The 72,089-nt window shown below is 32.8% G+C and overlaps 2 protein-coding genes and 1 pseudogene across 12 annotated transcripts; all 3 read right to left on the reverse strand.

Annotated features, from left to right (window-relative positions):
- Positions 1–27,456: 27,456 nt before the first annotated feature.
- Positions 27,457–33,045, reverse strand: LOC115719360 (pentatricopeptide repeat-containing protein At3g18970). 11 transcript variants are annotated; one of them, XM_061110079.1, is made up of 4 exons: positions 32,906–33,045; positions 31,955–32,004; positions 30,196–31,656; positions 27,457–27,770 (listed from the first exon to the last, which is right to left on the reverse strand). In XM_061110079.1, the coding sequence occupies exons 3-4, from the start codon at positions 31,592–31,594 to the stop codon at positions 27,766–27,768; spliced, it is 1,404 nt and encodes a 467-aa protein (XP_060966062.1). In that variant the 5' UTR covers positions 31,595–31,656; positions 31,955–32,004; positions 32,906–33,045; the 3' UTR covers positions 27,457–27,765. The 11 variants fall into 11 exon arrangements, with proteins under 11 accessions (XP_060966062.1, XP_060966060.1, XP_060966061.1 ...); XM_061110077.1 differs by having other exon boundaries at positions 30,196–31,668; XM_061110078.1 differs by lacking the exon at positions 31,955–32,004 and adding an exon at positions 32,508–32,608 and having other exon boundaries at positions 30,196–31,668; positions 32,906–33,043.
- Positions 32,902–35,345, reverse strand: LOC115719877 (NADH dehydrogenase [ubiquinone] 1 alpha subcomplex subunit 8-B-like). The gene is made up of 2 exons (XM_030649056.2): positions 35,261–35,345; positions 32,902–33,098 (listed from the first exon to the last, which is right to left on the reverse strand). Exons 1-2 carry the CDS (start codon positions 35,343–35,345, stop codon positions 32,902–32,904), a joined length of 282 nt encoding a protein of 93 aa, XP_030504916.2.
- Positions 35,031–58,773, reverse strand: LOC115719876 (uncharacterized; annotated as a pseudogene).
- Positions 58,774–72,089: the final 13,316 nt, after the last annotated feature.

Raw genomic sequence — 72,089 nt, forward strand, 5'->3', positions numbered from 1 at the left:
CAGTGTCCCGTTTAGGCGAGAGTCAAAGCATCATCCATTGAATAGAGTTGTCAGCTCATCTAAAATGATAACCATTCTAGCAACCTTTTATTCGATCAAGATTGGAATTCAGCGTTGTCCCGTTTAGGCGAGAGTCAAGGCAATTCTATCTTATGAGCTTCCACCATTGTTTCATAATTTGCAAGTCAAGTATGGTCGCCACCATTAGGGTGATCCATACCATACAAAACACTTACAAACTACTTATCATGCGAGGTTAAACGGTGCGAAATTGCTAATGAACGTTCCTCCATTAGGGAGGATTACTCACTAAAACAAACGCGGTGTAAAACCCAGAATGGAGATCGAATATCTTAATAATAAAGCTCATTATTTAAAAAGAGTTGTATTTTTTTTTATTCTCTTTATTTATTCTATTTATTTTAAATATATATTTATTTTATTAAAATTTCCAATTTAGAATGAAAAATTCTAAATATAAATTTTAATTTAATATTATAAATTTTACTGAGATGGATATGAAAATAACATGAATTATTTCCATCTTAGTAATAATTTCCAATAAATATTTAGAAAAATATTCAATTTAAGTTGTTACAAAACTAATTTAAATTAATTTACAACTCAAATTTTATTTTCTATAAATATATATATTGCATTTCGAAAAATTAAAGTATTTAAGAATACAATTTTCGAAAAATGCATGTTAAAATAAAAAATAAATCCTGGAAAAATTATTCTAATTTAATGATGGCCCAAAATTAATTAATAAAATTAATTTACAACAAAGTATAATTTTTCTATTTAATTAAATATATAAGAAAAATTTCAAATATTTAAGTATGATGATGAAAATCAACTTAAATATTAATTTTCTATTTAATTAAATACACTAGAAAAATACTTCAAGCAGAAATATCATCTATCTAGATTTTTCTTTGACTAATTAATTCAATTTCTAATAATATATTTTAGTACATGTATTTTAAATTAATCAATTAATGAAAAAATCATTGATTTAAGTTGGTCCAAAATTAAAATAAATAATTTACAACTTTAATCTATTTTTCAAATGAAATTCGAAATTCCAGCATTTAAGAAATGCAATTTTGAAATTTGATTAATAAAATAAAGAAAAAATATATTTTGAAAATTATTTAAATTTAGTTGAAAAAATAAATTTCAACTAAAAATAATTTTCTATTTAATTAAGTGTCATGAAAAAAATATTTAAGTATCATGATGAAAATCAACTTAGATATTTAATTTTCAAATTAATTAAATGTATTAAATTCAAGAAATAAATAATTAAGTGTAGAGAAGGCTTAATTATTAATCTCTAGTTTAATACTAGGAGAAAATATACTTAAAATAAATTGTACCAAAATTAATTATATAAATAATTAGTTTCACAATGAATAATATTTTCCTATTTAATATTAGAAATAATAAGTAGTCTAGAAATAACTATCTAGAAAATATCTTATTTGAGTAAGTATCTTTTCCACAAAATTTGAAAAAATATCTAATTTCGGTTGTATTAGAAAAAATCTAGAACCTAAATATTTGTCAAATTTAAATTTAATTAAATATCAAAAATTAAGTTGTAACCACTTAATTTGAAAATATTCCATTTTAAGTTAATATTCGAAAAGATATTAACTTAAAAAATATCTAAAATATTCCATTTTAAGTTAATATTCGAAAAGATATTAACTTAAAAAAATATCTAAAGAATCTTAATAACCAATGCCTAAAATTCCTCAACTTAATTTTTGAAATTTTAAATCCAAAAGATATTCAGATTTAAGTTGGTTAGTTGAAGATAACTAAATATCAACTTAAATAGGAATATTTAATGAAAAATTTAAATTAAGCTCCAGAAAGAATCTAGATGATTATAATTCTATATTTAATTAAATACAAGAAAATACATATAGTTTAGCTTAGAATAAAAAATTCTTTAAACTATAATTTTCTTAAATTAATTTCAAAATAAATGAAATTAATTATGTTGCTAATCAATTTTATTAGGTTAAACTAGTTTAATTAACCTAGTACAGTTATTCAAATCAGGCAAATGGGCCTTCACAATTGGGGTGGTTCATGTGAGGGGGTGGTGGGTTCAGTATGTCGTACCCACTACTATGGCTCCCAACTCTCACACAAGGCCCAAAAGAGAGGAATTTAACCTTAATAAGAACAACTGTTATTAATTGAATATGCCCAAAAACTAAATGGGCCTAAATAAATTCTATCAAGAACTATGATAATTTATTTTAGCAACAGCAACCTATATGCATCTATAATAAAATTAAACACATAGGCTCACACAGGCACACTTTGGATGGGTCCTATCATGTTTCTAGGTCATACACAGATGAAAGACAATTGTAAATATACCTGTTACAAATTATTAACTTGACCAAGGGAGCCATCAGATCATTAGATTTGGCAAAAAGTAACCATGGGTATTTGCAATCAAGTAATAATAGATTTTGAAAACTTACACACAAGCTAAAACACATACTCCTGCAACAAGGTTAGCTGGATAGTTGGACGTAGGATTTATTTAATTTTAAATTAAATTATTAATTTCGAAATAATTAATTAAATAAAAAATAATTTTCGAAAAATTTAAAAAAATTTGAATAATTCGAAATTTTTTTTAAAAAAAAAATTAAATTTAAAATTAAACATACAATTTTGAAAAATTAGGTTTCAACCAACCTAAATATTATTTCAAAAAATTTGCTAACTACTTTTAAAATTTAAAAGTTATTTTATAAATAAAAATTAAATAAAAAATTAAAAAAGATAAATGAATATCTTTTTCAGATTTTAAATGTAATTTAAATAAATAAAATAAAAAAAAATTAAAAATTAGCAAAATATCTTATATCTATTTAAAATTACATGATTATAGTTATCTTATTTTAAATTTAAATAAGGTCAAATTATTTAAAAAAGATTTAATTTAAAAATTTAAAATCTGACCTTAAATTTAAAAATAAAATAAGATATAATCAAATTTAAAATAAGATAGATTATTAAGCAAATAAGATAGATACTAAACATTTTTAAATTCAAATTACACTAATATCTTGAATTAAATTTAAAAAATATTAAATTAATTCATAATGATAATTAGAATTGAATTAGGAATAGTAATAGTATAAATATAGAACTACACAAAAAATCGAAAGTTAATTCCATGAAAAAGCATGAATAATCGAAGAAAAACGAAAAAATTGTGAGCTGTACGGACAGTTTTCGTGATCGCAGGAAAATTTCAGCACAACTCCGATTTTTCTGAATCTTCAAAAAATCATAACTAATTCAAATTAAATCGAAATTGATTTCTGTAAAAAAGTAACTTGCTTAATTTTTTCCATACTATCCAATAAAAGTAATTCCAGAAACAGAATCGCAATTATTTTTCACGAAAATTCACAAACATCAATCAATCATCAAATAACACTCAATACAACATGATACCATCCAAAAACAAACAAACAATCGTTTTAAAGTCCAAATTTCTTGCAAGTAAATCAATTACCATGGCTCTGAGTCCAGTTGTTGGAATTTATTTTACCAAGATCTTAGATCTACTCACAAGTATGTTGATTAACACCCTAAATATGAACTTTTCTAAAACGATGAAATAAACACATATAAAGTTTAGGAAACCTTACATTGGGTGCAGCGGAATTAAATGACTCCTTCCGTTCAGATATCTAGCCCTTGATTCCTTTCTGTAGCAGAGCATTATCAATATCTGAACCTGGATCTCTTTCTCTGAATCTTTGATGCTGAAACTCCTTCTTGCTGAAAGTCTTTCTCCACGATCTTCCTCACTGTGATTGAGGTATCACTTGCTGTGTGTGGGCACTACTCATACACTAAGAAATTTCGAAATTTCAATGAACAAGAGAGAGAAGAAGTGGCAGCTAAAGATAGGGAGAGAGAGAGGCTCAGTTTTTCTGAATCAGAAGTGTCAGAAGAAAAGTGTAATGTTCCTGAAGCCTTTACTATCTATTTATAGCATTCCACTAGGGTTAGGTTTGAATTATTTGGCATTAAAATAATGAAAATATCAGAGGGAAAACCCTACAAAAGTGGCCGGCCATGCAAGGTGGATTTGGGCCTCACTTTTTGCAATTTTGCAGTTTTATCTTTTCTGCATCTGATTTTCTCAAAAACGCCAATTTTCTAATTCAACCATTTAAATGCCAATTCTAACTATTTAATAACTATAAATAATTATTAAATAATATTGTCATTTATCATATTTATTAATTGAACCATACAAAGTATCATAATTAACAAATATGCCCCTAAAACTCTTTCTTTACAATTTCGCCCTTACTTAGTGAAAAATTCACAAATAGACATAGTCTAATTTGAGAATTATAATTGATTAATCAAAACTAATTACATGAGTCTTACAAGCAATATTATCTCAACTAGTGCGGGGACCATGGGTCTATATAACCGAGCTTCCAATAAGTAGATCAAGAATTTAGCACTAAAATTCACTAACTTATTAATTCTTCGTTGAATCCACGCATAGAACTTAGAATTGCACTCTCAGTATATAGAATGCTCTATATGTTCCACCATATAGACACATCATTAGTTATCCATTGTTATAATCCTAATGTGATCAATGATCCTCTATATGAATGATTTACACTGTAAAGGGATTAAATTACCGTTACACCCTACAATGTATTTATTCCTTAAAACACTTGACCCCGTATAAATGATATTTCAGCTTATGTGAAATGAGTACTCCACCATTTATGTTCGTTTGGTCAAGCTCGAAGGAGATCATCCTTCGCTTACTATTCGCCAGATAGAAGCTATAGATTCCATGTTTATGATAGCGCTCCCACTCAGTTGCACTACCGTGTTCCCAAAATGTACGTATCACCCTGACCTAAAAGTAGGCTTAACTAACAAATCAAAGAACACGAATAGCCTTTCAAGATTGAGCCTAATCATAACAGGATTAAGATCATTTGATCTAGGATCAACTAGGCGATATTGACTTGAATAGATATTACGGTAACTTTAATAAATCTAAGTCAAAGTTCAATATCGGTCCCTTCCGATGCATACTCCATGCATCCAACCTAAGCTTTACTTTAACCAATGCTCTGGAAAGAACATAGCACTTCTCCAAATGCAAGTAAACTCTGTTGTAGATTATCATATCAGTAAAACCCTATGTCTGATAAATCTAGGAATCTTTATTCACATAGTCATGTTTACTTTCCAATGTGTTGACGGCACAATAAACAGGTTCAAGTATGTGAAAAGGGTTTCAGATGAATTTATACATTATGTACATATAATCATGAAATAAATCATGTGAACCATGCAACATTAAATGTTATTTCTGACCTATATTAATAAGTAAATCTGATTATATTGAAATGAGTTTTATTTAGGGCATAAAACCCAACAGTCTTCTATCTCTTGAGGATCAGTAAGACACTGTTCCTTAGATAGACGGATACCATGTCTAGAGGGCATATTTGCCCCGTTGGTATTGGTCATGGAAAATCTCTCTAGAACTTTGTCAATGTAAGCTGTTTGAGAGAGAGCAAGGGATCTGTTCTTCCGGTTTCTGACAATCTGAATACCGAGAACATAGGCTGCCTCACCCAAGTCTTTCATGTCGAATTGAGTGTCAAGCCATGTTGGAAATTATTTTACCAGGATCTAGATTTACTAACAAGTATGTTGGATTAACAACCTAATATGAATTCTAAAACAATGAAAATAAACACATATAAAGTTAGAAAACCTTACAGTGGGTGCAGCGGAATATTATGACTCCTTCCGTTCAGATCTCTAGCCCTTCATTCCTTTCTGTAGCAGAGCATCACCAAGATCTGAACCAGGATCTTCTTTTCTCCTTCTTTGATGCAGAAATTCCATAGTCTTACATACTATGATTGAGATACCACTTGATGTGTGTGGGCACTACTCATCTCACAAGGATTTCGAAATTTTCTCTCTTTTTCTCTCTTGAATTTCGTGGCTTATAGTGCATACAAAGACATGCAAGAGAAGAGAACAAGGGTTGCTTTATACAGGGAAAAGGGAGAGCACAACTTTCCAAATAAACAGTTTCCTCTTTTACTGTGTAATTGATTAACTGCCTTATTTAGTGTGATCCACCACTTTCCTATTATTGCTAGGCTTTGATTAGCAATTACATGGCAATTAAAAATTGAAAATAATAATTGAGAAACTCAAACCATGTGGCCGGCCATAGGGGGAAATGGGCCTCACTTGGATTTTGCAATTTCGTCAATTTTATTTCTATTTCTCCAAAAATGTCATTTTTCCAATTCTAATCATTTAAATGCCAAAACTAATTATTTAATAACTAAAATAGATTATTAAATAATATTGTCATTTAAAATAATTATTAATTAGACATGCAAAGTCTCTCAATTAAGAATTAAACCTAGAAACCCTTTTCTTTACGATTTCATCCTTAAACTGTGAGAATTCATAAAGTAGACATAGTCTAACTTTTAGAATTATAATTGATTAATTAAAATCAATTAACTGAGTCTTACAAGCAGTATGGTCTCAACTAGTATGGGGACCATGGGTCTATATAACCGAGCTTCCAATAAGTCGAACCGAATTTACCAAGTAAATTCCCTAATTTATTAATTCCTCATTGAATCCACACTTAGAACTTGGAATTGCACTCTCAGTCATATAGAACGCTCTATATGTTCCACGATATAGACACGTCATTAGTTATCCATTGTTATAACCCTAATGTGATCAATGATCCTCTATATAGATGATTTACACTGTAAAGGGATTAAATTACCGTAACACCCTAGAATGTATTTTATCCTTAAAACACTTAACCCTGTATAAATGATATTTCAACTAAGTGAAATGAGATCTCCACCATTTATCTTCGTTTGGTTAAGCTCGAAGGAAATCATCCTTTACTTCTATTTGCCCAATAGAAGCTATATATTCCATATTTATGTTAGCGCTCCCACTCAATTGCATTACCGTGTTCCCAAAATGTAAGTATCACCCTAACCCAAAAGTAGGCTTAACTTAACAAATCAAAGAACACGAATAACACTCTTGAGATTGAGCCTAACCATATCAGGATTGAGATCATTTGATCTAGGATCAACAGGTGATATTGAATTGAATAGATATTACGGTAAATTTTAACATATCTAATCAAAGTTCAATATCGGTCCCTTCCGATATATACTCCATACATCCGATACTGGTAAACTTTGCGAATGTCCTGGAAAGGACATAACACTTTTCTAAGGTGTAAGAATACCTATCGCTGATTATACCATGTCAGTCTAAATCCAGTGTTCTGACAAATTAGGGAATAAACTTTTGAATATATAATAAAGATTATATTCCACTGTGCTGACAACACTATAATCTTTAACAAACTCATATGTGCTAGACTTAAAAAGAATTCATACATTATATACACATAAATCATGAAATAAATCATGTGAACCATGCAACATAAAATGTTATTTCTGATCTTTATTAATAAGTAAATCTGATTATATGAAATGAGTTTTATTTAGGGCATAAAACCCAACAAACTCCCACTTGCACTAATATAAAATAAAAAGTGCATTTCAAATAATCATTAACACATTGATATACCAATCAAGTGTAATAGTAGTAAACTCCTCGTAATAGGATCTGACAGGTTGAATTAAACACAACCTCTTCTCCACCATTACTCTTCCTTAATCACAAAATCCTTGATAATGTGAAATTCCTCTCTATATGTCTACTTTCTTGGGATACTGGATTCTATACTTTTGGGCAACTACGCTTTGGTTATTCAGGAAGTAACCCTAGTAGTTAAGGCAAGTTGGAACAGTGCCACAAATGTATAGAACTTTCCTTAGACTGAATAAGTATCTTTCTTGTAACTTTAAACATTCAGTCTCTTTCTGGTAGACCAAGAGATTTCAGATAGGTTTTTACACTTCTCCAAAATCACTACTCCACCCCCAAAGTAATCACCATCTCATCAGCAGACTTTCTAGCACACAGGCAAGTCACGAAATCTAATGTCGTGTAGTCTAAGAGTTTCAAAAACCACCCTTATTGACTAACATATAGTTCCTCTTCTTAATCTTAAAAATTTACTTGATTGTCTTCCAATGTTCCTCTCCTGGATTAATCTGATACTTACTCATTACTCCCACTCAACAGCAGGTGTCTGGTCTAACGCATACTAAAGCATATCTGAGACCTCTCACTGTTGATTTAAGAAATTCTTTCATGGCTTTATCTTCTCTGGAATAGTTGAGACTCTTCCTTAGATAAATAAAATCTATATCTAAGAAGTTGTGAAGCTTCTATAGATTTCCATTGGAAAGAAAATGCATCAACATCTCATGCTTGCATTAGAGTAAGTAATTTCCAAGTATACCATAAGCCATAGGTTTAGATAAACTCAAACCTATTATACTAGGAACAGGAAGTTTTGTTAAGTCCATTGAATAGACTTATGAACGAAAATTTCCTTTCATGTCCTTGTAACAGAAAACTTTAGGTTACTCCATGTGAATGGATCAAACCATAGTTCTATTGGCTTTCTTCTTAGTTTCTTATCTTGACAATCCATTACTTGTTTAAACTCACAATGGATTTTAATCACTAGTGTCTTCCAAGTTATAACAAGGTGAGTTCCTAAAAACTCTCCCACTACAACAAGGTACCGTGAACTATGTCAAAGAAAACTAAATGGTATAGACCTCTTCAGTTGTGTTAAGACAACAGAGGCAGTGGGATCATCTTGTATAATAAGATGATAGAACACTTTTGGAATCAAGAAAAAATATCTCCTTTATTTGCTACTTTATTTTCAGACTTAGTCATTTCCTTAGAAAAAGTTGTATTTGTTTAAACAAACACTTTCTTATCTAATGACTATGGGATGCTCCACCCCTAATCACTTAGAATAGCTAACAAACATGCAAACCAGGGTTAGCAGTTCTAGCTTTTCTTAAGATTTCGATTAGGTCATCCATGAATCTAGTAATGATTTACATTAAGTATACAACCATTGCATCATTCTGAAATTTATTTTCATATAAGGATTTAGGCAACGACTAGTAACTAATCATCAATATGCAACTCGAATTTCTGGGGAGGTAAGTTTGGATATTATTCAAAATCAAATTAATGATCTTTGAACTGCATATCTACAAACTTTTTCTCCACCCCTATCAGTTCGCAAGATCTTTAACCACTTTCCATTGCTAGAAATTCATGAAATTTTTCAAACATTTCAAATTTCTTTTGCGTAAGGTAAAATCTAGAGTGATCGTTTTAAGAATACAACGAAAACTCATATCCACCCCTGAATGTACATCCATCTGCGAATGAGATGAAATTACTTTCAATGGATATAGGCATATTAACTCTTTCCAGAGAATGATCTTGTCAAAACCACTATGAACAAGATACAAATGCCTTAGATTTATAAAATATGTGGTTGTATCTTTTGATGACTTAAGTTACATCAAAGAGTTCTTAGAATAATGCAAGTGGATTCTGGTCACAGAATACTAAACTCATACAGTTTAAATCCGTTGAAAGAAAATGGTTATTAAACACTTGTGAAAGTGTAACTGTATAATTAGTAATTCTTTCTTGGACCACCACTACTAATCTAACTCTATGATTTGCCTATACAAGTAGGAGATATCTAAGATTGAGGATTTATATCATTTTGGGATAGAATTCCGGGAATATGATCATATGCGTCATCTAATTTCTTAAGAGAAAATAAGACTTTATATGATTTATAGACCATTCATCCAATGATATGTCATTAAGCTAATTCGAAATGAATAAGCTAAGAGGAATTAGGATAATTTCGTTTTAAATAAGAATCCAACGATGCTCCGATTAGCGAGAGTCAAAGTAATCTTATTTATACAATCTTCTTGTTTCATATTGTAAAATACTAGTCTAAGGTGTCATCAATTGATGAACAGTTAGATGTTGCATATACAATATTTATCTTTCGAGATCTAACACTATTATGTTAGTCTAATGGTGAAAATCCATTAGGGATTTATCTCATTAGAAAAACAAACCAAGTTAGACCAACAATGAAGATTCGAAATTAAACTACAATTTAATAACAGAAAATAACATGGTTCAATACAAATTCATACACAATTCAGAAATTATGAAGCGCATAGCAAGTAGGAATGACAAGTGAAAATACTAAAATGTACAATCCTAAATAATTTCCAAGGTTTTCAACAAACTGATATCAGTGTCCTGTTTAGGCGGGAGTCAAAGCTACCATTCATTGAATAGAGTTGTCAGCTCATCTAAAATGTCAAACATTCTAGCAACCTTTTATTCGATCAAGATTTGAATCCGCGTTGTCCCGTTTAGGCGAGAGTCAAGGCTATTCTATCTTATGAGCTTCCACCATTGTTTCATATTCTTGCAAGTCTTATACAGTCGCCACCATTAGGGTGAGCATAAACTATATAAAAACTTACAAGATTACTTATCTTTTGAGATTAAACGGTGCTAACTTGCTAATGAACGTTCCTCCATTAGGGAGGATTACTCACTAAAACAATATCTATGTAAAACCAACAATGGAGATCGAATATCCTTATAATAAAGCTCATTATTTTAATGAAGGGTTGTATTTTCTTCTAATATTTATTTTAATCAATTTATTTTAGATATATATTTATTTAATTAAAATTTCCAATTTAGAATGAAGAATTCCAAATATAAATTTTAATTTAATATTTATAAATTATACTTAGATAAATAAATAACGTGAATTATTTTCATCTTAGTAATAATTTCCATAAATATTTAGAAAATTATTCAATTCAAGTTGTTTCAAAATTAATTTAAATTAATTTACAACTCAAATTTAATTTTCTATAAATATATATTGCATTTTCGAAAATGCTTTAAAATAAAATAAAAATAAATCCTGGAAAATTACTCTAATTTTATGTTGGCCCAAAATTAATAAAAATTAATTTTCAACAAAAAAATGTAATTTTCCTATTTAATTAAATATCTAAGAAAAATTTCAAATATTTAAGTATCATGATTAAAAAATCAACTTAAATATTAATTTTTTATTTAATTAAATATCACTAGAAAAATACTTCAAGCAAAACAGAAAATATCTATCTAGACTTTTATAGACTAATTAATTCAATTTCTAATTATAATATATTTTAGTTCATTTATTTTAATTAATCATTAAATGAAAAAAAATCAATGATTTAAGTTGGTCCAAAATTAAATAAATAATTTTCAACTTTAATCTATTTTTTAAATAAAATTCGAAATTTCTGCATCAAGGTGATGCAATTTCAAAATTTTGGGAAATGATTAATAAAATAAAATAAAATATATTTTGAAAATTATTCAAACTTAAGTTATTCTGAATTAAGATTCCAAACTTAAAATAATTTTCAACTTTAATTAAATAACATGAAAATAACAATATTTAAGTGTCATGATTAAAATCAACTTAGATATTGAAATTTTCAATTTAATTAAATGTATTAAATTCAAGAAATAAATAATTAAGTAAAGAGAAAACTTAATTATTAATTCTAGTTTAATACCAGGAAAATATACTAAACTTAGATTGTACCAAAATTAATTAGGAAACAATTAATTTTACAATCAATGATATTTCCTTATTTAATATTAGAAATAATAACTAGTACTAGAAATAACTGTCTAGAATATATCATTAACTAAGTGTTTTTCTAAAATTAACTTTAAAATATTACAATGAAAATAAATTTCATATATTTTAAAAGTTAATTATGTTGCTAATTCAATTTTAATTAGGTTAGACTAATATAATTAACCTAATACAATTATTTAAATAAGGCAAATGGGTCTTCACAATTGGGGTAGTTCATGTGAGGGGGAGCTGCGTTCAGTATGTCGTACCCACTTCTATGGCCCCCAACTCTCACACAAGGCCCAAAAGAGAGGAATTTAACCTTAAAATAAACAATTGTTATTCATTGAATAAGCCCAAATCTAATTGGGCCTAAATAAATTTCCTTATGTCAAAATTTATTTTAGCAACCTAGTCCATTTACTTAGTAAAACTTAAATGGGCTTCCTATATGCATCTAAGCCCAAAAGCAAACATATAGGCTCACACAGGTCAAATGATTTGGATGGGCCCTATCATGTTACTAGGTTTACACAGATGAAAGAAGTACAAAATTTACCTGTTACAAATTATTTATAAGATCTATCGTCAATTGGACTATGATTAAAATCAGATCATTAGATCTCTCAACAAGTTAATCATAGCAATTTAGATCAGATAAATAATAGGTTTGTTAAAAAGTTTTGAATAAACAATATAAATAAACAAACATTGTCCATGTAACAGATGTGAAAATAAGATATTAATATAAATTAAATTATTATTCTTCAACTAACCAAATAAAGGAAACTAATTTTAAAATATCTAGGTTTATTTGAATCAAATTAAATTAAATATCTAATAAGATCAATGATTTGAAAGGAAAGAATCTTCAATATCACTTTCACATCTTATAATTTAATAAAATAAACCAATTTTAAAATAGATTTGGTTAGATAATTATTATTTTAGGAATAAAATAATAAATGAATAATAATTACCATAATTATATGTCAAAATATCTCAAATTAAGCAATATTCAAATCTCTACAAAAATATCTATGTTATTTAAATATTTAAGATATGATTTATAAATTTCTAATAAGGAAAAAATGAGATATATAGAAAAAATATCATTTTTAAACTTATAATTTATAAATAATTAAATATTTAACAAAATAACAAATTTTTGAATTTGAAAAACATTATGGTAAGTATATCTATAAAAATATCTATGTTAATTTTAAATTTATTAATTATTTAATTTGTCATATAAGATAATTTTAATATAATATTTTAAATAAAAAGACAAAGTTATCTTTTAATTTAAAATATCTTAAATATCAAATTATATAATCTTATAATTAAATAATAAATAAATATTAAAGAAGTTAACAAATTTTTAAATCTGACCATAATAGGAAATATTTAAAATTGGAAACATTCCAAAACAGAAATATTTAAAAATTGGAAAAATTCCAAATTGAAAATATTTAAAATTGGAAAATTCTCAATTTAGAAATATTTAAAATTGGAAAAATAAATTTTGGGAAATAATCCCATGAAAAAATTGGATTTTTGGGGAAAAAACCTCAAAAATCGCAATTTTGGGAAACTGCTGCCTAGGAGGCTGCATGCACCAGCCCAGGAGGCTGCCAGCAGCCCATTACGCGCGCGGAGGAGGGGCTCACGCCGAGGATCTTCGGCGCCTGCAGCATGCCTGACCGAGAAAACTCGGTCAGCTGCAGGGTGCGACTGGGCGGAGGTGCAGGGTGCACACGGGCTGGATGCACAGCCCACGCGTGCGATGGAGCACCCATGCATACCCGAAATTCGATTTTTCCAAAAATCATAACTTTTTTGTTTTTCATCGGAATCGAGTCACGTAAAAACAAAAATTGCTCAATTTTTCACAAGGAATCCAAATAAAATATTTTCAAAAATGGAAAAAATATATTTCATGGAAAAATTTCGTACAACATCAACATTCATCAAATAAGCACATAAACCAACATGAAACCATCCAAATAACCACAAAAACATGCAATCATCGTTTTAATTCATATTACATGAAAGTAAATCATTAACATGGCGCTGGTGCCAGTTGTTGGAAATTATTTTACCAGGATCTAGATTTACTAACAAGTATGTTGGATTAACAACCTAATATGATTTCTAAAACAATGAAAATAAACACATATAAAGTTAGAAAACCTTACAGTGGGTGCAGCGGAATATTATGACTCCTTCCGTTCAGATCTCTAGCCCTTGATTCCTTTCTGTAGCAGAGCATCACCAAGATCTGAACCTGGATCTTCTTTTCTCCTTCTTTGATGTAGAAATTCCATAGTCTTACATACTATGATTGAGATACCACTTGATGTGTGTGGGCACTACTCATCTCACAAGGATTTCGAAATTTTCTCTCTTTTTCTCTCTTGAATTTCGTGGCTTATAGTGCATACAAAGACATGCAAGAGAAAAGAACAAGGATTGCTTTATATAGGGAAAGGGAGTGCACAACTTTCCAAACAAACAGTTTCCTCTTTTACTGTGTAATTGATTAACTGCCTTATTTAGTGTGATCCACCACTTTCCTATTATTGCTAGGCATTGATTAGCAATTACATGGCAATTAAAAATTGAAAATAATAATTGAGAAACTCAAACCATGTGGCCGGCCATAGGGGGAAATGGGCCTCACTTGAATTTTGCAGTTTCGTCAATTTTATTTCTATTTCTCCAAAAATGCCATTTTTCCAATTCTAATCATTTAAATGCCAAAACTAATTATTTAATAACTAAAATAGATTATTAAATAATATTGTCATTTAAAATAATTATTAATTGGACATGCAAAGTCTCTCAATTAATAATTAAACCTAGAAACCCTTTTCTTTACGATTTCATCCTTAAACTGTGAGAATTCATAAAGTAGACATAGTCTAACTTTTAGAATTATAATTGATTAATTAAAATTAATTAACTGAGTCTTACAAGCAGTATGGTCTCAACTAGTATGGGGACCATGGGTCTATATAACCGAGCTTCCAATAAGTCGAACCGAATTAACCAAGTAAATTTCCTAACTTATTAATTCCTCATTGAATCCACACTTAGAACTTGGAATTGCACTCTCAGTCATATAGAACGCTCTCTATGTTCCACGATATAGACACGTCATTAGTTATCCATTGTTAGAACCCTAATGTGATCAATGATCCTCTATATAGATGATTTACATTGTAAAGGGATTAAATTAGCGTAACACCCTACAATGTATTTTATCCTTAAAACACTTAACCCTGTATAAATCATATTTCAACTAAGTGAAATGAGATCTCCACCATTTATCTTCGTTTGGTTAAGCTCGAAGGAAATCATCCTTTACTTCTATTTGCCAAATAGAAGCTATAGATTCCATATTTATGTTAGCGCTCCCACTCAATTGCATTACCGTGTTCCCAAAATGTAAGTATCACCCTAACCCAAAAGTAGGCTTAACTTAACAAATCAAAGAACACGAATAACACTCTTGAGATTGAGCCTAACCATATCAGGATTGAGATGATTTGATCTAGGATCAACAGGTGATATTGAATTGAATAGATATTACGGTAAATTTTAACATATCTAATCAAAGTTCAATATCGGTCCCTTCCGATGTATACTCCATACATCCGATACTGGTAAACTTTTCCAATGTCCTGGAAAGGACATAACACTTTTCCAAGGTGTAAGAATACCTATCGCTGATTATACCATGTCAGTCTAAATCCAGTGTTCTGACAAATCAGGGAATAAACTTTTGAACATATAATAAAGATTATATTCCACTGTGCTGACAACACTATAATCTTTAACAAACTCATATGTTCTGGATTTAAAAAGAATTCATACATTATATACACATATAATCATGAAATAAATCATGTGAACCATGCAACATAAAATGTTATTTCTGATCTTTATTAATAAGTAAATCTGATTATATGAAATGAGTTTTATTTAGGGCATAAAACCCAACACCAACAACGGCAATAGGCATGGTAATGGAAAGAACTACAAATTAACTGGTAATGTCGAGCAGCACCCCATGGAAAATGCCTATAAATTTAAAACTTTCTCAGTCCTAATAGACAACATAGAGACAATCTATGTGACAACTTAGTCTATGGTGTCGTACAAGAAACCATCTCCCATAAAAAAGGATGTCAACAAAAGAGATAAAACAAATTTTCGCTGCTTTCATGTGGACTATGACCACGACACAAATGAATGTAATAATTTAAAGCGGGAAATTCAGTTTTTAATAATAATAAAAAAAAAACCCCGCACATATAGAAGTATGTCAAGGCTGACCAAAATGAAAAGGCTGCCCAAGCAGACAATAACCAGAACTAATTGATGCCCCCGCTAGTGGACATGAATTTATAGGTAATCATTCGGGGTCCACATCTTGCTGGAGACTCGGGCAAAGCTAGAGAAAAGTATGCCCAAGCCTTGCAGTATGAACAAAACAAAGCAATCTTGGTCGTGGAAGAAAGGAAACCTAAAATACCACGTGTAGGGGAGCCAACAGTAACATTCACTTAAGTAATTGCTAGCCATGTCATCTTCCCAGACAACGACCCCTTAGTCGTGGAGCTGAAAAATTGAAAACAAGATGGTGTCACGAACTATGATAGACAATGGAGCTTCCTCGAACATTCTATTTAAAACAACTTATGAGAAGATGGGATTCCAACTGAAAGACTTGATCCCCTTACACCCAGCTCATGTATGGTTTCTCTAGCCAGAGTGTTGCACCTATCGGACAAATCCGCCTACTGCTCATTATTAGACAAGCTCGGAGTAGCATAACTGTAACGGCACAATTCTTGATAATAGATGTCCCTTCGGCTTTCAATGTCATGTTAGGCCAACTAACCCTATATGACTTAAAGACTGTTACATCAGTTTTTCATCTGTGCGTTAAGTTTCCAACAAAAAGTTGAGTGGGATGTCTAAAAGGAAACCAAAAAATTGCACAGGAATGCTATAAGCTTGCTCTAACTAAGGTCAAGAAGGAAAGTACCTTCAACTAGAGTTCAGACAAGGGGAAAAGCATTGCTTAATAGGAAGTCACCGAAGGCGGGGACAAAGACATGGATCCCCAACTTGGGGAAACAAATGAAAATGTTAGGCCAATAGAAGAACTAGAAGAAGTGGAAACCAATTAAGATATCTCGGCCAAGAAACTCAAAATCAGTAAAGGCTTGCTGTTTGTAATAAAATTATCTTTAATAAAAATTTTGAGAGCAAACTTGAACATTTTTGCCTTGTCACATGAGGATATGGTCACTAGTGACACCACTGTAATGTCTCACGCCCTAAACATTGACCCAGACTTTCATCTCGTCCAGCAATAAAGAAGACTATTGGACAAAGAACGCTCACAAGCACTGATAGAAGAGGTAGAGAGACTATGCATAAACAAGTTCATCATTGAAGCTTTCTACCCTGCTTGGGTGGCTAACCCGATACTAGCGCCTAAGCTGAACAAGAAATGGCAGGTATGTATTGATTTTGCTGACCTCAACAAGGCATGTCCCAAGGACTGTTTTCCACTTCCATGAATTGATCACGTCGTGGGTGCAACAATCGGACATAAAATCTTGAGCTTTATGGATGCTTATTTGGGGCATAATCAAATCAGAATGTATCCACTGGACCAAGAACATAAAAATTTCTGAACAGATATGGGTCTGTACTGTTATAAAGTAATGTCGTTCGGTCTGAAGATCGCTAGAGCTTCTTATCGGAGGCTAGTCAACAAAATGTTTAAAAACCAGATCAGACAGAATATGGAAGTATATATGGATGACATGCTCGTCAAATCCAGGAGGGATGGGGGGCATATAGAGGATCTTAATGAATTCTTCAAAATCCTCAGAAAATACAACATGAAACTTAATCCCTTAAAGTATTCGAGTAAGTTTCTTGGGTTTATTGTCAATGCTCGGGGAATAGAAGCTATTCCAAAAAAATACAAGATACAAGCCCTCCTGGATATGAAGTCGCTACCAAAAACGAATGACGTTTAGAGCTTAACTGGTTGGATAGCCGCACTGAGCAGATTTGTTTCAAAATCAGTGGACAAGTGTGTTCCTTTCTTCAACATCCTCCGAGGTAATAAAAAGTTTGAATGGATGGAGGAATGCGAGAATGGTTTCCAAGAATTAAAAAGACAACTCGCAAAGCTTCCCGTACTCTCAAAATCCTTGGATGCAGAGCAATTGGGAATATATTTTGCTGTCACCAAATATGATGTAAGCGCTGTGCTGATAAGAGAGGAAAATAATGTCCAACATCCAGTCTACTATATTAGCAAATGACTCGTCGAAGCCGAAGGTCGATATTCTCTGATTGAAAAACTCACTTACAGCCTAATCTTAGCCACAAGGAAATTAAGGGCCTACTTCCAAGCTAATCATATTCGAGTTTACACCGACAAACCTTTGCGCCATGTATTGCAAAAGCCTGATACCTCTGGGCGAATATGAAATAATCTTCCAACCTCGTACAGTGGTTAAAGGACAGGCCTTGACAGACTTTGTGGTTGAATGTACATGCAAAAAAGAGGGAACACAAGGGACAACCCAAAGCATGTATAAGAGTCCCTACAAGAAAAGAATAAAGACAGACCTACCTAGAAGTTACATGTAAACGGATCAGCTTCTGACCAACTTTATGGTGTAGGAATTGCCCTCATCACATCTGGGGGCAACATCTGCACGGAGCGATCAAATTTTTGTTCAAGGCCTCCAACAACGAAACAGAGTATGAAGCACTCATAGATGGGCTAAAACTTGCTTGGGAGGTACGCATCGAATACATTGAGATCTGTACCGATTCACAATTGGTAGTAAATCATGTCTCAGGAGAGTACATGGCAAGTGGAGAAAAAATGATGGCCTATCTAAGCAATATACAATACTTGCTCGCACAATTTAAGGGTTAGACCCTCAAGCAAATTCCGATGGAAGAAAATACAAATGTTGATGCCTTGGCACGGCTCGCGAGTAGCACAGGAGCTTATAAGGCCAACTTAGTCCCGATCTAATTCCTAGAAGAACCCAACATCAATTGTGCAAAAGAAGTCCAAATGATAGATACCGCACCAAATTGGATGACACCCATCGCAGCTTATCTCAACACTGGAGAACTTCCAAACAATAGATATGAAGCTCGAAAAATGATGAGACTAGCTGCGCATTATATCATAGTTTAAGGTGTGATGTATAGATTAGGCTTCTCCATGCCATTACTTCGATGTGTAACAAATGAGGAGGCTGAACGACTCTTGTCTAAGGTACATGAAGGATTTTGTGGTAGCCACGTGCCAGGACAGAGTTTATTGAAGAAAATACTAAGGCAAGGATATTTTTGGAAGACCATGATGGAAGATTAAAAAGCCTATGTAATGAAATGTGATAAATGCCAAAGATTTTCAAAGATCCCCTGTGCACCCCCCAATGAGCTAATACAAATGCAATGTCTTTTGCCTTTTGCCATATGGGGAATAGACCTGATTGGACAATTGCCAAAAGTCAAGGGCAGAGTACAATATGCGGTCGTCGCAGTGGATTATTTCACAAAGTGGATAAATGTCGAGCCCTTAGCAATAATTACATCTAATAAAGTGTTGGATTTTGTAGTAAAAAACATCATATGTTGGTTTGGAGTTTTCGCACAAGATTGTTTCGGATAATCGCAAACATTTTGATAGCAAGATGTTCACAAATTTATGTGCGACACATGGAATCATAAAAAGATTCTCTATAGTGGCACACCCTCAAACAAATGGGCCAGTCGAAGCAGTAAACAAGACACTTAAGGACACTATGAAAAAATAGCTCGAAGAAGCTAAAAGGAATTGGTCGGAGGAACTACCTGAGGTATTGTGCTCGTACTAAACAATAGAAAGAACAACAGCTGGGCAAATACCATTTGATATGGCTTATGGTTATGAAGCAATGCTACCCATAGAGTTAGAACCTCCATCCAACAAGAGACTGACCTATAATCAAGAAGCCAATCACGCCATCCTGGCATAATCACTTGACTAAATTGATGGAAAAAAAGCCTCAACAAACCTAAAGCTAGTAGCTCATCAACAACAGGTGGCTCGGTACTTCAATAAGCAAGTGAGGGCAAGGAAATTCTTTGTGGAATATATGGTCCTTAGAAGAGTGTTCTTGACACAAAAGATAGTGCAGCTAGCGCACTCGGACCTAACTTTGAAGGACCATAACAGGTAATTGAAGTTACGAATTCTGAAGCATATAAACTGGGTCGGTATAACAAAAACATGGAACTTGTTTTAGTACCAAAGTATTGGAATCGGGAACATTTGAGAAAATACTACCAGTAAGTGTATAAGGTCTGACGACCACCTTCAAGTACACAATGCTCGAACATCTACTCTTAAGTAGATGGCCTTCTGAGCGGACCTCGCTCAAGGGTTTGGATAAAATGGGTGGCACTCAGGTCAGATGACCATCTCTAAAGTACAGTCTAGAAAATACATTTTTTTATGTTTTAATTAGCTAAAAATCAGTTAGATCATGTAATAGACTTCATAATTAAATAAATGTAAGTTACTATGATAACAAAATTATTCATACCAATAAATGAATAAGGATATTAACTATCATTCTAATTGTGTCAATTATTTTTTACTATAGCAAGTTATGAATTTACCGTAAAAAATGTGTACAAAAGGTCTGCTTGAATTAAAAAGCTGAATAGATGAAAAACAAACTTGGGCAATACAAGTGACCAAGAGTCATAAGTCTGCTTGGTCACTTGGGGGGCAACTATACCTATACAAAGCATAGGTAAATAACAAGCTCAAAAAAACACAACAACAGTTTGCATGTGCAATTATTAAAACTTAAGGGAAAATATTCATTTCAAAAGATCACAAAGCATGATATAAACTTGGGATTAAAGGTTTCTTGTTCAGCTATATGTCTTATAACAAAATGAAGTATTACCAAGTTTAAAGGCCACTTGGTCGACCGCATTGTACTGTAAAAAGGCCCATTGGCTAAACTGAAAAAATAAAAATGAGGAAAAAAAGAAGATTTCACACAGTTGGAGTCCCTGGCTCTTTGTACAGATTGGCTTGGTCATCAATGGTTGGAGCATCAATGCTTTAGTCGGTCAAAGCTTTTGGGTTGGCCGGCTCATATTCTTCCTTGTCTTTTTGGGCCGCGTAAAACTAAGATATGCCTCCTTATTTTCATTGAGGTAATCAAAGTTTGCATTTGGGTTGGCCTTCCCGTATTCATAAAAAACCTCCAAGGCGGCTGTCTCCAAACTCTCGACCCCCTTCTAGAGCACCTCCTGCTCTACCTTCTTGGATTTGACACTCTCTTCCAGATCCTGTTTTGTTGGGGATTATTTACCAAGATCTAGATTTACTACCATGTATGTTATTTAACATCCTAAATATGAATTTCTAAAACAATTAAATTTAAACACATATAAATTTTAAGAAACCTTACATTGGTTGCAGTAGAATTAAATGACTCATTCCGCTCAGATCTCTAACCCTTGTATCCTTTTTGTAGCAGAGTATCACCAAGATTTGAGCACGATTCTCCTTCACGTGAATGGATTCTTCACAATCTTACACACTATGATTGAGTACCAACTTGTTATGTGTGGGCATGTACTCTATCACAATAGGGTTCGAAAATTGAAGAGAGAAAGAGAGAGGAAGGATTCGAAATAGAGAGAGAAGAGAAGGCTCAAAAATTAACTGAAGGCAAGTGAATGATTAAGCTTCTAATTTTGAGTCCATCACTATATATTTATAGGAATCCTTCTAGGTTTAGGTTTGAATTAATTTGGCATTAAAAAATTGATAAATTAAATAGTAAAATAGAGCATTAGTGGTCGGCTTTGGATGTGGGCCCATCACTTTGTAATTTTGCCATTTTTTAACTATTTATCTTATTTTTCTCAAAAATGCCATATTTTCCAATTCAACCACTTAAATGTCAAAAATATTTATATAATAATTAAAATTAATTATCAAATAAAATAGTCATTTAACATATTTATTAATTAGACTTAACAAAGTCTCTTAATTAACAAATAAACCCTAGAATCTCTTTTCTTCTCAATTAAGCCCTAGCTTAGTGAAAATTCATAAACAAGATATAGTCTAATTTCTGAATTATAATTTATATATTAAAATTAATTAACTGAGTCTTACAAGCAGTATTGTCTCAACTAGTGTGGGGACCATGGGCCTATATAACTGAGCTTCCAATAAGCAAATCTAGAATTTACCAAGTAAATTCCCTAACATATTAATTCCTCATTGTACCACTATAGAACTTGGAATTTCACTCTCAGTTATATAGAACACTTTATATTTTCCACGATATAGATACACTATTATTGGGTTTTGTGCCCTAAATAAAACTCATTTCAATATAATCAAATAAAGATCAAAAATCACATTTTATGTTGCATAATTTACATGATTAATTTCTCATTGTACCACTACAGAACTTGGAATTGCATTCTCAGTTATATAGAACGCTCTATATTTTTCACAAAATAGATACGCTATTATTGGGTTTTGTGCCCTAAATAAAACCCATTTCAATATAATCAAATAAAGATCAGAAATCACATCTTATGTTGCATGGTTCACATTTTATGTTGCATCGTTCACATTTTAGGGAAATTAATTAACTGAGTCTTACAAGCAGTATTGTCTCAACTAGTGTGGGGACCATGGGCCTATATAATCGAGTTTCCAATAAGCAAATCTAGAATTTACCAAGTAAATTCCCTAACATATTAATTCCTCATTGTACCACTATAGAACTTTTGTACTCTCAGTTATATAGAACGCTCTATATTTTCCACGATATAGATACGCTATTATTGGGTTTTGTGCCCTAAATAAAACCCATTTCAATATAATCAAATAAAGATCAGAAATCACATTTTATGTTGCATGGTTCACATGATTATATTTAATGTATAAATTCTATTAAGTCCACAACATATATATTTGTTCATGATTATAGTGTTGTCAGCACAGTGGAATATAATCATGTTTATATGTTCGAAAGTTTAATTCCCTGATTTGTCAATTCATTTGATTTAGACTGGCATGATAATCAGCGATAGGTATACTTACACCTTGGATAAGTGTTATGTCCTTTCTAGGGCATTGGTAAAGTTTACCAGTATCGTATGTATGGAGTATACATTGGAAGGGACCGATATTGAACTTTGACTAGACATGATAAATTTACCGTAATATCTATTCAATTCAATATCACCTAGTTGATCCTAGATCAAATGATCTTAATCCTTACATGATTAGGTTTGATCTCAAGAGTATTATACATGTTCTTTGATTTGTTAGTTAAGCCTACCTGACCATGATACGTAAATTTTAGGAACATGGTAGTACAATTGAGTGGGAGCGCTAATCATAAATATGGAATCTATAGCTTCTATAGTTATTTAGAAGTGAAACGATGATTTCCTTCGAGCTTGCTAAATAGAGATAAATTATAGAGCGCTCATTTTAGTGACTATATTAGTTCACTATAATATCATTTATAGGTGACCAAGTATTTTAAGGATAAAATACATTGAAAGGGTGTAACGGTAATTTTATCCCTACGCAATGTAGATCATGTATAGAGGATCATTAATTATTGGGATTATAACAATGGATAATTAATAGCGTATCTATATCGTGGAACATATTGAGCGTTCTATATGACTGAGAGTGCAATTCCAAGTTCTATGAGTGGATGCAATGAGGAATTAATAAGTTAGTGGATTTACTTTGTAAATTCTAGATCAGCTTATTGGAAGCTCGATTATATAGGCCCATGGTCCCCATACTAGTTGAGACATACTGCTTGTAAGACTCAGATAATTAATTTTCGTTAATCAATTATAATTCTAAAATTAGACTATGTCTAGTTTATGAATTTTCACTAAGCAAGAGCTTAAATGTGAAGAAAAAAGATTCTAGGGTTTATTTATTAATTAAGAGACTTTGATAAGTTTAATTAATAAATATGTTAAATGATAATATTATTTAATAATTAATTTCTTAGTTATTAAAAAATTAGAATTGGCATTTAAGTGGTTAAATTGGAAAATTGGCGTTCTTGAGAAAATAAGATGGGAAAATGACAAAATGGCAAAATTGCAAAGTGGGACCCAATCCAATACATGGCCGGCCACTAGGGATTGATTTTACCATTTATTTTTCTATTATTTTAATGCTAATTAAATCTAACCTAAACCTATGTGGTTAATAAATAGATAGTGATGGCTCACACTTAAAGTTGATGAAATTTCTTGTCTTCAGAAAAATTGAGCCTCCTATTCTATAGTCATAGCCGAACCCTCTACCCTCTCTTTTCTTCTTCAAATTTTCATACCTTGAGTGATAGAGTGAGTGCCCACACACATCAAGTGGTATCTCAATCATAGTGTGTAAGACTGTGAAGAATCCAATCAACAAGAAGGAGAATCGGGCTCAAGAAGGAGAGAAAGAGATCCAGGTTCAGATCTTGATAATGCTCTGCTACAGAAAGGAATCAAGGGCTAGAGATCTGAACGGAAGGAGTCATCATATTCCGCTGCAACCAATGTAAGGTTTCCTTAAACCCTTATGTGTTTATTTCATTGTTTTAGAATTCATATTAGGATGTTAATGAAACATACTTGTTAGTAAATCTAGATCCTGATAAAATATTTCCAACAGCTATAAATTCAAACATCGTTCTAATCCAAATAATCAAAGATTCTCTATAGAAGATTTACACCGAGTGGGAACAAATTTATCGTTTCACCCCGCAATGTATTTTATCCTTAAAACACTTAGCTTCCGATAAATGATATTTCAGTGAACTGATATTTAAGTGTGTACCTTCTGAGTTCCATTGTAGTTATAGGGTCCACCAGAAGTCAACCCAAACAGTAAATTGTACCTTCCTCTTGGGATTTGAGTAAAGAATAGAGAACAACCTAGCAATCTCAAGAAGTGCAACAGCGCCACTTCCATTGCTATCACTTCCCACTGATAAACTACAAAGAAAAAAAATCTCACACCTAAGTAAAATTCATATAAGTTAATTTTATTTATCAAATCTCATATAGTTACATACCGGAGATGCCCCAAATGTGTCATATGATGCCACTATTGCAATAGTAGGAAGTTGATTATCTCCATCTGCTTTCAATCCCGGCAACCATCCCTGTCACCATCATTCATGAATTACAATAAAAACTCAATTTACAAACACAATTTAGGAGACTCAGTAATTGAAAAAAAAAAAAAAAAAAAAACTCAAGCAAGGTTCTATTTGCACTGAACTATTACAACTGAAGAAAGTTGTTCATATAGTTGGAATAGCAACACAATCTAAAAAACCAATAACAATTGTTTGCGACAACTACCTTCCTATTCCTAATAACAACTAGTACTTGAGATAGAAAAAATAGCATCAAAATGGGTCTCCCAACAACACAAGTAACCATTGTTTGCACTCTAGATTAATATTTGGAAGTTAAGGCTGCGATATTCTGCAACTGCATGTTATTTCCAACAAGAAAACAACTCTATCCCACTGGAGGAAAAGGAATATATAAAATAAATGAAATATTCAAGTACCTGAATGTTCGTTATGGTGGGTGAGACAATGTTTTTAGGTTCTGACACTGAAACAACAAGCTTGTACCTTCAACATATGGGCAAAAACAACAATATTAAAAATTCTTCAATCAATCTGAAGGAGGTGATGCATGAGTTTCTTTTTCAGCAATGTACATTGCCCTCAACTTAGATAAATGAACTGCAATAGTACACCCTCCCTTTCACTACACAGTATATTTCAACTCACGTATTAATGGGAAAATCCTTTGAGATGATTGAGATGATTTATTGGATTGCTTTGTACCTAAAAAAAAATATAGTAAAATAAAATTAATTAATATTAATGATACATTAATAATAATAATAATAAAAATTGAGTACTTCTTGGTAAGAAAAGAAGAATATATCTATCAACAAACAATAATGTTGTGTTGTATTATTATGGTATATTTGTCTTTTTTTTTTGAAAATAAGACGTTGCATAGATAAAGAAGCATTAGACCTCTCGGTCATTACAAAGGATAGAATCAGGTATGGAGGGTAACTCCAAAACTCCTGAAAAGTTTTGGGTGAAAGCCCATTTAGCCACATTATGGGCGGCAAAATTACAAACACGGAAAATAAAAGCAAAGTTACAAGAAGAAAAATAATTAGAGAGTTGATTACACACAGACACATAATTATCAATGTTCCAAACATAGTGCAATCCTTTCAGAGCTTTGATAACCACTTCTGAATCACTCTCCACCAAGACAAAGTTATGCTTCCTTCGCCTCGCCGTATCCAAAGCAAGCTGACACGCCGCCGCCTCACCAATAAGAGCGTCCCTGAAATTAAGGGAGGACGTAGCAGCCCACAGAACCGTTCCTGAGTGATCTCTGGCCAGGGCCGCAATGCACATGGAGTCTCCGCCAACTTTAACATCACAGTTAATTTTGATCCAGAGTTATGGTATATTTGTCTTATATGTATATGATACACTCCAATTTATTTAAGTATTCTAGAAAAAAATTTAGTTTATTTTTTTTTTTATTATATCGTACTAAGAATGTGAAATAAAGATCAGAATTTTTGTAACCTAGATTCATGCTCTGAGGTAACTTTATGGATAAGTGCCGGGAATAATAATTGAATTTGTGGGCATTTTGGCTGAAAAAGATACTTGGATTTGTATATTATTAATATAAAGATATCTTGTGTTAAACTAAATTATTTTTATGTTATTGTAAAATTTGTTATGAGTTGTTTACACTATATATCAATTCAACATGCAAAACCAGCAGAGAGTCACCATGAACGTCAACGAGAGAAGATCAACAAATGAAAGATTTCCATAAACACGGACTTACCCAAACATTTTGAGAACAAATTTGATTTGATTTGATTTTTTTTTTTTTTTTGGTGTTTTCTCTAATTATTTTATTCATCAATTGTTGTTATTTTTATTCACATATATTGATAGACTTTGTTTATATATTTTGTGTGTTTTTGATAATTTTCAAAAAATCTTGAAGGAAAACCACTAAAGTCAATAAGTGTTAAAATTTCAATACATTACTATACTATTTTCACGTTGTTATCATGTTCGTTTACATTGTTCTCCATATTTCTAAAATAAAAAGATATTCAAGCAACAAAATAACAATACAAAATTAACAAATGTCATTTTTTCATAAGAGTAATGAGAAATAGACTATAGAGATGAGTGTGTTGACCAAGAAGAATAAAGAGAGACAAAGAATATTGTCTCACCAGCAACATCTTGAAGCATCCCATCTAAAGTTAAATTTGCCATACTTAAGTAAAAAGTTTTTTAAATTAGCATACTGTGTAGTTTCCACTTTCTAAAACAAACTAATTTGTACTAAATTTCACATAAAATGTTAACAAATCTATTTCTATTCTTTTTAGCAAAAGTTAATAAGATGCTAAAAAGTTAGAGCAATCTATCCGTAATCAATAACTTGCTTCAACCATTTGTGTTTCCATCAATACGAATGGTTGTTATGCAAAAAAAAAAAAAAAAAAACAGATATCTGCAAATTATGGTTTTAACATTTCCATGCTTATGCATTATTCCTCAGAAAAAAGATCTTTTTCACATACAAAGAAGATAAGATAAATCTTAAAGAACCATATCAGAACTGATTGAAAACAACAGCACTGCAAAACTGTCCAAATTATTGCAAAACAATTGAAACATGAGGACTAAGATCTCATTCCAAAGGGCATGCTTTTTCAAATGCTTCCTGCTCTTTGCGACATAAATCAAATTCGTTTGTATTGTAATACATGCACCCAACATACTCATCCATCTCTTTTGTGCATTTTTGGTGAAGATCTCTCAACCTGGCAATGTATCAACAGAAAATTCATGTTTTACAACAACAACAATGAAAAAAGAAACCCCGTAGATTGCTTGACAACTCTATCAAAGAAAGATAAGATGCAGTCTTTTATCTAATCTAACCAAAAAAAACCAGGCATCTCTAACCAAACTAGGATATGAAATGAAAGTTCTTATTGAATTGCAAATGAGGATGTACTGAACACTATAATAGAGATGAGTACGAAATTGAAACAATGTAATTCCAAATGCATCACCAAATTCTTCAGCCTATGACAATGACAAGATCAATGAGAATGTTGTCTGTTTGCTCCTATGACAGGAATGAAGAATTCGACACATTTTTTAATATACATAAGAATCAAGAACTATTTATTGATAGAGAAAGAACCAAAAGATGGTAAAATATCATCATATGTTCAAAAGAGAACTCCAAACTAGTTCTGAAAACAATCACTATTTATAATTCTTAAGAGAAATAAGTCTATATATTAAAGCCTTGCCCCAAACTGAACCACAACCCACCCCCAATATTCAAAGATCCTCATATTCCTTTCCAGCTACAGACAAGCTAATAGTCATAAAATCCCTATTCAAAATTTCATATCTTATCGTGGATGAATAAGAAATATATTTTCATACAAAACGTAAGCATAATTCAATATTAACAATAATCATTACTTCATAAATAAGAAGATAAGAGTGAAATCAACTAGTAGATAAGGAGTAACCATTAACAAAATGTAAAAATCAGAAAATCAGGGTCCAAAAGAAAAATCCAAATAAGGATGTTGGCCTTGGAAGAAACATCAGAGCTTATCCAGTAGATCTGATAATTCTAAAATGAAACTCCTAAGAACAAGCCTTGAAGATGGAAACATTAGTTCAAAAGTTTTGGTTTTCATAAAAATGTTAAACCCTCACTGTAAATTAAATGTAAAACTAAAGTGAAACTTAAAATTGGAAATTAAATGCAAAATATTGCACATTAGCAATCTCGAAATCGTTAAGCATCTCTCGTAGTAAACATGTACAGTCCAATGATGACAGATCCGTAATGAGTGATAATGAAAACAGAAAAAAAAAATATGAGAAATGTTTGCTCTTCCAAGACCATCTAAACAACTGACATGACGAAATTCCCAAAATGATGGATACCACTTAAGAGGTGAATCAATAACTAATCAGCCAATCTTCAAAACTAAATCACTGCTATCCAACCTGAACTCAAGGGCTAGCTAGACACTCAAATGGGCAAGCGTGAAGGCAATATTGCACCCCTAAGGCTATAGAGAACTTAGATGGTGAAAAATCCAACGCTGACATAAATCCCTTAGCAGGCGAAATAGTCGACTAGGAAGAGTTGTAAGGGAAATATGTGAGGGAAAGAATGCGCCAATATTAAACTTGAGGTGTGCCTGTCCATTTTCTATAGAGGTTTAGCAAGTCTTGTTGCTTGATGGATTCAAAATGCCTTTGATGGCCACTTATGATAGTTGTGGTGATCCCTCAAAGCATATCAATAATTTTGAGATCTAGATTGAGCAGATTGTCAAAGTACCCAACCTTGCCTAGTGCAAGTTTTTCCAACCACCCTAGGCGAGGTTGCTAGGCAATGGTTTTGGGAATATCCTCCAATGTCTATCACCTTGTTGGATCAAGTAATAAACGACTTTAATTAATAGTTCTAGTCATCGCCACTTCCATTCAAACCCATTGAAGTTAACCTCCTAGCTAACTTGAACTAAGTCGCAAATGATCTCTCAAAGATGGATGGAGAGAGAGTTTAAGAAGAATGGAGAGGATAATAACTCTCCATTCTGTCACTTGTTATTAGGAGTAAAGTTAGAGAGTAAGTTAGTTATTTAAAATTATCAAAGTATCCTTTTTAGTATAAGTATTTGTTATTTTTGAAAGGATAATTTTAATATTTAATATTTTTAGTTTGTCATTTTATTAAATCCTTCAAAAAGTGGACGGATCAAATTTTTGTAGGTCTCCCTCCATCTCTCCTCTCCCTCCCTTTATCCCTTCTACCAAACAATAGATTCCACCTCCCCTTTCTACTCTCCATCCTCCCATCTCTCCTCCCTACCAAACATAGTGCAAATGATAAAGTTCTAGGAGGAAGCATCATGTGCCAATTTGGTAGGTGATGATGAAGGTCAGCTCATGGCCATCATAGCCGAATCATCGTTAAAGGACCACAGTGGAATAGTGTACACAAGATTTGAGAAGTCAATGTAAAAGTCTTCCACGTACCAAATTGTCAACATTTTTTCTATGTAAGATTTTTTTTTTTCCTTTGTCATCAACAATGGTAATTCCTCAATAAACATATTTAAGTTATGTTCATGACATGTTTTGAAACATTAAAGCTTTACAAATAAGAATTTTATCATAAATAAATTTCAAGAGGGTCCATACCAGTAGTAGTTTGAATCGAACTACATCCAAATTTATTTTCAATTCCTTTGACCTTCATCTCCTCTCTTACAGTCTCCACACCCTCCCACTTCCCTGCAGAAGCATAAATGTTGGACAAAGCTACATAATCTTCACTAGTGCCATTCAAAGAACTCCGCTCTGGATGTACTCGAATAAGGAGCTTCCCAACCTTCTCACCCATTGCAACATCCCCATGAATTCTGGTTGCACTTAGCAAACTTCTCCACAAGATAGCATCAGGTTCAACTGGCATTCCCATTATAAACTCGTACGCCTCTTTCAAGAGCCCATTTCGACTAAGAAGGTCAACAATGCAACCATAATGTTGCATCTGTGGGGTGACATTAAACTTGCTCATGCTACTAAACAAGCAGAGTCCTTCTTCTACAAGCCCAGAATGACAACAAGCTAGAAGTAAACTAGTAAAACTCACAGCATTTGGTTTTAATCTAGAAGCCCCCATTGAATCCAAAAGTTTTATTGCTTCTTTTCCCTTTCCATGAATGGCTAATCCAGTTGCCATTGCTGTCCATGTTAAGATATTCTTCTCCTTCATTCGTGAAAAAACAGATAAAGCACTATTAAGACATCCACATTTTGCGTACATGTCAATAAGACTGGTGCCAATAAACACATCAATCTCAGGAACCCAATTTGTCTTCTCTATATACCCATGCATACAAGTACCTGTTTCCAAAACACCGAACTGAGAAGCTGCAGAGAGAACACTAACTATAGTAGTATCGGTTGGTTTTGCCCCATAAGCATCATCCAACATATCACGAAACAGAACCAATGCATCACGAGCACTTCCTCTTTGTGAACAATACCCTGTGATCATGGCATTCCAAGTAACATTATTTCTATCAACCATTTCATCAAACACCCTTCGGGCTGAGCCAACATCCTTATTACTCGCATAAGAATGTATTAAAGTAGTCTGCACCATAGTATTCGAAATAGTACCGCCTTTCATTATCCACGAGTGTATTTGTCTCCCTGCCCATAATGTAGGGACTGAAGGTGATCGAGCACAAGCACCAAGAACGAAAATGTAGGTGAAATCATCGAACACTAAGCCTCCCCTTGATGCCCATCTGGAGAAAACAAGAATGGACTCTTTTGGTGGAGAACATCGTATCAAAGTGTTAAAGAGAAACAGATTAGGCTTGTCAAAGTGCTCGAATACTAAACGGGCATTACAGTAGTTCTTCTGTTGGCCTAATAAGGTGCAGTATTGCTTGATAAGTTTGGCCGCAAGGCAGGGTGAGTTGAGACCATTGACAATCAACTGGGCATGTGTTTGTTTAAGTTGGTAAATGGATAATAATTTGAGGTGTAGAAAGCCAGTAGCTGCAACTCTAGGGAGAGAAAGCATATGGAGTGGACTCAAATACAGAGCTCATTCTTTAACGACCATATTTCCTCTGCTTTCTCAGGCTACAAAATTTGCTAAAACATCAAATGACCAAAGTATTTAGCATAAAACACCAAAATAAGATGCATGAGCTATTGTAGTTGCAAGAGCAAATATTTATGATAAAATGAATATTACTTGAAGCAAAAGAATTATTCTGAATACAACCTTACAATCTATTTTTGCTATAAATTTTCAATATTTACATATTAACTCTTTTTTTTTTAATATTATTACTGTTATTCTAATTGGACATTTTTAGTATTGATGTTGTAGTATTAAAGCTGACTTAGGAATATATAAATGCAGAGGTTTGCTAACCTTTTTAATAAAGATGCATAATCTCGTTGAGAATACAATATACCCAAATTCTGAAAGAAATAGATATGCAATAACTATTTAAAATCAGTACTTGAAGTCTAGAACACAATGAGTATGTGATATATATATATATATAAAAACATGCCAAAATACAGAAAGAAAAAAAAAAATCAATAACAGAGCACAGCTGTTCTATATAAAAAAAAAAGCCGATTTGTGACGTCATAAAGAAACTAGACTACTGGTATTAGTATCAAACTATCAGAATTGCGATTGAATCAAAATGGCGAAATTCATAAACCCTAAATCTAAGGTTTCCTATAAACCCTGCCCCATAAATCCCTGACTACAAGCAACCGAGTAATATTGTACTGAGAGCATTTAAACAATTTCTTATTATACCCGAATTCTCAACCGTCAAGGATCAAACTTCGTGTAAATAAATCCCTGATTACAGTGAGAAAAAAAGAAGAAGCTAAAATACGAAGCACAATTCTCCGCGGGGGAGAAAAACAAAACAAAAAAGAAAAGGAAATCGAAGGAATGATGGTACCTAGAGTGAGGAGCGGACCAAGAACTGTGGATAGTGACCAAGTAGGGAGCAGAGCTGCTGATCAAGTATAGATTATGGCTACAGTTAGAGGAAAACGAAGACTGAAGATGGCAGAGATGACTGAATCAGTCAGACTGATGAGGTTGGGTCTAGGGTTTAGGGTGTAGGGAAATGTTTGCTCTTCCGTTTCATCAATGCTTTATTTTATATTTTGACACAATTTGGATGCATCACTCACCTAATTAGTTCACATAGAATCAAAATCGATAACACAATCAATGTACTTCATTTTTTTTTTTCTCATTTATCGGAAGAAACACTCAAAGAATTAAGTAAAACTTAAATTGAAGATAAGCATCTAATTCAGAAAAAAGAGTTCAAATTTTGATAGAACTCACAGGCCAAGGACACATCGAGTAACTTGCTGGCCCTTATCGAGACATTTCTCAGTGTTTGGATCATTCTTCTTGCACTTGAGAAAAGCTACGTTCTCCGCTTGACATTTGAACGCAATCTGCTTCGACGAAGCCATCAGCACAGCTGATGTAGGTATCGTATCTCCGGCAGCATCCACATTCCCAAATTCTGATCACCTTCACATAAATCCCCAATAAATAAGTAAGAAAAAGAAAAACAAATTGTTTGGCTTCATCAGCACTTTCAAATATTAAGATTCAGAGTTCCTTGTAGAAAAAGATTAATTGTGTAATATAATTCAGTGAAAATCATTTCGAAATCAAAGTGAAATGACACTCGGGAGGTTGAATTGAGCTGAAGAAGAACATAAATAAATAAGAAATAGGAATTTTCTAAGGAAACAAACAGAAAATAGCATAAAGGACTGGTTACCGTGGGGGAATGGAATGGATGAGAAGGAGGGTCGTCTCGTGCAGTGGTAGCGAGGGCTTTTGAGAGAGAATCAAAGCTCAGGACAAGAGAAAAATTTGGGTGAAGTGAGGGAGAAAGTGGGAGAAAAATTTGGGTGATTCGAAACTCCACACTATTTCTTTTTTTTTTTAATATTGATTTTTTATATGTATATATTTTCTCTATTCTTAAAGAAAAATTAGGGGTTTCCTTCTTATAAATTATAGCTATCTTTTGTTTTGTTTTTTTTTTTTTTCTTGGTTAGGTTCATTGGTCTTTATTGAGCTTAGGTGCGGCTTGTTCGTTTTACTATTGTCATTCGATTTTTGTTATTGCGATTATTCTTGTCTCTGTGACATGTTTTTGAGTATTTTAGTCTTGTTTTTATGTCATGGTTTTGAATGTTTTAGTCTTGTTTATGTGACATAGTTTTGTTTTGTTTTGTTTCGTTGTTAGTTCTTCTTTATTCTTCAATGGCTTGCCATTTAATTATTGTTAGTGGTTGGAGATAATAAGTTTTTTACGACTGAAGGGATTGTTAATAGTGCAGTTACATACCTTACAGAGTAGTTGAATGCTCAAGCTATGAGGTTAAACTTACTGCAGTTTTTACTGTTGTGTCTTCTAAACAGTTGATGAAATAGAATATAACTATTTTTAAGGTTAATTGTCATGTTGCAATTATTTATTTGTGAAATAGTGTGGGAATTAGACGATTGATTATTTAGTTCGTTTTTTTAATTCTAATCCTACTTGTGTATGTTCCATTGAATTCCAGACTATTATTTAATAAAATTTCATGCTTTATTAAAAAAAAAATAGATATATACATTGATTTCTTATTTATTTTTAATCATCTTTGAAAATGATAAGATTTTTACTAGTTAGGAATTTTTACTGATTTGGGACATTTATTTTTTATTTTTGTATTTGTTTTATTTTTAAGTAATAAATTTAAAGTTGAAAGAAAGTTCCATAAGAAAATATTGGAAAATTATATAGCACATACTCAAAAAATTGTTTTGGTATATTTTTATTTGGGCTGAATAATTTTTTAGTTCAAATTTTTTAAATGATTGTATACATTGTAATTTTTTTAAAACAGTCATTATAATTTTAAATAAATTAAAAGTTATTTTATTGTATGCCTTTCTTTCATATAAGTGAGATAAATAATTGTTACACTATTCGTAAAGAAAATACAAAAAGCTTGAAGCAACAATTTAAGGATTCAATTCATACTATGTTTTAAGTCAAGTAGTGCTCTGCTCGTTAATTCTTTATTAATTGATTTCTTATCTAGGCGTAGCTCCATGTTGTAACTCTGACCAATCCTTTATCCCCTTTTTATTAAAGGATTTTTGGTTGGATAAGTGGAAAGAGAAAAAAAAATGAATTTCTTCCTTAAGTTGATAGAAGAGAGTTTCCCTATTGCGTTGACATCATCAATAATTAGGAATCATCTTGCAAAACTACAACAAATTTAAAAGCCTATCATGATATAAATCTTATATTAACATTAGAAACTTAAGTGATGCTCTTGTATTCTTCTTCTACAAACGACATAGTACATAAACACATTCTTTTTAGTAAGAGGTATCTTTCCTTCCATGCCTCCTACTTTACATAATATTTAAGCAGAAATATACCAATAAATATGATAAGAACAAACCAACTTTTTGAGACCATTAATACTCATTAATTGCACAAATCTTCAACCATGGCTAACCAAATTGAATTAAAGATTTATTTAACTATCTCCTAATGTCTTTGGGGGGTAAAATGCAAGTCACTTCTAATTCATAAAAAATATCCCTTGCGCAAGAAAATTTCCAGGGATTATACATTGCTAAAATATGAATCTTTAAACAAAAAATTTCTCGCACCTCGATACAAATAGTTCTCATGAAGCATCTTCCTAACACGAGAGCTACTGAGATCATCGTTCGTGTCATGAACTAGCCAAGGCATTTCCAAAAACTATAAATATATAAACCTTAAATTTAATCTGAACTACGCGAGAGAATCTTCAGTTCTACGACTAATGGTTTGGAGTTAATCCTGCCTTGAGTTATCAAGCGGTTTTTACCTTTCGAGAGGGTGGTCTTCGGAATAAAGTAATTAGATCATCAAGACCCTGTCAAATAGGATTGTCAGTAATAATTAGGCATAATCAAATGTATCAAAATATTCCATTTAGAGGAGGGAGCTTGTAATCAAAACATTGAAGCAGAGTCATAGTAGGAAGGGTAAGAATTATACCCCCTAGTTGAGATAACAAGAATACTGAATAGCACTATCAAGTAAGATCCCAGAACCAGAAGCAACAGCAAGTCAAATGTGACACTAGCAACCTGCAATAGGACATTGGACCATATTAACACTAAGCAGAGTAGCTAAGCAAAATACGCATTGTATTCAATTCCCAAACTCGCCTACCTTCAAAAAATTGTTCGACACAACAAACATGAATCGGAACTTTGTTAGGCTTTTACTATGAGTAATACTAGGGACGCTAATTATTTACACTACACCTAGCAATTGCAATGTGACATGATTTTCAACCATGTAACGGTAAATGGCACAGTCCCACTTTGAAATCAGATGTGATACAAATCATGCCATTATTTGAGCTTTCAATCATGGAATATTTCTAGCATTACTTCAAGTTAAAAATATATTTTCCAAGTACAAAAGAAGATATTGTTTTTGATAAGCTCGGGATTGGGTGGCTATATGGGTTTCCAGTTATGACTTTAAAACCTTGTATAACACTTTTCCTTGCTATATGTGTCTTTTGGTTTGCATTAGATTGCTTTGACTATTCATGACTTTGTAGGTTGTCATTTGGATGATACCTTATCACCTATGTTATTAACACTAACCTGTTTTTCTTTTCTCACATTTTTTTAAAGCACACGCAAACATAAGGGACAAAAGTGAAATATAATCCATTGCTTTATGAAGTATAACCTCTCAAGAAATCCATAAACTCTAACGACCAAAATTACAAAATAAATATAAAAAAGAGACAAGAAATGGCACATGTTATATAAATTAACAATTAACCCAAGATCTATGTGTATATAACATATAACACAATAATAAGATATAATAATTAGGTATGTGTACCTGATTGATCCATAGCAATTATATTGATCACAGATTCTCGATTTGATAGTGCAATACTATCAACTAAGTCTTCCTCCCTAGATCTCTAAATCGAAGTAGCTTTATTTTATCTCGATTATCAAAAGGTATACAATTGTGATGAGACAATATGTATTTATAGAGTTAGGAGGGGACTTAGCTACAAAACCCTAGTTGGCCGGGCTCGCTCATCAAAGGCTTCATAGAAAAGCCCACACTTCTGCTTCACCTAGACTTTACTCACAGATGCTAAGCCCATTAACAATTGATCACCAACAACATGGGCTAATACAGCAAAGAACTATCCAATCAACCCAAGTTTTAATAAAACCAATAAAATTTAATGTAAGCCCAAATAAAAGTCTAACATTCTCCCACTTGGGCTACATTGATTTTAATACATATATATTATATATCAAAATAATTTTATTTGAAAACGACTCATGGGTTGAACAACAGAAAAAACATTTGTGGCCACTTTAAAAACTGATAGTTCTCTGATAGCATCTCAACATACCGGTCCAATTTAACCTTTGATAATGAACTATGACAGTCATATTGTTTTTAGCTCAACAAAAGACATTCATAATCACAAATACCAAAGTATTAAATCGACATGGTCAATAAGTTCAGTTAGTGTGGTAAGGAATTATGTTCAACATGTGATCAATATAAAATAACATAATATCCTTATCAGTCCTCAATTTCACTGATACCGTGATGCTTAATAAATAAGCTAGTGAAATTAAACATACACCACTTAAAATAAGTAAGTGTCACTAAACTTGCTTAAAGAATTAAGCCAACAACATATCATTGTCAATAAGCAAATAAATTTAAAAGACAATGATCCCAACAATATGAACCACATACTTTCAATTCAATCATTCTCGAGAATATAACAAAACATAATTGAAAACATATCCATTCAATAATAAAAAATATTGAAACATAAAATGTAGTTCATAACTTTATTCAGAAAATTATAAATAATAATTTCTAAAAACAAACAAAAATAAAACTCCCACTAACCCAAAAGATCAAAAGATTTTAAAATGCCCATATTAACAACATGTTTATTAAACAGCACGGCACTTAACCCTTTGGTTAGAGGATCAGCTAACATCGACTCGGTCTTGCAATTTTCAATGACAATGTCTCCTTTCTTGACCAAGTCTCTGACAGTGAGATACTTTATTTCCATATGTTTAGAAGCACTACTAATCTTGTTATTCTTTGAAAAGAAAACAGCAGCATTATTATCACAATAGATTAGCATAGGTGTGGAAATAGAATCAACCACTCGTATCTCCGAAATAAAATTCTTCACCACAAGCTTGCAAAGATGCCCCATAACATGCAACAAACTCGACATACATAGTAGATGATGTGATCAAAGTACGTTTGACACTCTTCCAAGAAATAGCAAAGACTCGCCAAGGTGAAAATATAGCCAGAAGTTGACTTTAAATCATCTACACAACCACCAAAATCTGAATCTGAATAACCAACAACTCGAAGATTGTCAACCTGCTTATACACAAGCATAAAACTCTTCGTTCTTTGCAAATATCTCAAAACTTTCTTGGCTGCAACCCAATGATCAAGGCCAGGATCAGATAAATATCTCCCAAGAACATTGACTACGAAAGCTATGTCGAGTCGAGTGCAAACCTGAGCATACATCAAACGCCCTACTACCCTTGCATAAGGGATGTTCTTCATTGCTCCTCTTTCCAAGTCGTTCTTAGGACATTGTCGCTTAGTGAACTTGTCCCCTTTCGAATAGGAACGTAACCACCTTTACACAAATCCATGTTGAACCTTTTGAGCACACGATTAATGTAAGCTTCTTGAGATAAGCCAAGAACTTTTCGATTCATCACGATGGATCTCAATCCCCAAAACATAAGATGCCTCTCCAAGAATCTTTCATATCAAAATTGGAAGACGAGAAAATTTTTGGTCTCATTTAGTAGTGACAAATCACACAGCCGGCAAGTAAAATGTCATCTACATAAAGAACAAGAAAAATATAACGACTCCCACTGATCTTCATATAAATACACTGATCAAACTTGTTCTCTACGAAACCAAACGATGTCACAACCTTGTCAAACTTCAAGTACCACTGGCGAGATGCCTGTTTGAGACCATAAATGGATCGTTTCAACTTGCAAACTAAGTGTTCTTTTCCTTCATCCTTGTAGCCTTCAGGTTGAGACATATAGACTTCCTCATTCAATTCTCCATTCGAAAAAGCAAGTTTTAACATCCATTTGATGCAACTCTAAATCAAAATGCGCAACTAAGGCCATAATAATTCGAATGAATCTTTAGTGGAAACAAAGGTGAGAAAGTTTCGGTGTAATCAATACCTTCTCTTTGAGTAAAGCCTTTAGCCACTAAACGCGCTTTAAACCTTTCAATCATGTCCTTTTTATCCCTTTTAGCCTTTAAAATCCACTTACAACCTATTGGTTTAAAACCATCAGGTAATAAAACTAGCTCCCATACACCATTTTTCTTCATGGAGTCGATCTCATCATCCGTAGCTCTTAACCATTTTGAAGATTGTGGACTATTAAGTGCTTCACTAAAAGTGACAGGATCCACAAAATGATCAATATCATAATCTCCTTCTCCAAGATAAACAAAATTATCATGACACTTTGTTGACTTCTTTTGTCTTTGAGATCTTCTGTAGGAGGAGGTACTTCTGGAATAACTTCTCTTTGTTGATCATTGTTTTGAATAACATCTTCCACAACTGGAATTTCTTCAATGACAGGATTCTCATTAACAATAGGAGCTTCATCATTAATAGGCCCTTCATCAATAATAGGACCTTCATCATCTTCGATAATCGGGAGCAATATATTCATCAACAATGGGAGCATTACCAACTGGAGTAGGATGGAGACTACTATTATCATCTCTTGAAAATGACATAGGAATACAAATTCCTTTAGAGGACTCCCCCATTTCAAGAGATGTTGAAGGAATCTTTTCAGCAACATCAAATTCCAGAAATTTAGCAGTCTGAGATTCAACAATTCGCGTACCACGAGTGGGACAGTAAAAGCGATAGCCTTTTGAGCGCATTGGATAACCAATGAAATAACAGCGATTTGTTCTCGGATCTAACTTTTTCAAATTAGGATCATAAATCTTTACTTCAGCTGGACAACCCCATACACGAAGATGATTTAGACTAGGCTTCCGCCCAGTCCATAACTCAAAAGGGGTCTTGGGAACAGATTTACTGGGAACACGATTTAAAATATAAGTTGCAGTCATAAGTGCTTCACCCCATAAAAACTCTGGAAGATTTATTCTACTCATCATACTTCTAACCATATCCATGAGAGTGCGATTTCTCCTTTCAGCAACGCCATTTTGCTCGGAGTGGAACTGGGCATAGTGTATTGAGCAACTATACCATTTTCTTGTAAGTACTCGCAAAGCCCCATGTGTTGTCCAGATTCTGTATAACGACCATAATATTCTCCTCCACGATCAGAATGAACAACTTTGATGACTCTTCCTAATTGTTTCTCAACCTCTTTTCGAAAAATTTTGAGTTTATCAAGGGCGTCAGATTTTTCTTTAATTAAATAGGTGAATCCATAACGAGAAAAATCATCGATAAAAGTGATAAAATACTTGTTTCTGCACAACGTGGTGGAATAAAGACCACTGATGTCTGTGTGGATAATTTCCAATAAAGATTGACTACGGTTTGCAGTCTTCTTTCTTGTTTCAGTCAATTTTCCACGAGTACAATCAACACAAGTATCCCAATCAGAAGCATCAAGAGGAGGAAGTATTTCAGATTTAATTAAACGATCAACCCTTTCTCTGGAAATATGACCCAATCTTTTGTGCCATAACAATAAGGATGTTTCCTTAATATGAGGTCTTTTACCCACAGTATTCACAACATTAAAAGAGGAATCTAAAGGAGCCAATGACAACTTGTAAAGACCATCAGAATAAAAGCAATTTCCAATAATTCGAGAGTCAAGCATAATGTCAACATTATCATTTGCAAAATGAAAAGAATATCCTTGTTTAACCAAAAGCGGAAGCGAAACTAAATTCCTTTTAAAAGTAGGAACATAAAAAGTATTGTTCAGAATAATCTTATCACGAGACTGTAATTCAAGAATAAATGTTCCAACATAGATAACGTCAACTCCAACATCATTGCCCACTTTAAGCTTGGACTCCCTCTCACTTGGCTTCCACGAGATCCCTTAGCCCCGTAAGGAAAGCTGCAACATGAACAAGAGCACCACTTGTCTAACCACCAAGAATCAATAGGAACATCAACTAGGTTAGATTCAAAACAAACACATGCCAATGGATTACCCGATTGTGCTTGCTTCTTTTCTAACCAAGTCTTAAATTTGTGATGATCCGTTCTCCGATGCCCCAATTTTTCACAAAAGTAACACTTCACATTAGAGAATTTGGACTTTCCGTTGTTATTCTTCTGTTTATTCTTATGCTCCTTACCATTACCATTCGTTTAGTAGCACCATCATTTTTATTCTTGAATTTTCCTTTTCCTTTGTTGGGCTTCGAGGTGAGAAACATAGTTAGTGCGATTCATTCTTCTCCCTTTTAAGCTTGCTTTCTTCAGCTACACACTGAGAAATTAGGTCGCTGATAGTCCATGTTTGATTGTAAGTGTTGTAGGCCGTCTTGATAAGGTTTGGAAAAGAGGCGGTGAAGAGCATGAAGAGCTCGATGAATAATGAAAGAGTCAGGAAGAGGAATATTATGATCTTTCAACTTAGACTGAACATTCACCAATTTCAGAATAAAATCTCGCACTCCTTTTAATTCATCATACTTAATGGTTGTCATTTCATCCATAAGATGTCCAGCTTCAGCGTTTTCACCAGTGTCATATAGTTTTTCTACAGCATTGAAAAACTCTTTGGCATTTGTAGTGTCGGCAAAACCACTCAATAGATGTTCGGGAATGGATCTTTTCATAGTAAGAAGGCCGAGACGACTTGACTTTTCCCATTGTGCATGATGAGTTCTCTCGGCGGTATCTGAGTCGGTAAGATCGCCAGGAGTTTTTCTTCTCGTAGGCACAAGTCCATATCCATTATGCCTAAAGTAAATTCCACATCTCGTTTCCATGTCTTGTAGTTGGAAGCATTCAAAATATGGATGGAAGCATTATTGTTGTTCACAGAAAAGGAGACTGAAAAATTCAAAAAGTTAAAACTTGAATAAGCAATATGAGCAATGTATTAGAAAATATTGTAGAATCAACTGGTCATTATAATCTCCCCTTTGGGGTGAGAATATAACACACACATGATCTACCTTCATGAAGTTAACAACAAAGGAAAAAATACATATCATTTAAGAATTTTATTACCTTTGGGCAAATAAATTTCTTAAAAATATATATTAATTCAAGCAAAAAATAATAATAAATTTATATATTTAAATTATTACCTTTGGGCAAATAATTAAAATATATACATTTAATATTAACTCACTTCATGGAATGTGAACTAATATATGTAAATACTACCTTTGGGCAAGTAATTACACATATAGTCAACCAAAAATATAATATTTTCTTCAACATGTGAAATTTGGTGATAAAACAATCATTGAAAATTAATAATTTTCAACCAAATTTCCAAAAGAGATATATAATTGCTTTTATTATATTGATAATAAAAAAATAAAGTGTCCACCATAACACATTATTTTTATATCAAATAATCAAGTTTTATAACTTTAGAACAACAATTAATTAAAAGATGTGAATATAAGAAAATTGGTGGAGACTACATAGTCAAAACAAATTAAATAAGAGAGTGACTATGTTTTATGGAACGAGAAGAAACTCAAAAAATTTTCTATGATTGACAAATTTCGAAAAATCATCAAAAAACAATTTTAATAATTTTTTAACTACATAATTATCATTAAAATAATAATAATTATTAAACGGCGTCAAAAAATTAATTAAAAATCACCAAAAAATCAGAAATCAAATTCTAAGCACGCTGGAAAAAAAATCGTCGAAAAACGACCTCCGAGGGGGTCCCACGCGCCCCCACGCGCCGCCTGCGCGAGTGGGCGTTGCTGTCTGGCCTCCATCTTCTTCCTCCAGCCGGGTTGGAGGCGGGTCACGCGACCCGGATTGGCCCGATCTGTCCGCAAGCGTATTCCGGCCAAAAATCGACGAAAATTTGGGGATTTTGGATGGGTTTTGGTCGGGATGGAATTTCTAATCTACCTAAGGATTCAATTTGGGATAAAACATCCAAAATAATGGTAGATCAAGAAATTGAATCCGAAAATTTCAAACCAAAAAAAATCTTGAAACGTACGGGTTTTAGACTAAATCGTTAATGGAAATAGGTAGTTGTATTAGAAATCAATGTACAATCATTTATGCATAATCAATTTCATTCAATTATAATCATAATCAAAAAATCCATATATAATTTTATCATTCAAAAATACAACAAACCTAAAATTTTAATCTTGAAATTCTCTTAATTTACTCAACAATTTTATGCAAATAACATATCAAAAGAAAGAGAATTTAATAATGAGTAAAACCCCTAAATTGATTGAAAAACAAAAAATTCAACATAAAATAATAGCGAAATTAATATGTAATTATGAATAATTAACATATACAAATTAATTATACTAATTATAGGTTCTAAATCATATACAATAGGCTATCTGATACCACATGTTATATAAATTAACAATTAACCCAAGATCTATTTGTATATAACATATAACACAATAATAAGATATAATAATTAGGTATGTGTACCTGATTGATCCATAGCAATTATTATCTGCGATTGATCCACAATAGATTACTCCAATTTGATAGTGCAATACTATCAACTAAGTCTTTCTCCCTAGATCTCTAAAATAGAAGCGATTTTTATTTATTTGATTATCAAAAATATACAATTGTGATGAGACAATATGTATTTATGGAGTTAGGGAGTGGACATTGCCATATAACTTTAGTTGGACTGGGCATGCTCATCAAAGGCTTCGATACCAACTAGAAAAGCCCACACTTCTGCTTCACCTAGACTTTACTCACAGATGCTAAGCCCATTAACAATTGATCACCAACAACATGGGCTAATACAGCAAAGAACTATCCAATCAACCCAAGTTTTAATAAAACCAATAAAATTTAATGTAAGCCCAAATAAAAGTCTAACAGCACATTCAAGCAATTTGTAAGAACCAAGCTCAAATGCAAAAGTACATAAAGATCAATACCTGATATATGTTAAGTTTAGCTTTAGATGAATCATAGAAAGTGAACATTCCATCAAACACCTCATGTTGCATATTCACTTCATGGGTATGATCTTCTAATTCCTGTCAATAAAAAACAATAAGATGGATGAAAAGAAAATACTTCAAAATGAATGATAAACCACTTCTATTATTCAAAGGTTGAGGTTTTCTTTCAGATCCTTATGGTTACATTCAGTGATTTTGATTTTATTTTTCTCTTTTTCTCTTAGACTTTTTACTTTGTCTCAAATTTTTAATGGCCTTACATTTTACAGTACTTGAAACCCTCAACCACATTCTTCCACACAAGTACATAACCATTAAGCCAACATCAAGTAACTTGTAGGTTATTCTATATACAATACCCTAAAAGGCTAAAACATGTCTTATTTAAATTAAAATAACTAAGAAAACTATAAGTAAAAAGAATCTAAAAAATGAAATGTATCAGAGAAGAGCTATAACAAAACCTAGTTTGGTTACTTGATAAGACCACAAGAGAGTATAATTTTCTAGAGCAAAAAGAAAATAATTGATTTTCTGATAAATGAATATTTTATATTCATTGAATCTGAACAAAATCAATTATGTAATATTCTATATATGGTCAGATTTCTATATTCATTACCTGATTTGATTTCCTGAATTAATTGTCAAAATATTCTGACAATTAATGTGGCGAAGATACTGATGGAGTATCTCACCTATAAATATAGGGTCTCGGTCCCCAAGCTCCTCACTCATTCTGAATTCATTCAGCAAATTCCATCTAAAGAGAGTTGAGAGAGCGAGGAAGCCCGAACTCCAATACCGAAGCTATCGCAGGGATTGAAGCTCAAAGATCAATGGCTGGAGGTACATCGATCCTTTCATTGCATATATTATTGATATGATTACAGTTTATTTTCCGCATTTCATATCATTTGTATATGCTATATTACATACACTATATATATAGTCTAACAGTTGGTATCAGAGCGGTTTTATCTCTGCCTTGATTTTATTTGAGTTTCATATATATATATACATACATACACTGTTTATATATATATATATTTATTTTCAGATCTATTCGTGTGTATATATATTTATATTAATGTCATTTATATTATATATACATTTTCATCAGTATATACATGTACATATATATATCTTTATTCTTATATATATTATATACATTTATATACTGTATATATATATTTTTATTTTCACGTGTATATATGTTTATATATATATATTGTATATTATATATATGCTTTATCGCATAATACCTTCATAATATTTATTTTCATTTATGTGATATATACATGCATATATATATACATGCATATATATATATAAACATGATCGGTCCAAGTTTAATTTTTCCGTTTTTCATTTTTCGGTGTTTATTTCGAATTCTATATACATTACTATATTCGTATAGTATTATAGATCGATCTAAGCATTGAAAATCCATTGAAAAACTTAAAGATGGAAAAATTTTTCAGTTAAAACTTTTCGGACCCGATTAATTTCGTGATATTAAAGTATATATTTTTTCGTGTTTTTGTGCATAAAATCTATGTGGATCACTTTATTATTTGATTTAGAACCATTTAGATTTGAAAACACGCATTTTGGTCGTCGGAAACACGATTTCCGATCGGGTTTGGGTCGGGTTCGACGGACCCGCGTGCAGAAAAACGGGTCAAATTCGACCCGGTTTGGCTGGAGAAGACGACACAAACGACATGTCCTTTGTCAAAAAACGACGTGTCGTTTGTCAAAAAATGACGTGTCGTTTGTCAAAAAACGACGTGTCGTTTGTCAAAAAACGACGTGTCGTTTGTTGAAACGACGTGTCGTTTGAAGGGGTTCATTTTCAGCTGTCGTTTGAAAAAACGACATGTCGTTTTTCACAGTGTGAAAAACGACGTGTCGTTTGCATGCATTTTCAGCCCTTCAAATTTTGGAAAAACGACGTGTCGTTTTGCTCTTTGCAAAAACGACATGTCGTTTGGCAGTATGGATTTTTCAAAAAAAAAAAAAAAATGAAATATTCCGAATTTTTGATAAATTTTTTATTTATTTGGAATATTAATTATTTTCCTATTTTGTGTGTTAATTTAGTCAATAAATTGTATTTAGTTAATTTTCCATTTTTGTTTAATACATATATATAGTATAAATTGAAAATGGAAATTTGTTTAAATTTGGTAATTTATTACATGATTTATTTAGGCATGTAAAAATTGTGCTAATTTGTGCATTTAATTATATATTACCAAATTTATGCAATTTATTGTCTAAATTAATTTTGAAAAATCTGCCATTAATTTCATATTAAGGAATTAGCATTTAATTAATAATCATACATTAATTGTATTATTTTGTATTTATTTGGAAAATTTATGTTTAATGCAATTAATTTGGATTTGTATGATTTAAATGCTATACATAAATTCCTTTTATAGTGCTAGATATATTTAGAAATATTCAAACATTAAGATAGGTTGAATATTTTATTTAGCAATTAAGTTTCATAAAACTTCATAAAATTATTCATAAAATATTCATAAAACTTTATAAAATGAATAAAATATGAATAAAACGTAAGTAGTTTTGTGGTTTGACATAAGAAAACATGAACCTGGGACAAATGCTCATATCTAGAACGGTTTTTAATGATCTTCGGACGACCACACTAAGAGCACTAATCTCAGTGATTGTCTATTATGTTAATAACGAAATTACTTTTAGGTAGAGCCCAATACCTAATGTCTAAAGTGAAAATATAATTTTTTATAATTAGGGAGTAGCCACAGCATCTTTAATTATATAAAATTATATATTAATTAAAATTTACCTTAATGGACAAAACTTGTAATTAATTATTTGGATATAATAATTTTACCCCACAGGGATTTTATTATATTTTTATAATTAATTAGGATAATATAATAAGTTAAATTCTCTTAATTTACCCCACAGGGAGTTATGAGGATCTGATTTAATAGTGTTATCACAAATTTTAATTAAAGATAGATTTCATTCCTCCATTAATCTAAATTAAATACTTCATTAAATCTATCATAAAGTTCATCTAATTTTATTAGATTTAAAATTTAGCCCACAGGCAATTTTAGATTTAATAAAATTTTCATCTTCATCATGTTTCTACATTGGTAAAACATGAATTCATTAAAGCCTCAATTCTTTTAACATCTAAATTTTTTGTAATCCTACTCTTGCAGCTATTTCATCCACCTCTAAATATGCTGAAATCACTAGTGAAATCCCTGAGCTTAGGAGTGACAACTTCAAAATCTGGAAGGAACGAGTTCTTCTCCACCTAGCTTGCACTGACATGGATTATGCAATAAGGAAAGATGAACCGAGTTCGCTATCAGCGATACTAGCACTTCTTCTGAGATTGCCTTTTGCGTGAAAAGTGGGAGCAATCTAATCGTCTACTCGCATCATGTTCATTATGTCCGAATTCCTATGGGAATGCGTGGATCGGTGGAGCCACCCGAGAAGGTGAAAGACTTTATCAAAGTTATGGATGAGCAGTTTGACACTTCAGATAAATCCTTGTTCATCAACCTCATCCAAGAGTTCTCGTCCACAAAACTCACCGGTGTTAAAGGAGTTCGAGAACATATTTCTAAAATGAGGGACATCACTGCTCATTTGAAGAAACTCGACGTTATCATTCCTGATACCTTCCTGGTTCATTACATCCTTCACAATCTTCCTCCACAATATGGGCCTTTCAAAATTTCCTACAACACACATAAAGAAAAATGGACTATCAATGAATTGATGACCATGTGTGTTCAAGAGGAAGCCAGGCTCCTACAGGAGCAAGGAGAAAGTGTTCACCTGACCACTCAACCTAAGAAACGCAAGCCATTCAAGAAGAACAAAGGGAAAAAGCCCATGGCTCCCAAGGCTGCCATAAAGAAAGATTCCATCAAATGTTTCTTTTGTAAACAAAAGGGACATGCGAAAAGGGAGTGCAGCCAGTTCAAGAAATGGATGGATGACAAAGGTAATCCAATTTCCTTAGTATGTTATGAATCTAATATGGCTAATGTTAATCTTAACACATGGTGGATTGATTAGGTTCAACAATTCACATAACAAATTCCTTGCGGGATATTCAAAATCTAAGGAAGCCGAGTGGCAAGTGAGCAAAGCATCTTATGCGGAAACAAGATGGGCTCACATGTGGAAGCTATTGGAACATGCAATTTAGTTTTAAGTAATGGTTTTATTTTAAAGTTAGAAAAGACCTTTTATGTACCAAGTTTCTCTAGAAACTTGATTTCAGTTTCAAGACTTATACCCTTTGGTTTTTCCTTTACATTTTCAGACAAATATTTCAATTTATATTATAAATGCGAATGTGTTGGAAATGGTATTTTGTACGATGGTCTTTCTTGCCTTAATTTACAAAATAATACCACTAATAATGTTATGCATGTTCACGCTGGCACTAAAAGATGTGTTATGAAAGAGGATTCTGTACATTGTGGCACGGAGATTGGGACATATCTCCATTGATAGAATTAAAAGGTTGGTAAAAGATGGGGTACTCAATACCTTAGATTTTGCGACTTTGATACTTGTGTGGATTGCATTAAGGGAAAGCAAACCTCCAAGTACGTCAAAGCGGTGTCCATAGGAGTTACGAAATATTAGAAATCATACATACTGATATATGTAGTCCAGATATGGAGTCACATGGTCAGAAATACTTCATCTCATTCATAGATGATTACTCGCGCTACATGTATATCTACTTACTTCATAATAAAAGTGAAGCATTAGATGTCTTTAAGATATTTAAAGCTGATGTAGAGAAACAATGCAACAAGCAAATTAAGATAGTGAGATCAGATAGAGGAGGTGAGTATTATGGTAGATACACAGAAGATGGACAAGCACCTGGTGCATTTGCGAAGTTTCTTGAAGAAAATGGGATTGTTGCCCATTACACCTTGCCCGGTACACCCGAGCAAAACGGTGTTGCAGAAAGAAGAAACCGAACATTAATGGACATGGTGCGGAGTATGCTTAGTAGCAACTCTAACCTTCCTAAATCCTTGTGGACTGAAGCATTAAAGACATCCGTGTACATATTAAACCGAGTTCCAACAAAGGCAGTCTCAAAAACTCCTTTTGAATTATGGAAAGGTTGGAAACCAAGTTTGAATCATGTACGCATTTGGGGATGTCCATCTGAAGTCAGAATATATAATCCACAATAGAAGAAATTGGACCCAAGGACCATAAGCGGATTCTTTATAGGGTACGCTTAAAAGTCTAAAGGTTACAAGTTTTATTGTCCATCTCATAGCACAAGAATTGTGGAATCAAGGAATGCAAAATTTCTTGAGAATGCCTTGATCAGTGGGAGTGATCAATCAAAGGACTTAGGTCCTGAGAAAGATCCTTCAGAACCTTCCACTTCAAAAGCAAGATTGATAATGGTTAACACTCCTGTAGTTCAAACGAATGTTGAACAACCATTACCAATCACTGAAGATCCACAAGTTGGTAATGATAATCCTGTAGATCAAAATGTTCAAGAGTTGCCTGCAACTGTTGAACAACCTGCTGAACCTGCTGCTGCTCCCCAAGAGCCTGTTGGTGAAGTCTTAAGAAGATCTACTAGACCTATCAAACCAAAGATTTACAAAGACTATGTTGTGTATTTATTAGAATCTGATATTGGAATTGGAAATGATCCAGAAACGTTTTTACAAGCTATGAACAGTAGAGAATCAAAATTGTGGTACAATGCTATGGATGATGAAATGAATTCTATGAGGTGCAACGAGGTACGGGAACTTGTAAAGTTGCCTAATGGGGCGAGAGCCATTGGCTGTAAATGGGTCTATAAAACTAAGAAAGACTCATTAGGCAACACTGATAGGTACAAAGCGAGACTTGTTGCTAAAGGATTCACTCAAGAGGAAGGAATTGACAATAAGGATACTTTTTCTCTGTATCAAAGAAAGATTCCCTCGAGTCATCTTGGCATTAGTTGCTCATTTTGATTTAGAGGCTGGAGCGAGATGGATGTAAAAGCGCTTTTCTGAATGGTGATCTAGATGAGGAGGTATACATGAAACAACCAGAAGGATTCTCCTCTAGTGAAGGTCAGGATTTGGTATGCAAGCTCAAGAAGTCCATTTATGGATTAAAACAAGCATCCCGCCAATGGTATTTAAAATTTCATGATGTCATCTCTTCCTTTGGATTTGAAGAGAATGTCATGGATCAATGCATATACCTGAAGGAAAGTGGGAGTAAAATCTGTTTTCTTGTTTTATATGTGGACGATATTCTTCTTGCATCCAATGATAAAGGGTTGCTACGTGAAGTGAAACAATTTCTTTCAAAGAACTTTGAGATGAAAGACATGGGTGAAGCATCCTATGTCATAGGCATTAAGATTCATAGAGATAGATACCGAGGTATCTTAGGTTTATCTCAAGAAGCCTACATCAACAGAGTTTTAGAAAGATTTCATATGAAAGATTGTTCACCGAGCGTTGCTCCAATTATAAAGGGTGATAAATTAAATCTGAGCCAGTGCCCAAAGAATGATTTTGTAAGAGAACAAATGAAGAACATTCCTTATGCTTCTGCTGTCGGAAGCCTAATGTATGCTCAGGTGTGCACAAGACCCGACATTGCTTATTCTGTCGGAATGTTAGGAAGATTTCAGAGTAACCCGGGGATAGACCACTGGAAAGCTGCAAAGAAAGTAATGAGGTATCTTCAGGGTACTAAGGATTACAAACTGATGTTCAAACGAACTGACAATCTAGAAGTAGTTGGCTACTCAGACTCAGATTTCACTGGTTGCACTGATTCACGTAAATCTACATCTGGTTACGTGTTTATGTTTGCTGGTGGAGCTGTGTCCTGGAGGAGTAACAAACAAACTTTGACTGCTACTTCTACTATGGAGGCTGAGTTCGTTTCTTGTTTTGAGGCTACATCACATGGTGTATGGCTAAAGAGTTTCATTTTAGGCCTTAGAGTGGTTGATTCCATTGCAAGGCCGCTAAAGATGTTCTGTGACAATTCAGGTGCTGTTTTCATGGCTAAGAACAACAAAAGTGGAAGTCGAAGCAAGCACATCGACATTAAGTACTTAGCTATTAGAGAACGTGTTAAGGAAAATAAAGTGGTCATTCAACATATTAGCACTGAATTGATGATTGCCGATCCTATGACAAAAGGCTTGCCACCTCATAAATTCAAGGATCATGTAGAGAACATGGGACTTGGTTCCCTTATGTAATTTGTACAAATAAAGTTATTATTAATGAAACTCTTATTTTTGATTTTCTCATATTTATGCGCATCTTAATTTTACATTTGAGAAAAATTTCAGAGGACCTGAATAAACATAAGGTTTAGGGTTTATTCACTTAAGTACATTGCCACATAAAGTACATTGTTATATAATAAATGTATTGTAATACATGGAAGATAATACTCGATTCATAATGAGGACATGTCGCTATGATTCGTATGTTTATTATATAATGAGGAACGTTGGGTTTGAATATTTTAGTTTAAATGCTGACCAAGTGGGAGAATATTAGAATATTTTTATTTATGGAAATTATTTTCTAATTAAGGAAATGATTTTCTATTTAAGGAAATAAATAAATAATTGATTTTCTGATAAATGAATATTTTATATTCATTGAATCTGAACAAAATCAATTATGTAATATTCTATATATGGTCAGATTTCTATATTCATTACCTGATTTGATTTCCTGAATTAATTGTCAAAATATTCTGACAATTAATGTGGCGAAGATACTGATGGAGTATCTCACCTATAAATATAGGGTCTCGGTCCCTAAGCTCCTCACTCATTCTGAATTCATTCAGCAAATTCCATCTAAAGAGAGTTGAGAGAGCGAGGAAGCCCGAACTCCAATACCGAAGCTATCGCAGGGATTGAAGCTCAAAGATCAATGGCTGGAGGTACATCGATCCTTTCATTGCATATATTATTGATATGATTACAGTTTATTTTCCGCATTTCATATCATTTGTATATGCTATATTACATACACTATATATATAGTCTAACATAATTATATAAAAAAAAAAATCATTTGTAATGTGCAGAAAAGTTTTCATTTTCTAAAATGAAACTCCAGTCTTGTATTAACGTGAATAAAATACAAGAAAATAGTGTGTGAAAACACCCACTGAAACACAGAAGCCGAACAAAGATAGATAGAACGAAATTACATAGAATTGCAAATAACTGCTACTGTCTGATAATATACAAAAATAAATAACAGTATTTAAAAACATCAATTCAAAACTTTAGAAATGTATGGAAAAAATTACTTGGTTCCACATTTAAGTTCACCCTCTATCGTGTGTGCATATATGTGTATATTAGATTTAGTGCTTAGAAATCAAGGTGTAAAATCTTTTCATTTTTGTTTGTTTGGATCAGCTAAGTATTAAAACCTTGTTAATAATTGAAAATATTATACAGAAATGATTCTACATTGTCCATTGCAACAACATAAACTAAATGAACAGAACACAAAAGAATATAACGCATAAACCATAAGAAAAGACAGTAAACCTTTTTCAACGCCAAGATAAACAGATTATTCTTTGGGAGGAAAGGAGCCACTCGAGGTGTTCGCGACAGCAACTCCAACCAAGATTTTACATAAAAAGAATTTACTGCTAAACTACTGTTGTCTGCAAATATTTGAATGTTCTTTTCTTGGAAACCATAAATATGTCTCTGCATAGGACAAGGATGTTGGCTAGGTCAGAGAAAGTATTGAGAACTTAAAACAATTGTATTTATTTACAATTCTCTGCCAATCATAATGTACCAATGAATTTACATTGAAAATGTTCTACTGCATATTCAAATTTAAATCATCATGCTCAGACAGAAATTTAAAATGTCAAGTAGTACAATAAAATGTCATAACAGGAATGTAACCGTACCGCAAGACTCTCAACAATTAACTTGACACTTTTGATGATCGAAGTTTCATTAACAAAATTTCTGCAGAAAACCAACTTATTAGCAAGTGTTCCTGTACAAACTTACATGAATTCCAGGAATAAGAAGCATCAAGTGAGAACAAGAAATAAAACCGGCTGTCAACTATACCACCCGTTCTTTCTAACAACTCAGGAGCAGCAGAAAGTTTAGAGATAGTGGCTACAGTAACTCTCAGCTTTGAAAACTGTTCATGCTCCCACGCTACCTACAAATGCAGCAACTTTATCAGCAGGTCTAATAATATATATCAGTAAAACACCAAGTTCCAGGACCCTTGAGCAGTGATGCTAGTGCCCAAATTAGCTCATGGTAATTTAAAATTATCTCATAGAAACACATTAACTACCCTATAACTATTCCATGCTTAGATACTTACTCGAGGATTTGAAATGTTTATCTTCTTGTGTTTCAGGCCTACTTTAACACCCAATTCTTTTGCTACATTAGAGAAACCCTGAAAAATCATTATGAAACATAAGGATTCAGCACTTTAGCAAGAGCACTTGTAGGTACCACACACGGTAAGCATTTTATATCTTACTTCAAAAATTTGCTTTATGTAAGTATTTTCTAGAGGCTTAGAAACATGAATCCATAATTCATTATCCCATGAGCCAACACTGTTCAAGCAAATAGCGTAGTCAATACTCTCCCGAAGACGTTGATCAACACTCTGAAAGCCACTGTAATAGGCAAATTTTACAATAAGAGACTGCTAAAACTATATAAAGAATAAAGTAAATCAAGAAGTGTACACTTTTTCTCTTTACTTCTTTAAGTGTGTACCTTCTGAGTTCCATTGTAGTTATAAGGTCCACCAGAAGTCAACCCAAACAGTAAATTGTAATTCCTCTTGTATTGGGATTTGAGTAAAGAATAAAGAACAACCTAGCAATCTCAAGAAGTGCAACAGCGCCACTTTCATTGCTATCACTTCCCACTGATAAACTACAAAGAAAAAAAATCTCACACCTAAGTAAAATTCGTATAAGTTAATTTTATTTATCAAATCTCATATAGTTACAGAGATGCCCCAAATGTGTCATATGTTAATGAAACATACTTGTTAGTAAATCTAGATCCTGGTAAAATATTTCCAACAGCTATAAATTCAAACATCGTTCTAATCCAAATAATCAAAGATCCTCTATAGAAGATTTACACCGAGTGAGAACAAATTTATCGTTTCACCCCTCAATGTATTTTATCGTTAAAACACTTAGCTTCCGATAAATGATATTTCAGTAAACTAATATAATCACTAAAATAAGAGCTCTTCCATTTCACTCTATTAAGCCAAGCTCGAAGGAAATCATCATTTCACTTCTATGTCCAGATAGAAGCTATAGATTCTATATCTATGTTTAGCGCTCCCACTCAATGGTACTATCATGTTCCCAAAATGTACGTTTTACCCGGACCAAAAGGTAGGCTTAACTAACAAATCAAAGAAAACAAATAACACTCTTGAGATTGAACCTAACCATGTCAGGATTGAGATCTTTTGATCTAAGATCAACTAGTGATATTGACTTAGAAAGATACAACAGTAAGATTATAATATCTTTACCAAGATCAATATCGATCCCAGTCCAATGTATACTCCATACATCTGAAACTAGCATACTTTGCCAATGTTCTCAAAAGAACATAATACTTATCCAAGGTGTAAGTAAGCTTTATCGTTGACTATCACATCAGTGTAAATCCAGTGCACTGATGAATCAAGGGACATTATCTTGTGAAGCATATAATCACAATTACCTTCCACTGTGTTGACATTACTGTAATTGTGAATAACTATATGTTTTGGATTTAACAGATTTTGTACACATTAAACCATAAACATGAAAACTACATGTATACATAAATGACTTCTAATCTTCTATTGATAACAAATCAGATTACATTGAAATAATTTTTATTTAGGGCATAAAATCCGAACAAACTCCCACTTGCACAAACATAAAAAAAATAGTGCATTTCAGTCTATCAATTGTCTTGATATCTAGATCATGAGTAGTATATTTGACTAAACCCAAATTACTGGGACTATAAGTCTGTGGTAAGCAACTGCTTTCTCCACCATTACTTCCTTTATGTGCTTAAAACATTATGCAACATCATATTTTATATGCATTACTCCTCTAGGGATACTGAATTCTTTACTGCTTATAAAGTGCATCTGAATAAACAGAAGACATGTCTCTAATTCTATCAAAAAATGGAATAGAGATAACACAGTAAGAACTTTCTTCAGTTGAATGACTTTCTAGTGCTTTTCGAAAGAAACTTAGTTATGTAGCTTCACTGATGGAGCTTAAGTTATTATAGATGGGCTTTTACGTCCTTCTAGAATAATTCCTCCACCCCAGAGTAACCACCATCTCGAATAGGTTATGAATTGGTGTAGATATAAGGATTCTAATATACACCCTTATCTTCTAACATATAGGTCACTTTCAGAGATTCTTCCTTGATTGTCTCCTAATGTTCCTTGCTTGATTACATCTTAGATGGCTCCCACTCAACAGTAGGAGTCCGGTTAAGTTCGTACACTAGTGTACACTTAGCCTCTTACTATTGGTTCTCAGGGACATCTTGTTGTGACATACTGTCTTAGTGCGAAACTATAAGTTCCTTCTAGACTAAGTCATCAACATAGCATTCTAGTATTAACATTAATGTAAAGTACTTGCTTAAGATTAAGTAATCATTAGAGATACCATAAAATATTTCATGAGGACTAGGGATTTTGCCTAAGTCATTCGAATAAATTTTGCAAAATTCTCCTGTCTTATCCTCAAAATTCTAATAAGTTATTTCTAACCATATGAATGGTTAGATTTACTTTCTCAGTTATATTTAAAATTCCTATCATTATCATAACATAGTAAGCTATCACTAGTGTCATCCAAATAAAGATGGGCTTAGAATTTTAAAATTCTCCCACTCAAATAAGGTACTGTGATACTATGTCCAAGAACTTTATTGGTATCAATTTCTATTACAACAGTAACAAGTTAATTGGAACAAATATAGGATCAAGAATAAGTTCTAGTAATTTGCTAATTTGTTTATTATATTACATCCATGTCTAATCAAAATATGTGTGTCATAGAGATTCTGTGGTGTATTTAGTAGAATCTAGAGTTCAAAGAAAATTTTTGAACTGCATATATCAATAGCTTCTTCTACCCCTAAGTGTTATAGAGATCCTATGGAGTTCTGAATATAATCTAGAGTTCAATAAATGTAAAAGATCGTTGAACTGCATATATTACTTTTTAACTTCTTCCACCCCCATCAGATCAAAAGATCTTTTTATTAAACAAAATCTTAATAATTGCTTAAGAAATTACAATTATTCACAAACATTGAATTTGAATTTGAAGTGTTTATGTGGTATTAACTCTTTGCACAGATTAATATACCATAGATTTTGTATCTGAAAAACCGTATTTTTGCAAATGTCAGTTGTATATAAGAAAATATTAAAACTGTAAACGTTTGCAGCAGCAGAAAGTAATTCTGCTACAGCAAAACAGAACAGGCAAAATATAAAATATTTGTAGAAAAATAAATAACTTGACACAAGAGATTTATACGTGGTATCAGTGTTCTCACGAACACTCCTAGTCCACGGGGCCACGCCCAGAGAATGAAATCAATTAATAAAGTATCAAAATTACAAAGACAATTGACTTAAACAAGTTTAGACTCCTAAGTATTACGCAATCCTTTGTAATCCACTTTAAGAATCTGACTTCTTGAAACACCTTCAAGCCCGAACTCCCTTCGTCTTTGAAGTGTGAGTGCTTACTTCCTCCCGAAGTAAGGCTTCAACAAGTCTTCTCCCGAAGACCAAGTGCTTACTTCCTCCCGAAGTAAGGCTTTACCAAGTCTTCTCCCGAAGACCAATCTCTTGTTCAGTCAAGTAGTTCTTCACAACCTCTAGGACATAGTAAGAACAGAAATAGAACAACTAGAACCTAGATGAACAACTAGGCTCTCACAAAACAAAGAAACACTCTTCTCTCAAAAAGATAAATGCAAAAAATGATTAATGGAAGAGTTAATTCGAATGGTTGCTCTCTAGGCTCTATTTATAGAACATAGAAACCAAAGAGGCAACCACAAGTTTGAATCTACAACTGTACAAAAACTTTCCTAAGAAACACGATCTGCTACATTAGGTTCGAATGCTGACGCAGCAGATCAGACCAGAAACGGGAAACTTGCTAAAATCGGGTCCGATCCTCTATCAATGCTTGATTCCTGCCAAAAACAGATTAGATATTCTGATTGTATCAAGATACAATCGAAATCAACAAGGAAAAGGCAATAATCAAAGTTTCCCTAAAAAAGACAACTTTCCAAAAGAGAATTGCTTCTCTTTTAAGAAGTTTTCAACAAAGGAAAGTTCAGCTGAAAGTGCAACTTTCCTAACAAGGAGAAGGGCAACTAAAAATCGAATTTAAAAGGTAAGAATCCGAAAATGAATGCTCAACAATCTTACCATAAATAGAAAAATTATTTTGTCAACTAACTTGCCAAAAAAGGACTTTACAATTTCCCCCTTTGGCACTTTAGATGAACAAAATAATTTTTAACAAAAAGTACCTGCAAGACAAAGTTAGCAAGAGCCAAAAATACTACTCCCCCTGAGTAACACAACCGAATATCACAAAGAGACTAAAGACGAGCTAACTTTAAAAGATATGTTCACAAGTACTAACCAACCACAACTCCCCCTGACAAAAGGGTCCAGAGTTGGGCAAAAACAAATTAAAAATAAATATCTCTCCCCCTTTTTGTTTATCGGAGTGCCAAAGCAAAAACAAAGAAAGAAAAATAGAGATAAGTTCAATCAAAAGCAAAGAAAAAACAACTTAGTCTCGGTAGAGTTTAACCAAAGAAGTCAATTGCTTGGACATCTCATGTTGAACTTCTTCCATTGCTGCAAGGCGATTATGCACATTCTGAACTTCGGATTTGACTTCCAGGAGTTGCAACTGCGAAACTTCAACTTGCGACGATAGTAGCGGCGAGCGCACGGCCTTTGGCCGTTTTTGAAACACAACATCAAAGTACTCAGAGGGTTGGAATGTAGGTCCACTGATAGGAGGCTCAAGTGTTTCATGTGATTGGGCCACATTCTTCTGAGAAGATAAAACCTTATAGATTAGATTTGGAAACACAAGTTTAAAGGCTGGCTTTTTACCTCTTCGGAAGGAGACAATCTGGTTCATAATGTGGGAGGCCAAATCAATTGAAGTTCCAGAAGTATAAGAGTGAAGCCACATCTTGAGAGACTACGGTCTTGTTTGAATTAGGAACCCAATTGCTTAAAGCAAACCGCATAAGAGATGCATGAGCAAAAGTGAGGTGAGTGATTCGAAGACTCTCCCCTGGTTTCAATTCTGAACGAGCACCCGTGAGTTCAGAGAGCATCAACTCACGATCCATGGACATCATTGCATTGGAGACATTCTCGGGCAATTGCAAAGCTTGAGCAATATCCTTTTTAGAAAAAGAGAACCAGTGACCCCTAACATAAACTCTTCGATATAGTCTAGAATTCTCATCAAGGAAATCATCAGTGAGATTAGCATAAAAATCCTTAACAATGTTTGCAATGTATCCAATGAAACCACTGAGAGTGTTTTCCCATTGATGAAATTGAATAAACTTTACAATACCATAAACACGATGAGCATGAAAATCATAGTTCCTCTCACTTTCAAACTTACGGTTTGCATATAAATTCCAATCACGTTCATTATCACGATAATAAAATCGAGGGCAACCAGACAGAGATGAAGGGACATTACCAGAAGAAGGTTCTTCCATAAGTGCCTTGCCTTTGGCGACGCGCGAGGCCTTTCTTGCGAAGCGAGGTTTTGATCGAGGAGGCTCTGGCTCGAGTTACGTGTCCTCCTTTGTCCTTCTCGAATGAAGAGACAGCGATTTGTACGAAGAGACTTCCATTGGATCCTCTTCTTACCGAACTTGAAGAGGCGAGGGTTGATTAGTCTTGAGTTTCCTCTTGGGGAGGTGTCTTATCACGAGATTGAGAGGCTCAAAGTTCCTTCTCGGCCAGAGGCTTCTTTGGGCTCGTGTTCGAGTAGAAGGGGCTGTTGGAGTGGAGCCGAGGAATTGATGCGGCGAGGGGGAGCGCCAACGGAGGAGGAGATTCCTTCGAAGATTCAGATGAAGAAGACCAGGTGCGAAGAGGTCTTACCGATTTGCGAACAACTTGCTTGGGTGGACGTTTTGGCTTCTCGGTTTGAGATTCACACTGGGGAAGCGATGAATCTCCAGGTTTTGCAACAACAGGAGGATGAGCTGAAGCAGCAGGGGGAGCATTGGAAGGAGTTGCAACGGTTTCTTCCAACTTTTTAGTGTGCCCTAGATTCTTGGTTCTCACCATTTTGGATCTGAAAGAGAAGATGAACAGAAACAACACAAGGAACAAGAAAGAGGGTTCGGGTAGGTGGTGAGTTAAATGACAAAGATTGATTTATATAAACTTGGAAGCAAGACAAGAAAAGGAAACCAATTTTGAAAGTTTAAATGGAAGCATGGCATGAACACATAAAAGGAAACCGCCCACTCCTCAACTCCTTTACCTTTTTTTTTTTTAAAAAAAAAAAAATAAAATAAAAGGAAACTAGAATTGCCAATAATATTTCCAAAAATAAAGCAATCTTTCAAGAATAAAGACACATTACCATATAAAGATTAATCTTTAATTGGACACATATCAAAATAAATCAAAGAAGAATAAATGTTGATACTTACCATTTAAGCACAAAATTTCCTTAGCCCATGAATCAAGTCACACGCCTCCCTCTCCTTTTTATTATTTTTTTTTATATATTTTTTATTTTTATTTTATTTTTAAGAAACCGAAAAATAAAATAAAATGTGTACAATAAATATATGAGATTCTACACAAGCAATGGAATCAAAAATCATTGAAAATTGACAAATTAAAATACATGTTATGCTTTTTAAAGAAAATAACTAATTAGTATCTCAGGAACAAATCATACTTAATTGATGTTGAGGAAAAAGATATGCATGTTACTAAAAATTGTGAATCAGGATTATCAATTTAATTCAGTAGAGGAGACTTACAAATTTGAACACACTTGTCAGACATAAGTGTGTGTAGTGAAAATAGGATCATTGTCCTTGGCAAGATTTTTCATTTTTCGCCTTTTTCAAATTGATCCCGCAACTGGATGCTATCACACCATACTGAAGGTAGCCCTTTTCTATGCTAGTGCATCCTCATCATAGTTGCTAATTACAATGTTCAAGCTTACTCAACAGATGGCTTTCACACCTCAGTATGGGTAGCTCTATTCCAGCAAGGGGCCTGACAAGACTGAACCAAAAATTGCTCAACTCTGTATAAGAACATTATTTAATCCTAGACACAAATAAAGAGTAACATGAACCTTTTAACACAACATCACAAAGTATGATAAGAATGAGATCCTAACTAATTATAATCCAAAAGCATAAACATGATTTGTCAAAATACAATGAGATAAGATTAAAAGCTATAAAAGAACCACATAACAATATTGTACAAAAATATGAACACGAGAGATTTAAACAATGCAAACTCCCAAAGACTTTCTGAGGCAGTCAAAGCGGCTTGCATCTAGGGCCTTTGCGAAAATATCAGCTAAATGTTTTTCAGTATCAACATATTCTAATTGCAATGATTTATTTTCAACAAGTTCCCTGATAAAGTGATGCCTTATATCAATGTGCTTTGTTCTAGAATGTTGAACAGGATTTTTGGAAATATTTATGGCACTAGTGTTATCACAAAAAATAGTCAAAACACCCATTTCAAATCCATAATCAATCAGCATTTGTTTCAACCATAACAGTTGAGTACAACAGCGCGGCGGCTATGTACTCGGCTTCGGCGATGGACAAGGAGATGGAATTTTGTTTCTTGCTATGCCAAGATACTAGATTATTCCCAAGAAAGAAACACCTCCACTTGTGCTCTTTCAATCATCGGCATTGCACCTTTGATACGCATCACTAAAACAAGCAAGATTAGAATTAGTATCTTTCGAGTACCAAATTCCATAATCAGGAGTGCTATTAACATATCTAATAATCCTTTTTACAGCTGATACATGAGATTCCATAGGATTACTTTGATATCTAGCACACACTCCTACACTGTAACAAATATCAGGACGACTAGCAGTTAAATACAAAAGACTTCCAATCATGCTACGATAAGGTGTAGTGTCTACCTTTACTCCATTCTCATCTTTTGTCAATTTCAATGCGGTGCTCATTGGAGTACTTACTTGCTTAGCCGATTCAAGGCCAAATTTCTTGACAAGGTTCTTAGCATACTTACTTTGAGATACAAATTTACCTCCTTCCATTTGTCTCACTTGAAGACCCAAAAAGAAAGTAAGCTCACCAACCATGCTCATTTCAAATTCACTTTTCATTTGATCAACAAATACCTGCACTTCATGGTTAGATGTAGAACCAAAAACTATATCATCAACATAAATTTGAGCAATGATAAAATCAGATTTTATATGCTTGATGAAAAGAGTTTTATCCACACTACCTCTTTGATAGTCATGAGAAAGTAAAAATTGAGTCAACCTTTCATACCAAGCTCGAGGAGCTTGTTTTAGACCATACAAAGCTTATTCAAGTTTGTACACATGGTCTGGAAATTGAGGATCTTCAAATCCTTTTGGTTGCTCAACATAAACTTCCTCATTCAAAATACCATTTAGGAAGGCAGATTTCACATCCATTTGAAACAATTTAATATTCAAAATACAAGCAATACACAAAAGTAAACGAATTGATTCTAATCTTGCAACAGAAGCAAAAGTTTCATCAAAATCAATACCTTCTACCTCTGTGTATCCTTGTGCCACCAAACGAGCCTTGTTTCTCACAATTGTACCGAACTCATCACTTTTATTTTTAAATAACCACTTTGTTCCAATTACATTTATACCTTTTGGTCTTCGGACCAAAATCCATACCTTGTTGTGAACAAATTGGTTGAGTTCCTCTTGCATTGCATTGAGCCATTCCTCAAAGGTCATGGTTTCCTTCACATTTTTCGGTTCATATTGAGACACAAAACAAAGAAAGCTGATTAAGTTAACATACCTTCTGCGAGTTACCATGCTTTCTTCAGGATTTCCAAGAATGAGATCTTTTGGATGATTCAATTTGACTCTGGTGCTTGGTTCTTTCTGAATAGAATCAGTGATGATGTTTGGATGAGTCAAGATAGATGGTTCTGGTTCTCCAGTCTCAGTTGCAGCAACAGATTCGTCATTTGCAGCATCGAAATGGGTTAACATCGGGATGCAGCTTTTCTTGCTTTTGGAGGAGCATCCATGAGACTATCTATGTTGGCTTCTGTGGAAAACTCTGAAAAATCTTTAAAATCATCAACAACCACATTAGCTCATTCCAAAACAGTTTGAGTTCTCATGTTGTAAACACGATAAGCTCTACTGTTTAAGGAATATCCAATAAACACACCAACATCACTTTTAGCATCAAATTTACCATTATGTTCACGATCTCTATAAACATAACACACACAACCAAAAACATGAAAATGACTTACATTGGGGCGCTTACCTTTCCAGATTTCATAAGATGTTTTTGAGGTACCTGGACGAATAAACACTGTTTATTATATAGCAAGCTGTGTTAATAGCTTCAGCCCATAAGCGCTTTGTCAACTTCTTGCTATTTAACATCACTCTTGCCATTTCCTGTAATGTTCGATTCTTCCTCTCAACAACTCCATTTTGTTGAGGAGTTTTGGGAGCTGAAAATTCATGAGTTATACCTGTAGACTTGCAAAAATCATCATACACAGAATTTTCAAACTCCTTACCATGATCACTTCGAATTCGAACAATTTTCCCAATATTACAACCTTTCTCAACTCTTAATCTCAAACAAAGAGTTTTAAAGGCATCAAAAGTGTCAGACTTTTCTCTTAAGAAATCTACCCAAGTAAAACGAGAGAAATCATTAACACAAACAAAGATATATCGTTTACCATTCAAACTTTTAACATGGATTGGACCCATAAGATCCATGTGAAGCAATTCCAATACTTTTGAGGTATTGATATCAGACACAGGTTTGTGAGTGATTTTTAATTGCTTCCCAAGTTGACACGGTTCACACTTACCAACACTTTCCTTACCAAGCCTGGGAAGTCCTCAAACAATACCTGTATTTGACAATTTTTTCAGGTTTTTATAATTAATATGCCCAAGCTTGGCATGCCACAGATCTGTGGTGTTGTTGATAGCTGAATGACAAGTAAACACAGGGGTTAGAGTGTAACAGTTATCATTGGATCGAAATCCCTGCAAGATACATTCATTATCATCATTCAGAACATAGCAATGATCACTATCAAATGAAACAGTAAACCCTTGGTCACAAATTTGACTAATGCTAAGTAAATTAGCCCTCAGTCCTTCAACTAACATCACATTTTTCAGTCTAGGTAACCCTTCAAAATTTAGAGTTCCCATACCAACAACTTTTCCAGATAAGCCATTACCAAAGGTGACTTCTCCACATTGCATAGGCCGAATGTTAGTCAAAAAGTCCTTGTCACCTGTCATATGTCTAGAACAACCATTGTCAAAATACCACATTTGAGATGCAGCAGTTTTATCAGAAAAACCAGCTAGACAATTCTTTTTCACCCATATTTGTTTCAAACCTTTATGTTTCTTTTGAGATTTTTCCAAGTTATTAAAATAATTTGTTTTAAACAGATTTTTCAACGTGAAACATTTAGGTCTGATATGTCCTTTTCTACCACAAAAATGACAAGTGGGAACAAATCTTTTTACCTGAGATCTTACTCTTTTTGAAAATCCTAGAGATTTTGCAGCATCAGAAACAGCTCTTGCTGCAACAAGCTGTGAAACTGTTACAGCAGACTTTGTAGCCTCAGAGTGGTTCGTTGGAACACTAGATTTTACAACCTTTGTGACTCCAGAACTTTCCATTCCATTTGAACCAAGACCTGCGAAACCTCTTTGACTTGCATTCTGAGCTTTTTCAAAAATAGAAGATCCAGGGTTAAGCATTTGAACATTTTTCTTAAAATTTTCAAGTTCCTTTTTTAAGAGAGTGATTTTTTCATCTTTATCACAAACACTTGTCTCATACTCTTTTATTTTCAATTCACACAATTCAATTTGATGAGACAATATTTTATTCAATTTATTCAACTCTCTATTTTTAGAAGCAACCTGAATCCATTTTTCATACATGACTTTGTATGATTCAGCAAGAGACTCTTCACAGATTTCAGACTCATCTGAATTTGATTCCTCATGGTCGGTGGTATTATTTAGACATACCAATTTAGCTTTCACCTGTGAATCACACACCACATTAGTCATAACAGAGGTTAGGGCAACATTTTCAGAATTATCTTCATCACTTTCGGTTTCATCATCACTCCAAGTGACATTGAAACTTTTCTTATCTTTTTCAAAGTGTTTGCACACTCAGCTTGAATATGCCCAAAACCTTCACATTCCCTGCACTGAATTCCCTTTTTGTTAGAGACAGATGGTTTAATAAAAGTGTTACCTTTTGAACCTTTCGAAATATTCTTTTTATTTCCCATCTTTTTCATATATTTCTGAAAATTCTTAGTTAATAAAGCAATCTCATCATCACATTCACTATCAGAATTTTCATTGTCAGCAACTTTCAAAGCAATACTTTTACCTTTATCAGCAATGGATTTGGGTTTGTCCTTTTGTTTAATCTGTTGATTTAATTCAAAAGTACGTAAGGAACCCATCAATTCTTCCACCTTCATAGTGCTAAAATTTTTAGCTTCCTCCATTGCCAAAAGTTTAGTATCAAACCTTTTTGGAAGTACTCTAACAATTTTTCTCACAAGAACAGAGTCATCAAGCTTTTCACCAAGAGAAAAATATTCATTAGCAATGTCAGATAATTTTTCATAAAATTCAGTTAAAGTTTCATTATCAGACATTCTAAGCTCATCAAATTTAGTTTGAAGCATGATAAATCTAGATCTTTTCACATCAGAAGTTCCTTCAAACTGAGTTTGAAGGATCTCCCAAGCTTCCTTAGCAGAAACACAAGATGATATAAGTTTAATGTAACCCTCACCTACACCATTAAAGATAGCATGCAAGGCTTTGCTATTGTAGGAAGAAAGTTTATCATCTTCAATAGACCATTCCAGTTCAGATTTTATAGTAGTATTACATGAAGAATCTGTCTCAACTGGAAGAGACCAACCTGAGTAGAACCATTCTCCAAGCTTTCTCATCTTGAGATTTGATGAAGGCCCTCATTCTAACTTTCCAATAAGGATACTTAGAGTCATTAAGTAACGGTTGTCTAGAAATAGAACTTCCTTCTGCAAAAAATGACATTTTAACACAAAAACGTTATAGGACCACACTAAGAGTTTAGTGTCCCGCTCTGATACCAATTGAAAAACTGTGCTTTTGCAAATGTTAGTTGTATATAAGAAAATATTAAAAATGTAAACGTTTGCAACAACAGAAAGTAATTCTGCTACAGCAAAACAGAACAGGCAGAATATAAAATATTTGTAGAAAAATAAATAACTTGACACAAGAGATTTATACGTGGTATCAGTGTTCTCACGAACACTCCTAGTCCACGGGGCCACGCCCAGAGAATGAAATCAATTAATAAAGTATCAAAATTACAAAGACAATTGACTTAAACAAGTTTGGACTCCTACAAAGTATTGCGCAATCCTTTGTAATCCACTTTAAGAATCGACTTCTTGAAACACCTTCAAGCCGAACTCCCTTCGTCTTTGAAGTGTGAGTGCTTACTTTCCTCCCAAAGTAAGGCTTCAACAAGTCTTCTCCGAAGACCAAGTGCTTACTTCCTCACGAAGTAAGGCTTTACCAAGTCTTCTCCGAAGACCAATCTCTTGTTCGATCGAAGTAGTTCTTCACAACCTCACAGGACGAGTAAGAACGAGAAATAGAACAACTAGAACCTAGATGAACAACTAGGCTCTCTGAAACAAAGAAACACTCTTCTCTCAAAAAGATAAATGCAAAAAATGATTAATGGAAGAGTTAATTCGAATGGTTGCTCTCTAGGCTCTATTTATAGAACATAGAAACCAAAGAGGCAACCACAAGTTCGAATCTACAGCTGTACAAAAACTTTCCTAAGAAACACGATCTGCTACATCAGATTTGAATGCTGACGCAGCAGATCAGACCAGAAACGAGAAACTTGCTAAAATTGGGTCCGATCCTCTATCAATGCTTGATTCCTGCCAAAAACAGATTAGATATTCTAATTGTATCAAGATACAATCGAAATCAACAAGCAAAAGGCAATAATCAAAGTTTCCCTAAAAAAGACAACTTTCCAAAAGAGAATTGCTTCTCTTTTAAGAAGTTTTCAACAAAGGAAAGTTCAGCTGAAAGTGCAACTTTCCTAACAAGGAAAAGGGCAACTAAAAACCGAATTTAAAAGGTAAGAATCCGAAAATGAATGCTCAACATTCTTACCATAAATAGAAAAATTATTTTGTCAACTAACTTGCCAAAAAAGGACTTTACAGTATCAATAATAAAACACAAACACATACAAAACATGATAAACATATAAATATAATTGGTATTGGCATACACAAAATAAAGTAAAATGAAGCTCAATTCATAAATACAATTCATAATGAAAATTTCTTAAAGAGAAAACTTTATTAATAATCTCAAAAATGTCATGATGAATTGTCTGCATAAATATGAAATAGGGATTAAAATCCTAAACCAATAATTTAAACTAAATTGCTCATAAATTAAAACAATTAATTCAAAAATTAAGAAGATTTCGAGCTTCATCTTCACAGGGACAATCTACCATTCTGTCCAACCATCAGACTCAACTCGCTAGAATAGCAATCCAAGTTTAAGCAGCTTGAGCTGAAATAATAAGAAAATAAACTTGGTTATTAGATCTAGAATTAATAACCCAAGGGGATAATAATTCTCTAAACCACATGAGTTTATCGCATAAAGAGAAATACTTTGTTTCCTTGCTAGAAACTTAGGACACTCGGGTTTCCATAACCCTTTTCGTTGCAATAGAAGCACTTTCCTTTTTTCTTTGTATTAGGATTAGCAGCCTTTTTCTTATTAGCTGTTTTAACAGCATTAAGATGCTTCTTACTATTCTTCCAGTTCTTCTTTTTGGGTTTCGAAGCAACGACAATGTTTGCCTCAGCCTTGGGCATACCATTAGCATTGCAAGAACTAGGAGCTTTAGTTCCTCCTTTCTGTGGACCTCCAACCAAATTTTTAAATGTTTGAAGGTTGTTTATTAACTCGTGGAAGTCAAGCTCTAACTTGTTGATGACATAATTTTATGTGAAGGGTAGAAAATCTGGAGTCAAACTATTCAAGATCGAACTCACTTGAGTTGTCTGATCGATCATAGCTCCATGATTCTCAGCCTCTTGGAAGTAACTAGTCATTTGGAGCAGGTGATCACGCATGTTCTGTTGAGGTTTCATCCGTGCATTAATGAAATTCTTGGTCGCCCCAAAACGAGCTTGAATTGACACCATCCCAAATAGTTCAGTGAACTGGTTCATGATATCTGCAACCGTGAGAGTATTGGCAAACCTTGTTTTCAAGGTGTCGACCATGCTAGACAGCATAAAGTATCAAGCTTTGTTGTTGGCATTTGGCCAACGCTCTAACTTTTCCTTGACTGCCTTGGTCGCATTCTCACCTGGCTGCTCAGGAGCGTCTTCAGTTAACACAAACAGGGCATTTTTACCAATGAGAGCAATATTACTGTTCTCTCTCCATTTCACAAAGTTAGCTCCAGAGAGCTTGTTATCAGTCAACAGTGACACCACGGGGTTGTTCATAGTCATAGTGTGTACTACAAGTATCAATAAATAGAAATTAAGTAAGGTTTAACACAAAATCATACACATTAAGAAATTATTAGCACTTAGCAAGTAGGAATGACTAGTGAAAATACAAAAAACATACAATCCTAAATAATTTCCAAATTTTTCAACAAACCGATACCAGTGCTTCGTATTGGGCGAGAATCAAAGATATCATTCATTGGATAGAGTAGTCAGCTCATCTAAAATGATAAACATTCTAGCAACCTTTTATTCGATTAAGATGAGAATCTAGCGTTGTCCCGTTTAGGCGAGAGTCAAGACCATTCTATCTTATGAGCTTCTACCATTGTTTCATACTTTTTTAAATCTTACTCTTAGCAGCCAGTATTGGGGTAGACGTTACTAAGAATAAAACACTTACAAATTATACTTATCTTTCGAGATTCTACGGCGTTAAATTGCTAATGAACGTTCATCTTTTAGGGATGATAACTCACTAAAACAAGAAATATGTAGAACCAACAACAGAGATCAAATATCCTTATAATAAAGCTCATTATTTAAAGTGTATTTTCATCTAATATTTATTTTAAAATATATATTTATTCAATTAAAATTACCAATTTAGATAAATCTAATAAAATTTTAATTTAATATTTATAAAATTATACTTAGATAGATATGAAAATACATAAAATTATTTTCCATCTTAGTAATAATTCTCAATAAATATTTTGAAAATTACTTAATTTCAGTTGGTCCAAAACTAATTAAAATTAATTTTCAACTCAAATTTATTTTTTTTATAAATATATAATGCAAAATTCGAAATCCAATGTATTTAAAAAAAATTAATTTTTGAAATTTACAAAAAATAAATAAAACAAATCTTGAAAAATTATTCTAATTTATGTTGGTAAAAAATTAATTAGTAAATTAATTTTCAACACAAACACAATTTTCTTATTTAATTAAATGTCTAAGAAAAATATCAAATATTTAAGTATCTTGAATAAAATCAACTTAAATACTTCAAGCATACAAAAAATAATTATCTAGATATTTCACTAACTAATTACTTATTTTCTAATTAAAATATAATATATTTAATCTATTTATTTTAATAAATCATTAATGAAAAATTTACTTGATTTAAGTTATCTAAAATTAATTAAAATAATTAATTTTCAACTTTAATCTATTTTTCAAAAAAAAATTCAAAATTATCTACACTTAAAAAAATGCAATTTCGAAATTGGTGGGAAAATGATCAATAAAATAAAATAAAATATATTTCGAAAATTGTTCTAATTTAAGTTGTTCTGAAATTAAAATTTCCAAGTTAAATATAATTTTCTATCTAATTAAATAATTTGAAAATAACCAATATTTAAGTGTCTAGAGAAAAAACCTACTTAAATATTTAATTTTCAATTTAATTATATATATTAAATATAAGAAATAAATAATTAAGTATCTTGAATAAAATAAACTTAATTATTAATTCTAATTTAATACTAGAAAAAATATTCTAATTTAAGTTGATCCAAAATTAATTTTCAACTTAAAGATATTTTTCTAATTAATTAAATATTAAAAAATATAATTAGTTACTAGAAATAACTATCTAGAATATATCTCATTAACTAAGTATTTTTCTAAAATTAATTTTAAAATAATCTAATAAAAATTAAATTTCATATATTTTAAAACTAATTATGTTGCTAATTCAATTTTAAAATAACTTAATACAATTATTTAATTAAGGCAAATGTGCCTTCAAAATTGGGGTTGTTCGTGTGATGGAAGGCTGGGTTCAGTATGTCATACCCACTACTAATGGCCCCCTAACTCTCACACAAGGCCCAAAGGAGAAGAATTCAACCATTAAATAAATAATTGTTATTCATTGAATAAGCCCAATACTAATTTGGGCCTAAATAAAATTACTTATGTGAAATTTTATTTTAGCAATCTAGTCCATTTAATTAATAAAACTTAAATGAACTTCCTATATGCATCTAAGCCTTAAAGCAAACATATAGGCTCGCATAGGTCAAATGATTTGGATGGGCCCTATCATGCTTCTAGGTTTACACAGATGAAAGAAATTGCAAAATTTACCTATTACAAATTATTTATTAGATCCATTGACAATTGGACTATGATTAAAATCAGATCTTTGGATTTGTCAACAAGTTAATCATAGCAATTTAGATCAGATAAATAATAGGTTTGTAAAAAAAAATTAAATAAATAAATAAACAAACAATACAAACATGTAACAGATAATTGGAAAGTAGGTTAAGATATTTTAATTTTAAAATATATCTTAACTAGAATTTAAAATTTAGGTTGTTAGATAATATTTAAAAATATTTAAAATCTAACAAATATCCTAAATATCCTAAAATCCTAACTAAAATTCAAATATCTAACAAATTTTCAAATTTCCAGTTTATTTAAATAATGTAAATTAATTAAATATCTAATAAGATAAGATAATTTAATATAATATCTTAATTTAAAATTTAGATATTTCTAACATTATATTCTTAATCTTTTAATTTAGAGAATTAAATATAACTAAAATAAAATTTTTTCTCTGGTTCTAGCTCTTGCAGCTGAGAGGCTGGTGCTATGGCTAAAACAAGATCGAAAAACCATGGAAAATCGAAATATGCTGCTAAAAATTCAAATAAGAAAGCTGGTAATGGTGTTCCTGATGTGGATTTTTCTGTTTCTATGGGGCGAATTACTAAAATCGAGCTATTGGAGGTCTCAGATGAGGAAGGTTTGCAAGGGGAAGAACGTCTCAACGAGGGAAAAGATCGCCATGATTTTCAACTTCTATCTCCCAATTCTTCATTAAAAGAGATTCAAAGGCAGGATGAGGCTAGGAGTGACGCTCGGAATGATTTCATTCATTTCCTCATGGCCAACAATAATGTAACAGTGACATACGGCAAGGTAAGAACTCAATTCCCCCTATTATGCGTTCTAAATCTGTGATGCGTAACTTGGAGAAATCTTTTAAGGATACGGAGCAGGGTAATGGGAAAGTGAAAATCACTCTTGATGATATTGAAGAGGAGATTTTGTTTTGGAATCCTTCAATTGTGTGCTATGTTCTTGGAGTTAATCCACCATTGCACGTGCTTGAAGGATTTGCAAAAATGATTTGGCATGATAAGGTTGACCGAGTGAAAGTTTTGTCACATGGAATCTTTATCATTCGGTTTACCTCCCTAGAATTCAGAGACCAGGTCATGAATGGGGGATACGTTTTTTTCAATCGCAGACCTGTAATCTTGAAACCTTAGGACCCTAATGTCAATTTAAAGAAAGAGGATGTCAGGTGTGTCCCAATTTGGGTACAGCTTGAGGATTTAGAATTGAAATATTGGGGTCAAAGGTCACTCTTTAAGATTGTTGGGCAACTTGGTAAGCCTCTCATGGAGGATTCTGTCACCAAGGATCGGGAGAGGCTGAATTATGCTAGAGTGTTAATTGAGGTACAAATGGATCAACAACTCCCGAGTATGATAGAGTTTGAAAATGAATATGGTCTCAATACTTCTGTTAGCGTCAAATATGAATGGAAGCCGATTACTTGCTCCCACTGCTCGAGAATCGGACATTATGCAGAAGATTGTAAAAAAGATGCTCCTTTAAAACAACAGTGGGTAGTGAAAAATGACAATAGATAGGCCAATGTACCTGATGCAGATGGTTTTATCAAGATTTCAAAAGGGCCAAAAGTGGACAGAAGTGAAAAGCAGCAGGTGCATCCTGTAGTAAGAATGGAGAATACGTTCCAGGCTCTTAGCTTGGAGGAGCAAGATGGAAATATTGGGGAAATTAATGCCGAATATGGAACTGATAAGACCATAACAGATGGAGAGAATATACACAATACAAGAGGGGGGGGAGGTCCCTTTCTTTCTAATGTATAGATTGTTGTGTTGGAATGTCCGAGGAGCCAATCATCAATCTAAACAACAATTAATAAAGAACTTTATTAATTCTCAAAAGGTTGATGTTGTGGGTCTCCTCGAGACTAGGGTAAAGGTCCCAAAGCTTGGAGCCTTGTACTCTAAAGTTTTTGATGGATGGTGCTTCTCTTCAAACATTGCTTGGCATCCGGGAGGTAAGATTACGATTGCTTGGAATCCTTATAGATTTAATGTTT

The sequence above is a fragment of the Cannabis sativa genome, chromosome 2 (genome assembly GCF_029168945.1).
Source record: "Cannabis sativa cultivar Pink pepper isolate KNU-18-1 chromosome 2, ASM2916894v1, whole genome shotgun sequence".
Lineage (NCBI taxonomy): Eukaryota > Viridiplantae > Streptophyta > Magnoliopsida > Rosales > Cannabaceae > Cannabis > Cannabis sativa.

What these genes read in the sequence shown, in the direction of transcription:
- LOC115719360 (XM_061110074.1), bottom strand. Translation starts at nt 31,594, where the DNA reads ATGCTTTCTCTCCCTAGAGTTGCAGCTACTGGCTTTCTACACCTCAAA.
- LOC115719877 (XM_030649056.2), bottom strand. Translation starts at nt 35,345, where the DNA reads ATGCCTTGGCTAGTTCATGACACGAACGATGATCTCAGTAGCTCTCGT. An exon ending in TGAGAACTATTTGTATCGAG is followed by an intron (nt 33,099 to 35,260) that starts GTGCGAGAAATT and finishes TTATGTGAAGGT; the next exon opens with GATCAGAATTTGGGAATGTG.